The sequence below is a fragment of the Bubalus bubalis genome, chromosome 21 (genome assembly GCF_019923935.1).
Source record: "Bubalus bubalis isolate 160015118507 breed Murrah chromosome 21, NDDB_SH_1, whole genome shotgun sequence".
NCBI classification, from domain to species: domain Eukaryota; kingdom Metazoa; phylum Chordata; class Mammalia; order Artiodactyla; family Bovidae; genus Bubalus; species Bubalus bubalis.
In genome coordinates this window covers 42,707,878-42,768,825 of record NC_059177.1, presented here as the reverse complement: position 1 = coordinate 42,768,825, position 60,948 = coordinate 42,707,878, and the positions used below count along the sequence as shown (strand labels likewise).

Here is a 60,948-nt window from a genome sequence, read left to right as displayed (position 1 = left end):
GCGTGCACGTGCTCAGTTGTATCAGTTCTTTGCAACTCTAGCCGCCGGGCTCCTCTGTCCATGGGATTTTCCAGGTAAGAATACTGGAGTTGCCATTTCCTCCTCCAGATCTTGCCGGCCCAGGGATCGAGCCCTTGTCTCTTGTGTCTCTTGCATTGGCAGGCAGATTCTTTACCACCAGCGTCACAGGCGGTCTGCCATCGAAGAGCGTGTCTCAGACCCAGACCGGGACTTGTGGTCTGGTGGGTGTGAGTGTGGCCTCAGTGCCAACAGGGCTTGCTGCTCTTGGCCCCCCGTTTAGGGCATGGTTTGCCATCTCAGCTACAGCCTCAGGCCTCTCCTTCTCCAGGATCTCTAGGACAGGGTGATGCCTGACCTTGGCCTTCAGGGATGACCTAACTCTAGGGGGGCCCAGCAAGTGGGGTGGTGGGAGCCACGCAGCTCCAACCTGCATCCGGAAGGTACAAGTGCTGGTAGGACCCAGGCGTGCCGACAGAAGCCCAGGAGGCCAGAGGAGAGCTTCTGGACCACACTGACAGCTCGGCAAGGGTCAGCATGGCAGAGGTGGGTGCGGGTGAGGAGAGGGGCTGCACCCTGCACCTGGGAGGAGGCTGGAGGTGTTGCGGCAAAAGAAGTGGGGAGGAGGAAGGGGGTTCTCGCTCTTTCATTCAGCAGACATGTATTGAGCACCCGTTGTGTGCCCTGTGCCCTCAGTGGACAGTACCTATTCTCTGAGCCGTGAGCGGGAGGCCTGGGGCCCAGCTGCCAGAGTGGCACCAGAGAGGCCACCTGCTGGCAGGGAAGGAGGATGGCCGTTTGAGATTCAGCCGTAAACAAGACAGACACAAATCTCTGCCCTCGTGGAGCCAGCATTATCATTGGGAAAGACAGGGGAAGTGAAATACATGGTAGATGGGGATAAGTGGCGAGGAGGGAAAGAAGGGACAGGAAGAGTGTCAGAGATGTTGAGATTCTGAAAGGGTGACCAAGGGGACCCGGTTTAGCAAGAGCATGACAAGACCCGAACACCAGGGAGTGCGCTGTGTGGCTCTGGGAGGGAAGGCCGGTCCTGGCCAGGGAAGAGCAGGTGAAAAGGCAGGGCGTGCGGGGGGGGGGGGGCTGGGGCACCTGGCTGGAGCTGGGTGAGGAAGGGGAGGGCGGTGGGAAGTGGGACAGAGGGGAGAGAGCGAGCAGGACGAACAGGGCCTTCTAGGTCACAGGAAGGACTCGACTGGGAGCCAGATGAGCTGCGCGATCTGCCTTAGATTTTAACAGGATATTTTAGCATTTCAGCTGCTCTGTTACAGGCTGTGGGGGGCGGGGGCCCAAGCAGGGAGAACAGGAGCAGGTGGTGTCCCCCCCACGTGGCGCGTTGCCTGCCACAGAGCAGCCTCTCAACACATACTTAGGATGTGTGAGTCGGTGATGCCCAGACACCTTTTCGCAGACCAGTGCCATGCAGGCTGCCCGGCAGAGGTGCAGAAACAGGTCCCTGGCACTGTCTCTGGGGGTCCTGATCCAGTCGGTTTCTGATGACAGAGGGGAATCTGAGTTTCAGGACAGTCTCCAGGCAACTCTGGGCTGCAGAGCTGGGCTTCTGTTAGGGATGTTTTTCCACAGAATAGAGACTGACCAACAGTAGCTTAAACAAGGGGCATTTATTTGTATTTACAAGAATCCTGGAGGAGGGTGGCTGCCGGCATTGGCTTGGTCACAGGACAGTCAGGCCCCTGTCTCAGAGATTCTCTTGGCCATTTTCTCTTGGTAGCAACATGGCCACTGTGGCTCCAGGCGCCTCAGCCTCGACGAAGCGGGGGAGAAGGGAGGGGCAAGGGCGTGTTACCCACTCTGTCTCTTTTGTCAGAAAAACGAGCTTTCCAGGAGCCCCTGTAGACTTCGTTGTAAATGTCGCCGGCCATACCTGGTCACGTGGTCACCCCAGGCTGCAGCGGAGGCTGCACCAGGGAGACGCTGAGTCTGCAGACCCTGCCATGGGAGATGGCCAGAGAGGAAGAGTGGGGACGGAGCACTGGGCGGGAACAAGGGTGTCTGTCAGGCTCCGGGGTGCCGTGGTACTCGCAGTCTGTTCTGATACTTCCGGGGCTTTGTCTCCGTGCCCTGCTGTCCCCATGGAGCACCTTGGGGCCCACAGTGAACCCCCAAGCATTCCCTTGGGGGCTACTCCACCCTAGAGGCTCAGTCTCGTTCTCCTCACACATCTGAACAACATGGGGCAACTTCTTTGGGGAAGTGGTGGTCTTTACTCAGGGGTTGTGCATTTTTAGCATGACCCTTGCCAGACAGACATGTAAAACAGCATTCCCTCCTTCTCACCAAAATGGTCACATTCAAGAGCCTTTCAGCGCCTCCCTCCCTCCCCACATGTAGCATGTCTACATTCACGCCCCTCAGCTCACACAGGAGAAGGACGATGTCTCTGGTCACCCTCCAGCGACCCAGGTAGGAGTAACACCAGGGCGGTCCCTTCCCTCCCATCTTGGGTCCAGGTACCAGACTTCATCCCAGCGGCAGCTCTGTCCAGCAGTCTTGGTGGGCGGGGGGGGGGGGGGGGGGGGGGGTAAAAGGAAATGCTTTTTCACTAGTGCCCTGTTACCTTGAAACGATGGGTTTACAAAGCCAGAGAAAGAAAGATAGCACTAAGTCGTATCCGACTCTTGCGATCCCATGAACTGTAGCCCACCAGGCTCCTGTGACTATGGGATTCTCCAGGCAAGAACACTGGAGTGGGTTGCCATTTCCTTCTCCAGGGGAGCTTCCAGACCCAGGAATTGAACTCAGGTCTCCCACATTGCAGGCGGATTCTTTACCGACTGAGCTATGGGGCAGGGGTTTTATTCTTCAGGGGAAAAGGAAAAGGCCTGGTGGGTCTCCAGATCTTTAAATATGGGACAGGAGCGAAAATGCAAACATTTGGTCCGTGCTGGGAGGCGAGTTCTCAGAAGGAATGGGTGAGTGAGCCCACGGAGTTGGCCCCGGCAACAGATCGAGTTGGGCGTGGGCCTCAGGCGCACTCAGCGGGGCCAGTGTGTCAGGGTGGGGCTGGGGTCTCAGACTGGTTTCTTATGTTTTCCAAAGCCTGTTGAAAATCATTATATATTTGCTTTTTGTAGGCTTTGGGGAAAGGTTCTTTTAGTTTTGTGATTTTTTGGCTAGAATTGCATCAGTGTGGTGAGAAAGGCAGAGTGGCAGTTACATGCATCTCTGGTCATATAACCAACACCGTTTCCTAGCTAGGGGTGTTCCCCGGCCCGGAGCCGGGGTGGGAGTAAAATAAAGAGTGCCTTGGGGCTGTGGAGGCGGATGGGAATCTCCAGGATGGGGGTCCTGGGAGCTGGGAGGGCTTTTATTCGCCACCCCTGGATGCTCCAGCCTTGCCAGGGATAGTGTGGGCCTCAGCACGGTGGTCCAGGAGCTTGTTAGAAACAAGAGTCTCAGCTCTCACCCCAACCTGTGGGATCAGAAGCCGTCTTCCAGCAAAGGGCCCTGGTAATTCACAGGCACAGTAAAGTTCAAGCAGCACTGTTCTAACTGCCAGAAGCGGAGCGGCTGCAGCCCTGGGCTGCTGTGGTTACAGGGTCTGGACGGGGTAGGGCTGTGGGGGGGCGGAGCGTGGAGGGATTAAAGGTGAAGCGCTGGGGAGAGGCTGGCAGACCATCCGCAGCTGTCTTTGTGCGTCTACCTTGGAGGGCGGCCCTGGGCTGCCCCGCCCTTCCTGAGGACAGACCATTCTCCCCTCAGGCTTTCAGGGTAGGTGCCCCAAGATGCTCTGCTTAGCTGTCCCACACCTGGCTGCAGAGACCACAGTAGGGTAGCTCTCTGAGACCTGGGCTGTCCAGAGAAGCAGGGCCCCATGGGGCCTGGGCAGAATGGACGGCTTGTCCAGCCAGAAGGGCACCTGTCCCTTCTCAGCTCTGCCCGAAGCATCTTGGCAGGGCTCAGCAGCCCCTCAAGGAGGGAGCCTGGGGGAAGTTACCTCAGCAGCGGCTGCTTCTGGGAGCAGGAGCGATGAAGCGCTAGAAGGAAAAGCCTGCATTCAGGATCCCCCATCTTCTGGGGGTCAGGTGGGGGGCAGCCCTCTGGGGCGATGCATTTTTCCAGGAGCAAGCATGAACACCGCAGAGCCGAGTCTGGGGACCAGGGCTGCCAGGTACAGGAGGGCTGGAGGGCATGGTGGGGGCCGGGGCGGGCTGCTGGGGCGCTGGAGCTCCGGAGCCAGCTCTACAGCGCCCTCTCTCCACTGGTCAAAGTGGTGATTCTCCGCAGGTTTTCCCTGACTTTAATGAATTCAGGGGCATGGTCCTCTTCCTTTTCTGGTGGTTTCTCCAGCTGAAGGAGAGAGAAGCAGAGATGTGAGGTGGGTGGGCTAGGGAGATTCCCACTCAAAAGCCACTGGGTTTGGACCCAGGGTCCTCTCTGGGGAAACAACCAGGATCAGTTCTGCCACCAGCTTGGAAGCTGAGGGGACGGAGCACGGGTCTGTTCTCCCCAGGAAGCCTGCTTCAAATTGCAGACCTCAGCAGAGCCCTAGGTTCCTCATTTCTCAAATGGTAACTCCACTGGGCTCACAGGGCAGCTGTGAGAAGATAATCAGAATCAGTGTGCAATAGATTGGGCCGATGAGAAAACCCATTCAAAGAGGGGAAGCCACTGGTTCAAAGTCACATAGTGAAGGGAGTGGCCAAGTGAGGACGCAGGCCGGGGTGGACTCTGGGTCCAGTCCTCGTCTGGCTCCGCCTCCTCGTCGGCTGTGACTGCAGGCCGAGTGCCTCCCTGGGCCAGCGGGTAGTCTTGGAGGAAGCAGGGGCTGGGTCTGGGGGCCCCACCCACCTGGTTCAGCCTCTGCTGCCGTCTCAGCAGCTCCTGCTCAAAGGGGCACTGTAGCCGCTTGGCCTCCAGCTCCTCCTTCTTCTTCTTGATGAGCTGGTTCCGCCGGCGGTGTTCCAGGACACGCTGCAGCTCGGGCTTGCTGTCCACGCCCAGGCCCCTGGGGAGGAGGGGAGGCGTTAGGACACTCCCACCGCCCTGCACCCGGAGCTGCAGCCTGCACTGACGTCAGCCAGTACCTCGTGCAGTCTGGTGGCCCAGGGATGGGAAAGCATTACTGTCCCAGCGTACAGGGAGGGGAGGCCCCTAGACTTGAGACTCCAGTCCACGTCACAGGTGTGAACAGACTGAAGGAGTCTCTACCCCAGCCTGTCTGAGTGCAGAGACCAGGCTGTAGGATATTACTGGTTATTTTCTCAGGGTAAGTTTCTACAATTGCTAGGTCAGGCTCTCTGCAAAGATTTTGGTTACATGTTCTCATCTGCTCCTTAGAAAAGGTTATCCAATTTATAACTTTTGTCAACAGTATTTCAGAGCCTCTATTTCTCCTTACTGTCCAGTCTTTTTTTTTTTTTTTTTTTTTTTTTGTCCAGTCTTCTTGTATTGCAGACTCTGGTAGGCAAGAAGGGTCTGGTAGAGCAGCTTGGAGATGGGTGCCAGCTACTTTCATTTGTTCTGTGAATTAACTACCTATCTTCTGTTCATTTCTTCTTTATGGATTTGTAAGAGATAACGTACATATTTTTGTCATTTATATTGCAAACATTTGCCCTGATTTGTCTTTAGGCTTCTATTTTTTAAACTGTGGTGATTTTAAAAGGGATCTTGACGAAGTACTTCCAATACACAGTCAACCCTCTGTTTCCACAGATAGAATTCGTGGATACCGGGGTTGGGCTTGTGCAATGCCACTTTATACAAGGGCCTTGAGTTTTGGGGTTCTGTTGGGAGGGGGTCCTAACCAGTCCCGGCGGATACAGAGAGACTAGTGTAACCAAGGGGCAGGAGGGACAACATGGATAAAAAATGAGATCTGCTGGATGGTATGTTAGTTGAAAATAGGGACAATCACAGCCGGCGTCAATACCAAAAGCGACCACTAGAGGGAGCTGCGGAGGCTTTGCAACCTGCGTCCTGGTGCTGCTAAGCAGAGACCTTAGGGAGGGAGGGACGCTCAGCCTCCCTCTCCCCTCCCCAGTGCATGCTCAGTTGCCTCAGTCGTGTGTGACTCTTTTTGCAACCCCATGGACTGTAGCCCACCAGGCTTCTCTGTCCGTGGGATTTTTCCAGATAAGAATACTGGAGTGGGTTGCCATTTCTTCCTGCAGAGGATCTTCCTGACCCAGGGATCAAACCTGCGTCTCTTGTGTCTCCTGCATTGGCAGGCAGGTTCTTTACCACTGTGCCAGCTGGGAAGCCTGCCCTTCACCACAGTCCCTCAGTAACCCAGTAGTCCCAGGCCCGACACTTCCAGCCAGCCTTGCCCACTGCATGCTCCTGGCCTGCCTGCTCCACTCGTACCTCCTCTACCACGGTGACACCCAGCATTGGGACCCTTCACAGGCCCACATTCTTCAGACTCTCTGAGCTCCTCCAAGTTCCTCTGCACTCGCACATTCTCATCTATCTGCTGCTCGTGGCCAGTGCCCACCTCCGACCCTGGCTGACTCCCATCCACCCTTCCAGCCCTAGCCTGAGGCATCACTTCGTCCTTGGAGCCCAGGCTGGTGGCTCCTCTGGGGTTGCAGGCCATTCGTGCCTCCCTCAAAGCACCTGTCCCACCATCTGGTCAAACATCTGTCTCCTCTGTGAGGGCAGGAACTGGGTCCCATTCCTCTGTGTACCCCCAGGTCTGGGCACAGTGCATCCACGTAGCAGACGCACGTGGAGGGCAGGCACCCATGGCTGACTAGGTGGGATTACGGGGCTTCTGGACCTCCACGGTGTCTGCTGCTGACCACATGGGGCACCCTCAGACCTGCCCCTTCTCTCACAGCCCCAGGGTGACTACCAGGCCGGCCTTTCACAGTGGGGGGTGGGGGGACTCCTCTCCCACCTCCTGTGGTTCATGAGCAGCTCGCGGTGCATCTCCTGGTGGTTCCGGGAGGCCTTCACGGGGTTCAGCAGCTTCTTGGGCTTGATGAGCTCTGGGTTCCATTCTCTGTGTTCTGGCCGGGCCATCAGGCCTCCGATGTCAGCCCGCTCCCTCTGGATCTCCGAGTACATGGAGGCTGGGGAAACAACACAGCAGGGACGGGGGAGCTGGTCAGATGAGCACACACAGCCTCAGCCATTCTCGCGGCACAGCTGAAGGGCAAGGCTTTTGGTGTTTGATGGATCTTAGCAGCCCTGGGGAAGCTACCTGACTTTCCGAGCCTAGGTTTCCTCATTTGTGAGAATGAAATAGCCTATGCCCAGGGTGTAAGGATTGGGGATCATGGCTGAAAAGTGCTACTGGATCACAAAGTAATGGGTTGACACATGCAAATGTTTTTGACCTTTGAGGAAAAAAAATTGAGTTTCTGTTTCTCAGGGAGCTTGTATCAGAGACAGAAAAGATATATAAAAAGAGCCATCTGTACTTGTTAAAGGTAATTTGGTAAGTGCAGTGATGTAAAGAAAACATCACCTCTTATCTTCCTGGCTGTAGTTTCCTCACAGACGTGTCCAGCTTTTCAGTTTCTCCAGATCAAAGAGAAGGGTGTGAAATCCCAGGACTGCCATGTCTAATTACAAAGGGATGGTTGTCATCTTTTTTTTTTTTGGTTGTCATCTTTAATGCAGATGTCTGCCTTCCTTATGGCCTCAGTTCTACCACAGTAGCTTGAAATGTCAGTGCGTTTGAAATTCGGCAGAAGGGCTCACTTCTCTCCAGGTGGGCTCCATATCCTTGAAATGCCCTCAACTAAGCTACTATGAGGGTGAAGGTAAGAGAGAAGAGTGTGTGGGGGTGTGTGTGCGTGCATGTGTGAGAGAGAGAGACTTAAAATTCCTCTAGAGAGTGACCCAGGCTGGCTATGAGCTGCATACAGTATTTTGAGTGAAACTTTAGGCCCTGGTTCTGACCTCTTCATGGGTCCTGTTTTTCTGAGGCAGAGCCTCTACTACACACTAGGCATGGCAGTGTCTGGCTTGGTAATTGATCATGAAACCTTTGAGGTGGTACAGATGAGGAAACTGAGGCTCAGGGAGGTTGGTCTCGGGGAACCAGTGCCTTAAGGCCTGTGGGCTCCACGTTGGAGCTGAGGGGGTGTGTCTGCACTGCGCACACGAGGCTCTGGTTCCCCTCTTTAAACACCACCAGCCATAGTGGTGTGTATGTGCCTACGCCACTCTCCCAATTCATCCCCCCCAGACATATTTACACTACTGTACTACTGTGTATATAGCACAGGGGGAAAGAGAAGTACAATCTGTTTATAGGAAAAATATCAAATTAACCTTAAGAATGCATTCCAATATACATTAGGTGCAGACATATACTGTTTGATTCTACCTGTGAGATAGCTAGAATAGTCAAATTCATAGAGTCAGAAAGTTCATAGGTTGATTCCAGGGGCTGGGTGGGTGGGGACTGGGGACAGAGTTTCAGATTACAGAGGTGAAAAATTAAGGCGATGGATGATGGTGCCCGTTGCACAACAGTGTGGATGTACTTAGTGCGTCTGAACTGTACAGGTAAGTATGGTTAAAACAGTATGTTTCATATTATGTGACTTTCATGACACCAACGACCATGTTGCCTGTGGACAGGCCTTTACTTCTTCCCTACCTCTGGGAAGAGGATGAATGCCATTCTCTGCATGATGAACAGCAGTTCTCCAAGTAAACTAGACTGGGATGGAGGTCTGTGCAAGAACCTAGAGGTGGGTAACAGGTTCAGGGGGCGGGGTGGAGAAAACAGGAGGAGAGGGTTTGATGGGCTGTGAATTGCAAGGTGATGTGTTAGGGAATGTGGGCATCAAAGCTCTGCAAATGGTAGCGCTCCAGACACATGTTTGGCATGTTACCTACTACGGGGTGCTGTTAGGATGACTAAGTGAGACCCCCTTTGTAAGATGCTGGGAAAAGTGTTATATTTTGGATGTAGAGAGACCGTGTCAGAGCCTAGAGCCATGGTTGCCAATTTTCTTCAATTCCCATTCTCAAAACCATTTCTACAATGAGAATTCTAATTTTCTTGCTTCCTTTTTCATAAGGCTATTGATTTTCAGGTATATCCTTAATTTGGGGGGCCTTTAAAAATGACTGTGGTAGTTAAAAATGGGCACTAGACAGTTGGCTGTATCAACTCCTTCCTCCTCTAAAAAATGTGGGTGGATATTCTCTTTGAGATTACGTTGTCTGGGAGCCAAGGCATTGAGAGTATCTTGACTCAGATTGGAGTTTGGAGAATTTTCCCCATTTCTTCTGCCTTTTCCTGTTATCAAGTCTCACCAATCCTTTACCTGAGTAATTGCCAGCCACTTTCTTTCCTTCCTATGTCTTCAGCACAGGCTGTTATCACACCATGCTTAAAATAAGTGCTTCCACTCCTCAGCTAGTCGTCCTGCTGTTAGTTCCTGTATGCCCCCAGAGCTTTATAATTTTCATCAGTCACACTGTCTTGAAATCAACTAACTATGGCGCCAAACCAATGAGACAGGAGATAAAAACAAATTATATAACTTTGGGAGAGGGCAGAGTTAATAGCTTTGTAAGATGTCATTATTTATACCCAGAATTCCCAAATGAATTAACAGAAAAGCATTTGAAACTAATGAGGAAATTCAATAGTGTGCCCAGATTCAAAGCAAACACATAAAACCAAGAGGTTCCTGCGTAACAGGAACGACCGTTGGGAAAGTACACAATTACTCATTTATCCTACAGTATGTTGGAGTTCCTGTAATTTACCAGGTAGGGTGGTAGCCGCCTCCCCCAGAGCTGAGATTCTGCGAGGGAGGCAAAAATAAACGATTGCACGTGGAGAGGAGCAAACGCAGGGGGCTCACCGGAGGACCTCCTTCAGCCAGGTGCAGCGGGAGGGCCTCTCGGCAGCTGACCTTTAAGAGCTGAGAAGAAAGAGGGAGGCTGGCGGGGCAGAGCAAACAGCCTGTGTGACTCATGTACCTTGAACAAGCTCGGTCTGTTCAGGAAACAAAAAGGCACAGTGTGTCCGAAGTGGCGTGAGGGAATGACGGAGCGGGGCCGTGTTTGGAGTGAGGGTGGACGGGTGGTTTCAAGTGGCTGAAAGATTGGGTTTGATTTTGAGAAGGTCATTCTTGCCGCTGTGTGGGGAGAACCTGTCAGCAGGTTTGGGAAGTCTTTTATATGACTTTGCTTTCTTTTCCTTCCAATGGGCAGCCTCTCTGTCTTTCCCGTTAAATTCCAGAGGGAAAACTTCCGATTGGCCGGGCTGAGGACCTTTCACCCCATAGGTCAGCAGCGAGCCAATGAGTGGGCTGCCCGGGACCAGTCCCCACCCCAGCGCGGCCCACGTAGGATGCGCTTACTCGCGGGTCCTGCGTTCTCAGCTTGAACTGCCAAGTCGTGTCTGACTCTTGGCGACCCCATGGACTGTAGCCTGCCAGGCTCCTCTGTCCATGGGATTCTCCAGACCGGAATACTGGAGGGGTGCCATTCCCAACGCGGGGATAGAACTCAGTCTCTGATCTCTCCTGCACTGGCAGGCAGGTTCTTTAGGGCCACCTCCTGCAAATGATGTAGCCAGCCCTGCACCCCAGGTCCAATCAATGACCATCTCTAGGCTTTTAAAACATAATATCAGTGGTGAGGTGTGGCAGATGATGATTTGCTGAGACCAGGGTGGTGTGGTGATTGAGGCAGGAGTCTGAAGGAGGTTACTGATTCTTCAGCCCAGACCTGCAAGCTGGGAAAACTGCCTCTGCCAGTTAATGTTCTGAATTCCAGTAAACACGTGTGAGATCCGTGGGTGGTGTGTGTGTCTCCCTGTCCCAGGATTTAGAGAGCTGCAGATCATCCATCCTGCCTTTAGTTTAACTAAAAGAGGCCTCAGACAGTGGGGGAAGGAGAGGGAGGGACAAATTTAAAGAATAACACTGGAACATATACATTACCATATGTAAAATAGATAGCCCGTGGGAATCTGCTGTATGACACAGAAGGTAAATCGGGTGCCCTGTGACAACCCAGAGGGGTGGGTGGGAGATTCAAGAGGAGGGGACATATGTATACCGCTGGGTGATTCTTGTTGATGTATGGCAGAAACTACAACATTGTAAAGCAATTATCCTCCAATTACAATTTTTTTTTTTTTTTTTAAAGAGGCCTCCATGTAGAAGAGCCTCACATAAGTGCTGGAATAAAAGAGGCTGCTCAACAAAGCACTGGAGGTAGGCCAGGGAAATCCATCTTTCCTGGGGCAGTTCATTTCCAGGGCTGCTCTGGCCTGGTCTCTCAGGTTGCTGGGGTGTCCTGAGCAGGGAGGTGGCTGTGATGGGGGCAGTAATGTGACATGAGCATAAGGTAATCTCTGAAAAGAGATGAATGCTCTGAGGAGCTAGCGAGCAGCAGAGAGAACCTATTGAGAAAGTTGAGTGGCTAATGCATATCCTTCACTGGGTTGTCAAAGTGAGAGAGAATGATGTTGGAGCCATTAGAACCTGGACTGAACGTTGGCTCAGCCCCTTCCTAACCTTGGGCAAGTGTCTGCAGCAGGAGTCCAAAACTCCAGCCTTTGGCTGAAACCCAACCCCTCCGGAACACAGCCATGCCCACTCATTACTTACGGTGTGCGACTGCTTCCGAGAGAACAGCAGTGCTGAGGAGGCGTGACAGCTGCTGTTGATCAGCACCCTTCTTCATGAGCTTGTTGCAAAATAAAGGAGGTGGTGCTTGGCTTGTAAGTGCCTGGCACTGAGTTGAGGACTCAGTAAGTGCCAGCTGCCGGGGCCTCACTCTGAGTGGGGCCACCTCATTAGTAATCACTATTAAAAGACCCCACTTCTCCAGTTGACAGCATCGACTGACTGACTGACACGACCATGCGTTAAACGGCTAGCGGGAAGCTACTGCATAGCACAGGGAGCTCCGCTCGCTGCTCTGTGATGACCCAGATGGTGCGATGGCGGGGTGGGAGGGAGGCTCACAAGGAAGGCAATGTATGTATACATATGGTGATTCATTGTTGTACAGCAGAAACTAACACAACACTGTAAAGCAATTATACTCCAATTAAAAAAATTACACAGTAATAAAGTATCCCACTTGTCTCCGACTGAGCTTTCGCGGTCTTCTTATAAACTGTACTGGTCATTTCTTTGTGTTAGAATTTTAACAATCCACATACCACAGCCACGAGGGAGAACGGAGTCTTAAGTAGGTGCACATTCTTCCCAGGTGCCATTGATTTCCAGTGAAGTAATGTGTTCACTTGGGCTACTGTTTCTGCACTACTCTGACCATGAAAGGTCAAGACTAGGCAACAGCCCTATTAGGCTAAGATTTCATTATACTGGAAAAATGATTTGACAGTGAAACAAAACAAAAATCAGGGAAAGAGGAGAAAGTGAGTTGCCAGAAACATACTTAAACTATTTGGTAGCATGGCTATATTTTGTTTTCTGTGCTGTAATGAAGTCTCATGAGTAACTGTCAATGTTCCCATGGACCTGATATTAAAAAAACTATTTTGAATCTTGTAAAGCCTTCATATCTATGCTCCAATACAGAGGCAATTACCTTGTCCGGAGTACTGGCTTGTACATTTTAAAGTATTTCCAGACTGAGGGTGAGGTCAGGGGACTGTACTGGTTAAATCAGTTGATATTAACCCTGGCTGTATCATCCGAGGGACTTTAATAAATATCAGTGCCTGAATCCTCCCCCTGGATTCTGATTTAACTGACCTGGGAGGCAGCTAGCAGAGGACCTCAGACACCTAAGAGGACAAGAAAGATCCCCTGATAAGACAGGAGGTCGGAGGAGGCAGAGAAGCAGCAGAAGGTGGGGAGATGGGCTGGGACAGAAGGCCAGCTTGGAGAAGAGCCCAGCAACCAGGCTGTGGCCGTCAGGACAGGGTGAGCGCCACGCAGGTGGTCCCAGTGTGACATGGGTGCCCACGGGGGCTGGGACGTGGAGTTTGAGAGCCGTCCGCCCCCCTGGGGGGCCCGCTCGCCCTGATCCCCTGGGCCCCAGCTCCTTCCTGCCTGGTGGGCTCGTGTGCTCTGGAGCAGAGTCCAGTGGGAGGAACAGCTGCAGGGGGGTACTGGAACCACAGCCGAGCTTCCGGAGCCACCTCTGTTGCTGGTTTCCTAAATTGAGTGCCTGTGAAACACCTCAAGAAATTGTACTCCTGCAGCTGGAACAGGTCTGGCTTTTGTAGCTTCTCTGTGGACACACACACATGGGGGTCGGGCCAGGCCGGAGGCTGCACCGCCTCCCTGGGTCCTGCAGCGGGCCCAGGTGCACAGCCACTGCGGTTCCGGGACGCAACCGCAGTCAGGGGACCTGCTCCGGGGGCCTGGTGCAAAGGACACCTGAGGGTCACCAGGGCTGATTGCTGGCACCTGCACAGTCATGGTGGGGCCAAAAGCAAGACCCCAACTCTGACAGGGCAGTGACAACCAGAGGGCAGGCTCTGGTCACCATCCCACCCCAAAACCCCCTATCAAGGGACAGCGGCACAAGCCTCTGGACCAACCTCCCCCAGCAGGGGATACGCAGCAGAAGCAAGAAGAACCACAGTCCTGCAAAGAGGAAAAATGATAGCAAACCAGTAACTGTAGGAAATGAGATCTGCTTTTGAAATTAAGAGACCAGGAGCTTAAAACAGTCTTGTCTGTGTGTTTGTCTTTGTGTGTATGTGTATGTATAACGTGAGTGTCCCTCAGTCATGTCCAGCTGTTTGCAACTGCAGCCCTCCAGGCTCCTCTGTCCGTGGAATTCTCTAGGCAAGAACAGTGTAGTGGGTTGCCATTCTCTTCTCCAGGGGATATTCCTGACCCAGGGATCGAACCCAGGTCTCTGCATCACAGGTGGATTCTTTACTGTCTGAGCCACCAGGAAAGGTATGGGGGGTGTGTGTATGTGTGTGCGCACGCGCGTGTGCATAGACTGCTTTATCAACAGCTCATGGGAAATGCAAGCAAAAAAAAAAAAAACAATAGGTACACACAGGCAAAAAAACAACCCAAACACAGCACTAAATATGGTCACCAAACCACGAGATGAGAACAATAAAGAGAAGGAAAAAACCTACAAAAACAAACTCAAAACAATTAAGAAAATGGCATTAGGAACATATATATATGTTCAGTGCCTCAACCAAAGACATAGACTGGCTGAATGGATACAAAAACAAGACCTCTACACCTCTACATATGCTATCTGTGAGAGGGGCACATACAGACTGAAAATGAAGGGATGGAAAAAGGGTTTTCATGCAAATGGAAATCAACAGAAAGTTGGAATAGCAGTATTTATATCAGACAAAATAGACTTTAAAATGAAGATTGTTACACAAGTCAAGAAAGAATATGCATAATGATCAGGAGATCAAGAAAAAGATATAACAGTTGAAATATACATAGCTCAGTCAGTAAACAATCTGCCTGCAATGCAGGAGACCCAGGTTCAATTCCTGGGTTGGGAAGATCCCTTGGGGAAGGAAATGGCAACCCACTCCAGTATTCTTGCCTGGAGAATCCCATGGACAGAGGAGCCTGGCAGGCTACAGTCTGTGGGGTCGCAAGAGTCGGATACACTCACTACTAACATAAGAACACCTCAGTATAAAAGGCAAATGCTAACAGCCATAGAAGGGGGAACTGACAGCGACACACCCCACTTACACAAACATCAGACGGACAGAAAGTTAATAAGGACACGCAGGCTTTAAATGACACATTAGATCAGACAGACCTAATTGTTACTGTCCACAAATGACAGTGAAAACATCCAAAACCTGTGGGATGCAGCAAAAGCAGTTCTAAGAAAGACATTAAGAGCAACGCCATCTTACCTCAAGAAAAATCTCAAAAACCTAACTTTACATCCAAAGCAACTAGAGAAAAAACAGTAAAGCAAACCCAGAGTTAGCTGAAGGTACGAAATAAAGATCAGAGCAGAAATAAATGACATAGAGTCAAAGAAAACAATACCAATGATCAGTGAAACTAAAAGCTGGTTCTTTGACAGGAAGTAATAGAAAATATGAACAGACCAGTCGCAAGTACTGAAACTGTGATGAGAAAGCTTCCCACAGACAAAAGTCCAGGACCAGATGGTTTCACAGGAGAAATCTATCGAACATTTAGAGCAGGGGTAACACCTCTCGTTCTCACACTGTTCCAAAAAGCTGCAGAGGGAGGAACACTCCCAAACTCATTCTATGAGTCCACCACCACCACCCTGATACCAAAACCAGACAAAGACGTCACACACAAATTTACAATATCACTGATAAACACGTGTGCAAAAATCCTCAATACTAGCAATCATTTCCAACAACATATTAAAAGTATCATACATCATAGTCAAGTGGGATTTATCCCAGAGGTGCAAGAAGCTTTCAATATGTGCAAGTCAACCAGTGTGATACACTGTATCAGCAAATTGAAGAATAAAGACTATATGATCATCTCATTGTTGTTCAGACATGCTAAGTCATGTCTTGACTCTCTGCAACCTCATGAACTGCAACACGCCAGGCTTCCCTATCCTTCACCATCTCCCAGAGCTTGCTCAAACTTATGTCCAGCGAGTTGGTGATGCCATCCAACCATCTCATCCTCTGTCTTCCCCTTCTCCTCCTGCCTTCAGTCTTTCCCAGCATCAGGGTCTTTTCCAGTGAGTCAGCTCTTAATGTCAGGTGGCCAGAGTATTGGAGCTTCAGCATTAGTCCTGAAGCTCCAGTACTTCAGGACTGATCATCTCATTAGATACAGAAAAAGCTTTTGACAAAATTCAAGAGCCATTTATGATTAAAGACTCTCTAGAAAGTGGCATAGAGAGAGCCTATCTCAACATAATAAAGATCATATATGAAAAACCCACAGCTAACATCATTCTCAAAGGTGAAAAACTGAAAGCATTTCCTCTAAGATGAGGAATAAGACAAGTATGTCCACCATTGTTCAATAAGTCCTAGCCACAGCAATCAGAGAAGAAACAAAAGGAATCCACATTGGAAAAAGAGTAGTAAAACTGTCACTATTTACAGATGACACGATACTATACATAGAAAATCCTAAAGATGCCACCAGAAAAATACTAGACCTAATCAATGGTTTGTACAAAGTCACAGGATACAAAATTAATAAACAAATCTCTTGCATTCCTGTAACTAACAATGAAAGATCAGAAAGAGATATTAAGGAAACAATCCCAGTTTACCACTGTAACAAATAGAATACCTAGGAATAAACCTACCGAAGGAGGCAAAGACCTGCACGCAGATAACTTTGTAAGATACTGATGAAAGAAAGAAATGATGACGCAAACAGATGGGGAGACATGCTGTGTTCTTGGACTGGAAGAGTCAGTATTGCGAAAATGACTATACTACCCAAAGCAGTCTTCAGATTCATTGCAATCTGATCAAATTATCAATGGCATTTTCCACAACACTTAAAAAAAAAAAATTTGTTTGGAAATTCAGAGCACTCAAGCAGCCTAAGCAATCTTGAGAAAGAAAAACAGAACTGGAGGGATCAGGCTTCCTGACTTCAGAGTTTACTGCAAGGCCACAGGAGTCAAGACAGTGCAGTCCTGGCACAAAACACAAATACAGATTGGTGGGGCAGGATGGAACCAGAGATGACCCCAGGGGCCTATGGGCACCTCATACGTGACACAGGAGGCACGGAGTATACGATGGAGAAAAGACAGTCTCTTCATAAGTGCTGCTCTGAAAACTGGGCAGCTCCATGTAAAAGAACGAACTTAGAACCCTCCCTAACACCACTCACAAACTCAAAGAGGATTACAGACCTGAAGGTAAGGCCAGACACTGTAAAACTCTTAAGGGGAAAACACAGGCAGAACACTCAAAGAAACTGCACCAAGATCTTTTTTGACCCCCCTCCTACAGTAATGAAAATAAAAACAACAACAAACAAGTAGGGCATAATTAAGCTTAAAAGCTTTTTGCAGAGCAAAAGAAACCACAAATAAGATGAAAAGACACCCCTCAGAATGGGAGAAAATATTTGCAAACAAAGCAACTGACAAAGGATTAGTCTCTAAAATATACAAACAGCTCACATAGCTCAACATCAGAAAAACAACCCAATCAAAAAATGGGTGGGAGACCTAAATAGACATTCTACAAAGAAGATATTCAGATGGTCAACAAACACATGAAAAGATGCTCAACATCACTAATCATTAGAGAAATGCAGATCAAAGCTACAATGAGGTAGTACCTACACATGTGTCAGAATGGCCATCATTAAAAAATCTACAAACAAACGCTGGATAAGGTGTGGAGAGAACGGAACCCTCTTGCACTGTTGGTGGGAATGTAAAACTGATACGGCCACTATGGAGAGCAGTATAAAGGTTCATTAAAAAAATAAACAGGTTCTTAAAAAAACTATGTTTTTATGAAGGTTCATTAAAAAAAAAAAAAGAACAGAACTACGCCATGACCCAGCAATCCCACTACTGGCCATATAACCAGAGAAAACCATAATTCAAAAAGATACGTGTACTCCAGGGTGCAGTACAGCACTGTTTACCACAGCCAGGACATGGAAACACTCCAAACATCCACTGACAGATGACTGGATAAAGAAGATGTGGTACTGTATACAGTGAAATATTACCCATAAAAAGGAACAAAATTGAGTCATCAGTAGTGATGCAGATGAACCTAGAGTCTGTCATACAGAGTGAAGGAATTCAGAAAGAAAACAGTAGTTATATTAATGCATACATATGGAATCTAGACAGTGGTACTGATGAGCCTACTTGTAGGGCAGGACTAGAGATGCAGACAGAGAGAATGGACTTTCGGACATGGAATGGACTTTCGGACATGGGGAAGGAGAGGGCTGAACGATTGAGAGAGCAGCTTCGACACATACGCCACTATGTATAAAAGAGCAAGTGAAGGGCTGCCATATGGGACAGGGAGCTCAGCTCGGTGTTCCGTGACGACCCCTGGAGGTGGGTGGAGGCTCACGACGGAGGAGATACATGTATACATACAGCTGCTTCACTTTTTGTATTATCTGTTGGGTCTTCGCTGTGGTTCATTGCAGCTTGTGCGCTTCCTTACTCTGTGGCACGTGGGATCCTAGTTTCCTGGCCAGGGCTTGAACCCTTGCGTTTGAAGGCCGATTCTTAACCACTGGACCACCAGGGAAGTCCCTGGTTCACTTTTTTGTACAGCAGAAACTAACACAACATTGTAAAGAACTTACACTCCAGTGCGGGGGGAGATGCGGTACATAAACAACAGAATATCAGTCATCAAAAAGAATGAAGTGGGGTCATTTATAGAGGTTGGTTGGACTTAGAGACTGTCATAGAGTGAAATAAGAAAGAGGAAAAACAAATATTGTCTATAAACGCATATGTATGTGGAATATAGAAAAACGGTATAGACAATCTTATTTGAAAAACAGAAATAGAGACACAGAAGTAGAGAACGAAGAAATGGACACCAAGGAGGGAAGACGGGTGGTGGGATGAACGGGGAGACTGGGTTTGACATCTTTCACTCTTCATACTGTATTTAAAACAGGCAAAGAAGGAGAACCTGCTGTATTGCTCAGGGAACTCAATGTTCTGTTTTGACCTAAAGTGAGAAGGAAATCTAAAAATGAGGGGATATATGAATGCATATAGATGATTCACTTTGCTGGGCAGTGGAAACACAACACTGTATAGCAATTATAATAAAAATAATTAAAAAAAAAAACTGGTTCTTTGAGAAGATGAACAAAATTTATAAATCTTCAGCCAGAATCATCTAGAAACAAAAAGGAGAAGGCTCAAATCAGTAACATTAGAAATGAAAAATGTTACAATGGACTCCACAGAAATAAGAAAAAGATCATAGGAGACCACTACAGGCAAGTGTGTGCCAACAGAATGGAGAACCTGGAAGAAACGGACAACCTCTTGGAAAAGTACAGTCTTCCAGCTGAACCAGAGGAAGTAGACAATACGAACAGACCAGGCACAGGTACCAAAACTGAAACTGATTGAACAGCTCCGAACACACAAAAGTGCAGGGCCAGACGGCGTCACAGGCATTCCGTCAAACATTTAGGGAAGAGTTCATGCCTGTGCTTCTGAAATTCCCCAGAACACTGCAGCGCAACAAACACTCCCAGTCATTCTGTGAGGCCACCATCACCCTGATGTTAATAGCAAAAGCAGACAGAGATATCACAACAAGAGAAAATCACAGGTCAATATCACTGATGAACACAGACACAAAAATCCTCAACAAAATACTAGCAAACCAATTCCACCAATACATTAAAAAGGATCATATAGCACGATCAAGTGGGATTTATCCTAGGATTGCAAGGATTTTTTAATATCCACAAAACAGTCAGGGTGATACATGACAGTAAGAAACTGAAGAATACTTTCGACCAAATTCAACAATCATCTATGATAAAAACTCTCTAGAAAGTGAATATAGAAGGAATCTACTGCAACGTAAATAACACATGAAACAAACCTACTGCTAACATACTCAACAGTGACAAGCTGACAGCGGTTCCTCTAAGGTAAGGAGAGGGACAAGGCTGTCCACTTTTGCCACTTTTACTGAACATGGTTTTGGAAGTTCTAGCCATGGCAATCAGAGAAGAAAAAGAACTAAAAGGAATCCAAATTGGAAAATAAGTATAACTCTCACTGTTTGCAGATGACAGGACACTATAGGGGACCAGAAAACACCAGTGGTCATCAAGGACTGTGGTAAAGTTGCAGGATACAAAATCAATACACAGAAATCCATTGCATCTGTACATTAACAATGAAAGACCAGAAAGAGAAACATTCCCACCCAAAGCAATCTACAGATTGAATGCAATTCCTATTATATTATTAATAGCATTCTTCACAGAACTAGAACAAAAAGTTCTAAAATGTATATCAAAACACAAAATACTCCAAATACCCTAAGAAATCCTGAGAAAGAAAAATGGAGGGGGACATCAGACTCCCTGATCAGACTCGACTACAAGGCTACAATCAGTGTAGTACAGTACTGGTACCAAAACAGATACACATCCACGGAACAGGCTAGAAAGGCCGGAAATAAATCCACACAGATACGGCGAACTAACATGACAGGGGAGGCAAGGATATGCAATGAAATCAAGTCTCTTCATAAATAGTGCTGGAAAAACTGGACAGCTATGTGTAAAAGAATGAAATTAGAACATTCTTTAACACCATAGATAAAAATAAACTCGAAATTGATTTAAAGACCTAAAGGTAAGACAACACGGTGTTTTCTTAGAGGAAAACAGAGGCAGGACGCTGTTTGACGTAAATCACAGCAGTATCTTTTTCGACCCATCTTTAGAGCAATGACAATAAAAACAAATGGGACCTAATTAAACTTAAAACCTTTTGCACAGTAAAGCAAACCGTAAAGAAAAAGACAACCCACAGAATGGGAAAAAATATTTGCAAAGGAACTGAAAAGGAATTGATTTCCAAAATACACAAACAGCGCGTGCAGCTCAATATCAAAAAAGCAAGCAAGCCAATCAAAAAATGGGCAGAAGACCTAAATAGACATTTCTCCAAAGACAGCCAGATGGCTAAGAGGCACATCACTGATTATTAGAGAACTACAAATCAAAACTATAACGAGACACCCACCTCACACTGGTCAGAATGGCCACTATGAAAAGTCGCAAACGATAAATGCTGCAGAGGGTATGGAGAAAAAGGAACCCTCCTACATTGTTGTGGGAATGTAATTTGGTACAGTACCAATTTACAGTATGTACCAATTTACAGAATGTAAACTGGAAAACAGTATGGAAGTTCTGCAAAAAACTGAAAAGTTTTAAAAATGAAAAAGAGCAATCCCACTCCTGGGAAACGGAAGGAAACTGTAATTCAGAAAGATGTATGCACCCAAATGTTCATAGCAGCACTGTTTACAGTAGCCAAGACATGGAAGGGACCTAAATGTCCGTTTAACAGAGGAGTGGATAAAGAAGATGTAGTACGTAAATACAAGGGACTACTACTCAGCCATAAAAATGAAACAATGCCATTTCCAGCAACATGGATCAATCTGGAGATTATCATACTAAGTGAAATCAGTCAGAGAAAGATACCATATGATATTGTTTACATGCAGACTCTTAAAAAAAATGATAGAAATGAACTTTCTTGACAGAAACAGATTCAGGCTTAGAAAACTTATGGTTGCCAGCCGGTAAAGGTGGGGAGTAGGGATAAACTGAAATAAGCATATACACCCTGCTACATTCAAAACAGATAATTAATAAGGACCTAGCGTATAGCACAGTGAACTTTGTTCAATATTCTGTAATAACCTAATTGGGAAAAGAATTTTTAAAAATGCACGTGTGTGTGTGTGTGTATGTGTATAACTAAATCACCTTGTTGCACACCTGAAACTAAATCAAGGTACGTATAGTTCAACATGACATAAAAAGTAAAAAAACGTCCTAAGTGAGTCTAATAGTCAGACAACTTGGTAACACGGAGTTTTAAAAAAGCTGTTTTTGCTTTGGCCTGAGTAATTTCAGCTGACTGGCTGGACTGGCTCTTGGGAGTGGGTCTGATTACAGTCAATGTGCTTGGCAGCTTTGTGACCTTGGATGGGTACTTAACTTCTGGATCCTTCTCCTCTCTACAATCAAGATGCTGTGAAGACTGGACAGGCTGAAGTGGTGGGGGTGGGGCAGAGGCAGCCAACGACAGACTCTCTGCAACTGTAGCCCGCCAGGCTCCTCTGTCCATGGGATTCTCGAGGCAAGAATACTGGAGTGGATTGCCATGCCCTCCTCCAGGGCATCTTCCTGAGCCAGGGATCGAACCCGCGTCGCTCATGTCTCCTGCATGGACAGGCAGGTTCTTTACCACCGCCGCTAAGGGGACCCGTGTTGAACACCTGACATCTGATGAGGGCTCGTTCGCCTGCATCTGGATCTCACAGTCGCCCCCAGGAGGCAGCCAGTGGTACTGTTTTATTATTCCCATTTTCTAAATGTGAAAACTGAATCTCAGAGAGGCCAAGCTACTTGTCCAAACATACACAAAATAAACGGCAAAGTCAGAAGCTTTGGGCCCCAAAGCCAGTGCTCTTTCTACCGCTGCAGTGTCTTCCAGGTGCAAGGCATCGCCTCAGTCAACCAAGCAGCTTTACATCCCTTTCCTCTCCGGACACTCGAGAAACCCCAGTAAAGAGGCAGTGGGAGCCCTTTGATAGTGAGAAACCGGTGCTGCTAACTGGGGAACTCTGCGCTCTCTCATTGGGGATCCCAGGCCGGGCCCTCACTGCTCTGGGCTTAAGCCAGAATCCACCGGCCTGTCTGCCCCGCGCTGGGCTGCCAGGAGAGTCCAGCCGGTGGCCGTGCCTCCCGGGGTTCTGTCCGAGTCTTCACTCCTCCGCTCTCCCTCCCCCTGCCCCTGTTCCTCATTACTGTTCAAGCTGCCGCGTTTATAACAGCCAGTGATCTCGTCGGTTCAGAGTTTCACGGGATGGAGGCGCAGAGGAGAAGGGAAGCTTTGAAAAGAACTACTGACCAAGGAGAAAGAGGACTTCAGTAAAAGTGACGAGCGTGGCCATCACATTTCCGAACTTTCGTACCTCTTTCCTCCCAGTGGGCAGGGTACCCATTTGTATTTCTCTGGCCTGCAGCCACAGCGTGGCATATCTGGGGGCCTCCTCCACACTTCCAGCCCCCCGCCACCCATGCCTGGCAGCCCCCGCCAGAGCGGCTCGATCACAGCCTCCCCCAACCAAACTGACTCAAGACAAACTTCCTCAACATTCTGCTTGCGTCTCCCGTGACCTCCTCGTTTGTGAGATGGTCTGGTGGGTACACAGGGTTTCAAATCAGTTCCACAGCAGAGTCCAGGGCTGGACGTGGAAGGTCCTTAGCGGGGGCGCGGGGTGGGGGGAGTCCTGCGCAGTTGATCAAGGCACAGTGTCGGCCCACCAGTGGCATGATGCCAGCCACCCCACTTGACTAGTACCTCTGGTGGGGGGATCCTGGCAGGACTTACCACCAGTGGAGTGAAGAGCCACTCAGGGTCCAAGCTGGCCAGAGACGCAGGTACGGAGGCTGCCCCACAGCTGGGAAACCGCTGGGTTTAGCAGCAGTTCAGAAAAGTGACGCACCCGACCCCATAGCCCCCCGATTTCTGGCCCAGTACCAGCTTTGCCTCACACTGCAAAGTGCTGAAGCCAAATCCAGGCGGGCAACGCACGGCCGTGCCCTCACCCTGTGCCATGAGCTGCGCTCAGCATCGCGGCCGCACCTCATGAAATCCTTAGGACAGACTGAGGAAGTGGTGCCCTTGAGACCCCTTTGTGCCAGTGAAGACACCGAGGCTGAGGGGTCTTTCCCAGATCACACGGCCAGCAAGTGAAGGCTCCGGAGTCTGAGCTGAGCTGTCTGCCTGGGGCCGTCTGCTGGCCTCTGACCTGTCGGTTTTCGAGAAAACTACAGCTGCTACGAGGTCACACCACGCATGAACTCAGACGCATCTGAGCATTCAGAAGAAAGAGATCAGCCAGAGCGGGGCGTGGGGGAGGCTGCATCCGGGTGCTCCCTGCCCGGCCTCTCCAAGCCCTTTCCCAAACCCAGGTCCCCGGAGGCACCCGAGTCATTTCGCAGAGTGCGGTACCTGGGCTCAAAGAGCTCTGCCGCACTGCCGGCCTCCCTGGCACTGGAAGGCTGCCCTCCTTACCCCGCCACACCCCTTCTTGGCACCGCACCCCAGCTCAGCAGCAGGGGGGACAGAAGAGAGACGGTCTTACTCCTCAGCTGAGCCCGTGTCCTTGGGAAGAGAACTTCTGAGCGCAGCGCTGCTGGTCCTCGCTCCACCAGACTCCCGGGTGAGCCAGGAGGGGCCGCCTCCACAGGGCGGTTCATCAAGCCCTGGGGATGAAGAGAGCCAGCGAGTGGGGCGGCTCTGCGTTCCTGTTTATTCTGGTATCATTAGAAAGGAACTGTTACTATAGTAACGGGTATTACACTTGGTGCTCGGCCACTTCCTCCATGCGGAACACTGTGTCCGAGCCCCACTGCCGGGGAGGCAGGCACAAATAAGTATCGATTTGGTCAGATCGTTGAGGGGCAAGGACATGCCAAGCTTTGTTCTGAGCAGGGTGGCCCGGGCACAGGCATTTCCCTTGTTTCTGATGGGAGGGTCAGCCAGAATGCCTTCTGGTACCTCCCTGACCTGGTGGGGGTTGGGGGGCAGGCTTCCTGCTGCCAAGCGTGACTCCCCAGGGGAAAGCGGCTCTTGGTGCAAAAGGAGGGGAAACTAGGCTGGGTCAGTTCCAGTCCCACTTACAGGCCAGCAACTCCATCCTTGGTGTTTCCTCAGTACCCTGAACCTCAGTGGGGAGCCTCAGGATGGTGCCCAGGGGAGGTGGGTAAGTGGATGCTGACGGGCTCTGGGCCGGACCAGCCCTTGTGTTCATCCCTGCTCAGCCTGGGTGTGAGCCCCTTGGGCAGCCAGTCAGCAACCCCTGAGCCTTGGTTTCTGTGTCAAGTGTGGAAAAAAACAGTGGTTGAGAAGAAACACAGATGAGCTGACACAGGGGAAGCCGGCGGTCAGTGCACGGCAAGGAGGACTTTTCCAGCGGAGAGAGCTGGACTCGGTGTGAATGGCGTGCAGGGCCTGGCGTGCAGCGCCGTGCCTGGTGGGGTCTGTGCTGGGTAGATCTCGTCTCAGGGAGTCAGTGTATGAGTGTGAAAATAAAGAGCATATGTCGATACCGAAGGCCAGTGTGGGTGTTTACAGATAACAGAGGCATTCTCCTCGTTTCACAATCGGCTCACTTGAAATGCAGACGTGTTTTCTAGCCTGTGTTGTCATTCCTTAATCCCCTAGTGAGGAAGCTGACCTCCACTTAAGCTTGGCCCTCTTCCCACCTCTACTTTCTCATGAAGAGTATGGGTGGGCTGGGAAGTGATTAGACCCAGGGCATACATCCAGCATGAATGCCAGCGTTAAAAATGCAATTTTGCTTCAGTAAAATGTTAGCAAACTGAATCCAACAATTCATAAAAGGATCATACACCATGATCAAGTTGGATCCATTCCAGGTTCACAAGGATGGGTCAATATATGCAAATTGGTCAGTGTGGTACCCCGTATCAACAAAGGACAGAAACCATATGATCACTTCAGTAGACGCAGAAAAAGCATTTGATGAAATTCAGCACCCGTTCATGATGAAAATTCTCACCAAAGTGGGTACAGAAGGAACATATCTCAAAGATAAAAGCCATTGGTGACAAACCCAGCATAATACTCAACCGTGAAAAGCTGAAAGCACTCCCACTAAAGTCTGGAACAAGACAAGGATGCCCACTCTCACCACTTCTATTCAGCATGGTATTGGAAGTCCTAGCCATGACAGTCAGGCAAGAAAAAGAAATACAAGGCATCCAGTTCAGAAGGGAAGAGGTAAAATCATCATATACAGGTGACATGACATAGACAGCCCTACAGATTCCACACAAAAGTGTCAGAACTGATCAACTGAACCCATCAAAGTAGCAGGACACAAGGTTGACATACAGAAATGTGTTGGATTTCTTGCCATTTGCAGCAACATGGATGGATTCAGACATTGTAATACTGAGTGAAGTAAATCAGCCAGAGGAGGAGAAATATCGTATGACATCCCTGAGGTGTAGAATCCAAAAAGAAATGATATGAATGAACTTACAGACAGAGACAGACTTTTGGTTGCTGGAGAGAAGGGCAGGGAGGATGGAGGGAAGGGATAGGTAGGGAGTTTGGGTTGGACATGTACACAGAGCTGTGTTTAAATTGGATAACCAACTAGGACCTGCTCAGTGTTATGTGGCTGCCTGGATGGGAGGGGAGTTTGGAGGAGAACCATCCACACAGACAGACTCACACCATCTACAAAGACAGACTCAAAATGGCTTAAAGACTGAAGCACAAAACATGACCCAACATAAAGTACCCAAAAAACTCACAGAAAAGGACATTGGCAAAACGTTCTCTGACATAAATTGCAGCAAGATCTTCTTAGTCTCCCAGTGCTAAATACATAAAAGCAGAACCCAGATGGCGGAAGGCAGGCCGTGGAGCTCACCGATCTCCACAAATATGTCAGAGATGCAAGTGGAGTGACTGGCAGAGAACACCACTGATTGCTGGCCGAAGACCTCCGACCTCCAAAAGGGAAAGAAAACCTTGACCCACACAGAAGGAGCATAAAGAGTGATGTCTTCACAAATAGAACCCTACAAAACAATAAAGAAAGAGTAAACTACTGTTGCAAAAACATGGATGTTGAGTCCTGCCCCAGGCCAAGGTGCGAGTCCCTGTACCAAGACCGCAGAAGTGGAGCCCAGAACCAACGACACCTCCGAAGCTATTTAGGCCCCTTTGTAACCGTTGCCAAAAGCCCCTGATCATCCCTGACAAGCTTCCTGACTTCAAATTGGCAAATATGCCCACTCCAGTAAACACGCTATTAGCCCCCTAGCCAGTCACCTAATACCAGCCTTCCAGCAGGAATTTTCTTTGTCTTGAGCCTATAAACTCACAAAATTGGCTGTTAACTCAGGAGAACCGTCGACTCTCCCTGGCCTGTCAGGAGGCCAGCCCGCTGCACCTGCCATGCCCACATTGTCTCGTCTGCTCTTTGTTCCTAATAAATTCACTCCCCCCTGCAATACTGTGTCTGGAAATTCTTTTCCAGCCTGCGCTCAGATTGCCCCAACAATGGATGCCTCATGGAAAAAAGGATGTTGAGAGTCAGATGCCACAAGAAAATACATACTCCATGATTCTATTTACATACATTTCAACACAGAGAACACGTGGTGATCGCAGTCAGAATAGTGGACACTGGTTGCATAGTGTTAATCTGACAGGTGACTGTGCAGGTGAATTCCATTTTAAAAAATACATCAGGCTGACCATGTAAGATTTGTGCACTTAACTGTAGGGGTGTTACACTTAAGCAAAAATTTTGATATTTTGGTTTTCACTAATATCTAGACAAACTGGAAGTTCTCTTCAGTCAGGAATAACATCCATGATGCAGTGAATTATAAATACACTGTGCCTTTTTATCTGATGAGAATCACATGAGTATTTATGAAAACTCATTTATGTCTAGGACACAAATGATTTCCAACTTCTGTCCTCCATAATTTCCATAGACTAACTTTTGATCATTTTTTAACAAGACACGTGCACTCCAGTGTTTGCTGCAGCACTATTGAAAATACCCACAACGTGGAAGACACCCTAAATGTCCATCGTTAGAGGCTAGCAATGAAAGATCGGAGAGAGAAATTGAGATGATGAGATTGTTTCCCATGGCAACGAAAAGAAAAGAAAGGTCCACTGCCAGAGGAATGGATAAAGATGTGGTACATATATACAAGGGAATATTACTCAGCCATAAAAAATGAAGTAATGCCATTTGCAGCAACATGGACGGACCTAGAGATCGTCACACTGAGTGAAGCGAGTCAGACACAGAAAGGCAATATGACAGCACTTATGTGGGGTGGAACCAAAAAAAACGGGTGCAAACGAACTTACAAAACAGAAGTCAAGTCACAAATGTGCAACACAAATTTAGAGGATGAGGGAGGGATAAATGGACAGATTAGGATGGCACTAGACACACTAGTGTATATAAAACAGACAGCTAGCAAAGCCTACTGTAGAGCACAGGGGACTCCGGTCAGCACTCCGTAATGGCCTAATGGGAAAAGAATCTGGAAAAAAGGTGGCTCTGTGTGTATCTGCAACTGAGTCACTTTACTATACCCCTGAAACTAACACAACATTGTAAATCCACTATACTCCAATAATTAAAAAAAATACTGTGATTTGGAGCAACATGGATCGTCCTAGAGATTATCATACTAACTGAAGTAAGTCAGAGAAAGGCAAATACTAGATTGTATCACTTAAATGTGGAATCTAAAAAATAACACAAATGGACTTACTGACTCCCAGACACAGAAGAAAACTATGGTTACCAAAGGAGGTGGTGGGGAGGGACGAATTCGGAGTACGGGATTAATAGATACACACTATATATAAAATGAATAAACAGTGGGCAAAGTTTCACTATATAATACAGGAACTGTATTCAGCATCTTGTAAAAATACTGGACAACTACCTGCAAAAGAACAGGTTTGTATATGTGTGTATGTACATGCAGTCATGGAGACACGTAAAAACTGAGTCACTGCTGTACACCTGAAACTAACATTTATTAATTGGAATACAGTCGCTTTACAATATTGTGGTAGTTTCTGCTGTACAACAAAGCTAACACAATATTATAAATAAACTCATAAAAAAATGCACTTGGATCCTCTTTGGCCTGTGTTCCTCAGGTAACCAACATTTATTGAGTACCTACTGTGTTCCTGCCATTGCCCAGTGCTGGAGGTACAGTGGAAATGAGACCATATCCTTGTGCTCACGTAACTTGCTTTCAAGGTGGGGTTCAGACCCAAAAATGAGACAAACAAGAACATGTCAAGCTGCGGTGAACTTTCTGATGAATGCAAGCCTGGGCAAGATAGAGGGGAAGGCTCGGGACCTCAGGAAGCGTGGAGAGTGGGGAGGTGACATTTTCGGGAGGCTGGAGTGGTGGGGAGGGGAGCATCCCAAAGTGAGGACAGCTAGTGCAGAGGCCCCAGGGTAGGATGCCAGGAGGCCAATGGGTGGAGGCCGGGCGTGAGTGAGACAGAAGCAAGTGGGGGCAGACAGGCCTGCATGTCCTGGGAGCTTTGGCCAAACCCGCCATTCTGGAGCCACGTCAACTTACAGGGTCCCAAATTTGCCCGTGTTAAACAATTTTCTGGAAACAAGGTGCATTCCTTTTATTTCTTCTTCCTAAATTGTTTCTTAACGTCCTCATGCGTGGCGCCTCTCCCAGCTTCCCATCCTGCTGTGGCTTAGCCTGATGAGATCTGATGCTGGGAGACTATAACCAGGCTCTCGTCCCACCACTCCTCGCTGTCACTGGTCCTCACCACGTGTCCCACTGTGCAGACAACTAGTATTGGGGGCGGCACTTCTCAGGGCCCATGGTGTCTTGTCTGAAGCAATCCCAGTGTCCTCTGACAAGTGAAGAGCAACACGGATGCTGGGGCAGGAGGACCTGCTGAGTGTCTGCTCACCGCCCGGGGCAGAGACACCCCCAGCCCATCTCAGCCCAGAGCAGCCGGCTGCGGCCGTCCGTCCCTACTCTGTGTTCCCTTTATCAGGGGGTTCTGATGGCAGCACCAGAGCAACCGATAGCCAAGGACAGTCGGGCAGGAAACGCCCCCCGGTTGGGTGCCCTTTTCCCCAGGCAGTTGGGACCCACTGTTCTTCTTCCACTAAAGCTCTTCTTTCAGTCCAGCCTGTGTGCAGACCCCTCAGGCTCTCTCACCGACTGTCAGCAGAGGGCAGGGCTTCACCTTATGCTTCTTAGTATCCTGTGCCCGTACCAGCTGCTCAGCCCCTACTGCTGACTTGCAGACACCAGAGATGTGGATATCCCTGAACTTGGGACAGCACCGTCTTGCTGTGTGTGTGTACACACGTGTGAGCATGTAACTGTGTGAAGTCAACAGCCACCATTTCCCAAGCCATACCTCATCAGTAAGAAATTATGCTACGTCTTATAATGAGATGCCATCAATACCATATCTATTGATTAACCTAAAGAAAGATGTCTACTGCGTGTTTGATGAAAAATCAAAGGGCAACATCATACATAGTCTGATTCCTCTATCTTTTTTCCCCTCCAAGATAAAGTTAGTATATACACAGAGAACCAGCCTGCAGGCATATACACTGAACTGTTAAGAGGTCAGTTCTAGACCGACGTATCTCAGATGTCATTACTAGCCTTCACTGGGCATGAGTGTTACAGTCAAACTACTGGGCCAGGTTTCTGGATTTCTGTATTAGAACCTAAGAGGGAGGGGCCTAGGAATGTGGAATTTTAGCAAGTTCCCCCAGGGGTCTGTTTATATTTGCGAGTCTGAGAACCACTATTCTGCAGCATAAAATTACGGGCCTTTCTCTTTTGTCCCAGTATATCTGTAATGTTTATGCCTAAAAAAAAAAAAAAAAAAGCATGTATTGCCTTTGTTATCAGAAAAAAAACAAGATGAAAAATACAGGAAAAGAGCAACCTTTTCCAACCATAGTTAAACTTCACATCTGGTTCAGTCATGTACATTTTACATACTGAAAAATAGAGGCCTTTTGGTCAAATGAGCCTGTTACGAGTGTACTCCAGGCAGTGGCCAGATTCATCCCAAGATGCTGCCTCCTGCCTTGGTCTGTGCGGCTTTCCCATTCTCCCATACAGCAGGACTCCAAAATACAGGGGCCTGAGGACTGGAGTTTTTGCTCAGTCCCATAGAGGACCCGAGGGAGATTCCAGAGGCTGAGCACACCTCTCCCACACTCCCCTTCCTGTCCCTCTGAAATCTATTTTCTTGGGAAATAGATGAGCTAAAAAGAAGGTGGGTAGTGAAGACCTATCTGAGCCACCAGGGAAGCGTGAGGAACAGTCCATGGGGTCACAAAGAGTCGGATACGACTAACACTTTCACTAGTCTAAGGCCAGGAGAGGCAGTCATGAGCGGGAGCTGAGGAATCTTCCCACATCTGGCGTGGGCTGGGGCTGCAGCTTGCACTGCCGCTGCTGCTGCTAAGTCGCTTCAGTCGTGTCCGACTCTGTGACACCCCATAGAGGGCAGCCCACCAGGCTTCCCTGTCCCTGGGATTCTCCAGGCAAGAACACTGGAGTGGGTTGCCATTTCCTTCTCTAGTGCGTGAAAGTGAAGTCGCTAAGTCGTGTCCGACTCTTTGCGACCCCGTGAACTGCAGCCTACCAGGCTCCTCTGTCCATGGGATTTTCCAGGCAAGAGTACTGGAGTGGGTTGCCATTGCTTGCACTAAAAACTACAAAAACCCCTTTTCCTTTGCTTTTTTGACCCCCCACCCACAAGCAGACAGACGCCTGGAACAGCTTATCTGGGCCCACAAACACCAGACAAGAAGTTTCCATGGCAACTGCAAACTTCCTCAGCTCTGTATTCAGTCTAAATCTCCAAGGCGGCCTTTCAAGGCCTCAGTGAGGTGTCTGAGAAGCCACCCACAAAACAGCCTTAGGATCCAACCTCCCCCGCCCCCGCCACCCCCACCACCCTGGCCCCCAACCTGCTCCGCTGAAAGGACATGGCAGGAGAAGCTGTACTGGCAGAAAAACTTGTCATGGGGTCCCTGGAGAGACTATAAAAGGAAGAGAGTCGCCTTTACAACAAATTTGAACGGGGAAGAATTTACCCTGTGGAGGGATTGAAGCATGAAAACAAGAAAGCAGGAGGGAGGGGAAAGAACCAAGGGGCTTGTTTCAGAAAGCTGGCTCTCAACCCAGCCGCAGTTAGGCGTGCTGAATCTGGTCTCTTAGCTGCAGAAGGACCCGGAGGGACCCCGGACCTCCAGCATATTTTAACTCACTTGCAGCCAGACAAAATATGGACTGTAGACTCAGATACCAGAAAGGGGACGTGAGAGTGTGTGTCTGTGTTGAGGGGAACCAGGACAGACCGTGGCTTATCAAGCTAAGCAAACGTCCATGATGCCTGGCAATGGGGCTGCTGCATGTATGATAGCCAACAAAAAGGCAGCATCCCAACATGTGTAAATCAATGAAGTTAGAACGTACCCTCAGACCATGCACAAAAATGAACTCAAAATGGCTTAAAGACTTAAACCTAAGACATGATACCGTAAAACTTTGGAGAGAGCATAGGCAAAAACATTCTCTGACAGAAGTAGTACTAATGCTGTCTTAGGTCAGTTTCCCAAAGTGACAGAAATTAAGAAAAGAAAAAAAAAAAAAGACGGACCTAATTAAAAGCTTTTCGGAAGCAAAGGAAACCAGTTTTTTTTAAAAAGGCAGAAAAAAAAACAACCTACAGAATGGGAGAAAATATTTGCAAATGATGTAACTGACAAGGGCTTAATCTCCCAAATATGCAAACAGCTCATACAACTCAACAACAATAAACAGCCCAACTGAAAACTGGGCAGAAGATCAAAGACAGGGGTCCCCAACCCCCAGGCCTCAGACTGCTACTGGCACCTGTAGGAACCGCGCTGCACGTCAGGAGGTGAGCAGCAGGCTGATCAAGCGAAGCTTCATCTGCGCCCCCTACCGCTCACATTACTGCCTGAACAGTTCCTCCCCTACCCATGGAAAAACTGTCTTCCACAAAACCGGTCCCTCATGCTAAAAAGGTTGGGGACTGATAAGCTAAGACATCTCTCCAAAGAAGACATGGAGATGACCAATAGGCACATGAAAGATGCTCAGCATCACTAATCAATCATTAGAGACACACAAATCAAAACTACCATGAGGTGTCACCTCACACTGATCATAATGGCTGTCATTAAAAAGTCTATAAATAACAAATGCTGGAGAGGATGTCGAGAAAAGAGAATCCTACACCGAGTGGGAATATAAGTTGATGTAGCCACTTTGGAAAACAGTATGGAGATTCCTCAGAAAACTAGAATTACCATGTGATCCAGCAGTCGCATTCCTGGGCATATATCCAGACAAAGCTATAATTCAAAAAGATCCATGCACCCCTGTGTTCATAGCAGCACTATTCACGACAGCCAAGACGTGGAAATGCCCATCAACAGATGCATGGATAAAGGAGATGCGGTACATATACGCAATGGAGTACTACTTGGCCATAAAGAAGAAAGAAAGAATGCCGTTTGCAGCAGCACAGCTGCAACTAGAGATCACCATACTAAGTGAAGTCAGAAGGAGAAAGACCGACACCGCACGGTATCGCTTGTATGTGGAATCTACACTGTGACACAGATGAACCTGTCTATACAACAGACACACTCACCCAGAGATCAGACCTACAGGTGCCAAGGGGGAGGGCTGAGGGTGCGTGATCGGCTGGGAACTGGGGGTCATCAGATGCAAACTGTCACATATGGAATGGATGAACAACGAGGCCCTACTGTATAGCACAGGGAACTGCATCCAATCTCCTGGGATAAACCATAATGGAAAATAATTTTTTTAAAAAGGAATGTATATATGTGTAAAAAAAAAAAAAAAAAACCACACAGCAGGTCCAGTTAAATTTGAATTTCAGATTAGCAAACCCATACAATATTTGGGACATATTCACACTAAAATATTATTCATTGTGTATCTGAGATTCAAATGTAACCATTTTAATTTAACTATTTTATCTGGCAGCCTTGCTTGGCAGGCAGCAGTGAAAACAATGACCATCATCTGGGTGCAGAGAAGCACAGACGCTGACATCCACGGGCATCTGGTAAGGCGTCCCTCCGTCCATGCCGTGGAGACGCTGCCCTGTCTCGCAGGAACCTGGGCTGAGCTCCAGGTGGGAGAAGAGCCTCAGGTGGACCCTTACTCCAGCACTGCCTCGCTTACCAGGCATGGCCAAGCATAAGTTGTTCCCCAGAGGTGACCCTTTCCAGCTCAGTGGTTAAGAACATGGGCTCTGGTGTTGACCCAGATACTAATCCTGGCTCCAGTGTTGGGCAGCTCGGTGACCTTCAACTTCCTGCTTCCCCATCTCTAAACTGGGGCAGACATTCTTTGGGGAATAAGGGGGGCATGGCACAGGAACCACTGCACACGGTGCCTGCCATAGCATCAGGCTTCCAGAGTGGTAGCTGTTACCTCACTAGCCCATTTAGAAACAGGACTATAGAAGATATTTATGCAAGTGAAGAAAGATGGGATTGAAAACTCGAGTCTGTACAAGCTCAGCAACGTGAAGCACACACCCACACACAAATCTCGCACAGCAAAGACCAGGAGACTGCCCCTAGATTACCAGTGGCTGCTTTACGGCTAGTGGGATTGTGGGTGAGCCTTCCCCGTCTTCATTCTTAATTTTCCAGAATATCCGTGATGAGCCTCTATTACTGTAATACTGAGAAATTGTTTTAAAATAATTTGGAATGAGACTTTCTCAATAAGTATTACATTACTTGAGGCTGGTGTAAATGAAAATGGGTTTGATCCTATCATACCGGTCCTCGGGAGGGCTTCTAACAGGAGGGGGCTCTTGCCTCTTTCACTCAATGGCCCAGTTGGCTCCTCACCCCCAACCCTTATGTCTTCCTTGTGGGATACGGCTAGAGCAGTGGCCCCAGAGGCACGTGGCCTTGGGTTTGAATCTCAGCTCCCACCCTTGACTGGCTGTGTGACTCTAGACAAGTCATGTTACCTTCTGAGCCTCAGTTTCCACATGTTTAAAATAGAGCTTAATACCACTTACCTCCCTGAAAGGAGGGACTTCTCTGTATATCAGCACGTGCCTGTGCCTTTCACAGGGCCTAGTGTATAACAGTGGTCCACACACACTAGCTGAATGAATAAACGAAATTGATGATGGCAGATCTACAGCATTTGGCAGAGAGTGGCAATAGCTAGTGACCAGAAATCATTTAGGGCTTCCCAGATGATGCTATTTGGAGAAGGCAATGGCACCCCACTCCAGTACTCTTGCCTGGAAAATCCCATGGATGGAGGAGCCTGGAAGGCTGCAGTCCATGGGGTCGCTGAGGGTCGGACACGACTGAGTGACTTCACTTTCACTTTCATGCATTGGAGAAAAGAAATGGCACCCCACTCCAGTGTTCTTGCCTGAAGAATCTCAGGGATGGGGGAGCCTGGTGGGCTGCCGTCTATGGGGTCGCACAGAGTCGGACACGACTGAAGCGACTTAGCAGCAGTTGATGCTAGTGGTCAACAATCTGACTGCCAGTGTAAGAGACTCAAGAGACGGGGGTTCAGTCCTTTGGGTCAGGAAGATCCCCTGGAAGAGGAAATGGCAACCGACTCCAGGACTCTTGCCTGGGAGGTCCCATGGACAGAGGAGCCTGGCGGGGTACAGTCCACGGGGTTGCTCAGACACGACTGAGCAGACACACACGCAGCAGTCATTCACCATGATGACTGTTCTGAGAAGATGTGCAGACTTGGCATAGATGCACCAGAGTTTGTGTTTTCTACACATTAGTGGGATAGAAAAGTTCCCCTAGCAAGACCATGGGCATGCTGCTTAAGCTCTAGAGCCTCAGGCTCCTCATCTACTAAACGGGGATAACAGCTGTGACTTTGTAGGGCTGTGAAGACAGTCAGTGGCACAGCGCCTAACGGTGCAAGCACACCCTCTGTGAGGCCCGCGAACCAGCCTCTGCTCCCTTCCTGACAGCTGTGAGTTACCGGGCAGTGTGTGGCCCCAGGACGACTCCGGCATGTCTGCCCATGTCTGCCACTGTGGATGTATGGCCAGGAGAAAAATGTTCCTGTTTGAGTGAGGCTCCTAGCTGTGGTTCCAGGTTAGAGAATACAAGATCTTCAGATTAGAGCTACCCTCTCCTCACTTTAGTGAGCAGGCAGGAACTGGATAGAGGCCCCCTTAGGCATAGATGTCTTGTACGGAAATCCCTGGAGCTGAGGTTTGCAATCAGCTTCTTCCAATTTCAGAGATCGCTTTCTGCCTGCTCGGATTCAGCCAGATTTAAGGTACCCACCCCTGCGCCCCCCCACCCCCGCTTCCGGAAGGCGCCTCAGACCTTGGCCAGACCGTGCTTCTGGACTCAGAGAATCGTTGTTTCAAAGTTCCCAAGCAGTAACTCCGCGCTAAATCTCCCCAGGGCGGGGCCCATCTAAGTAGACAACGCTCAGTCCCGGAGCAGACTCCGTGAGGGCAGGGGGCAAGCGCCGCAGCTGCGGACGCGCACCCACCGTCCACCGCGCTGCTGGCCGCGCTTTCAGCTGCAGGGCTGGGCGCCCAGGACTATCCTTGGGCTCCTCGCCCAAGGCAGAGGGTAGCTGCCTCGGGAGCCTAAGTCCCTTCACATTTTCTTCTCGCCTGGCCAGCAGGGAGCCGGCAGGGGGCCGATTTTCACCTCCTCTGAACGCCTGTCTCCAAGCACTAAGTTAGGAATGAAACGCCCTAGACGCTTACTGCGGGAGTTCCTTTTCTTCTTTCCACATCCTTGTATTTTCCAAATTATTTTCACACTGACCCTATATTACATTTGTTTTATTTTCCTAAAGTAAAAAACAAAAAACTATCGTCCTGAGTAGAAAAGCAGTATGTGTTTACTGCAAATGACAAAAAGACAAATAGAAAAAAACACCCACCCAAACTCGAATCCTCAAAAACCACCATCCTGTGTTTCTTTCCAAGTCGTTTTCTCCTTAAATGTGTACATCTAGAAAACTGGTTCCTCGCCTTCCTGGAACTTGTCCTCGCCGTCCCTCCCCCCGCCTCCCGCCCCACGCACACTCTCCCCTCACAGAACCGCGGAAGCCCTTCACTGGCTGGCGTGTGCTCCTTTAGGCCACCAGTCTTACCCATATCCGTTCTCCCGTGGCTACCAATGCCTTCCCGCACTTGTGCGAGTGCAGGAACTTTTGTAGTTATCTAACGGTGAGTGTCTGTGTATATGTGTGTGTGCGCACCACACGATCATATTAAAGGATAAAGCAATATATCTAAGAGTAGATTCCCAAAAGAACGAATGTAGGGAGGAAAGAAGGAATGAAAGAAAAACAAAAGTAATTAAAAGAATGAAAGATGGGAGGCAAGAAGGAAAGCACAGCAGTGAAGGACCACGGCGCCCTGCTGGCCAGAGGCTGAGCGCGGTGCGCCCGCGGTGCCCTCCTCGCGCCCTCCCGGAGGCGGGGGGCCGGGGAGACTTGCCGCCACTTACCGGACCGGAGCAGCACCGCCCGGTAGAGCCCGGTGGCCTCAGTGGGCCCCCGCACCCGCTCTCCCAGCCTCTGCGCCATGCACTCGTGCGCTGGATTGCGGAGCTGGGAGCGCACCGCGGAGCGCAGTCCTCTGTCGGAGCACCTTCACAACCGTGACTTGCCCGAGATCCAAACCCCGCCGCAGATCAGGTTACACGGGGCAGGAACGCCAGGCCCGGAGGCGCCCGCGGGGGAGGGACAGGAGGCCGGGGCCAGGCCGGTATCTCTGCCCAGGCTGGGCACGGGTAAGCCTCTGGCGTGAGGACTCCTGGCTTCACGGTTCCAAGGCCAAGGCAAGAACCCCGTGTCCTGATTTCCAGCCTGGTCTCCTACCTACTCTTCTCCTTCCCTGGCTGCTGGCCTTGCTGAATGCCGCAAGCAGGTGTGGGGTTCTGGAGTGCCATCTCTGGGATCAGGTCCAGGGCCACTAATTCATAGCTGTGTGACCCCACGAATCAGTTATCTAACCTCACAGAGCCTCAGTTTCCTCATCTGTAAAATGGGGATATCCATAGACTTAATCTCTCAGGGTTGTGAGGGTAACCAACACATTTTCACTATCTCTTAGAACAGTGGCCAGCACAGAACAAAGGCAATATATTGCTTTTATTTATTTATTTTTTTTTCAGTGTTCCAAGGCATCCTGGGGTGGGTGACACTGAGAAGCGGGGGCTTCACTGGGGGAAGTAAGTTGTGGTGGGAGGTCCCTGGGATTCCACAAGATTTCCTTCTCTGGCTTCATGGACTCCTGTAACATCCAGAAATGGGAGGACCAGTTCAGTTGAGTCACTCAGTCGTGTCCCACTCTTTGCGACCCCATGGACTGCAGCATGCCAGGCTTCCCTGTCCATCACCAACTCCTGGAGCTTGCTCAAACTCATGTCCATCAAGTCAGTGATGCCATCCAACCATCTCATCCTCTGTCATCCCCTTCTCCTCCTGCCTTCAATCTTTCCCAGCATCAGGGTCTTTTCAAATGAGTCATTCTTCACATCAGGTAGCCAAAGTATTGGAGTTTCAGCTTCAGCATCAATCCTTCCAATGAGTATCCAGGACTGATTTCCTTTAGGTTGGACTGGTTGGATCTCCTTGCTGTCCAAAGGACTCTCAAGAGTCTTCTCCAACACCACAGTTCAAAAACATCAATTCTTTGGCGCTCAGCTTTCTTTATACATGACTACTGGAAAAACCAAAACTTTGACTAGATGGACCTTTGTTGGTAAAGTAATGTCCCTGCTTTTTAATAAGCTGTCTAGGTTGGTCATAACTTTTCTTCCGAGGAGCAAGCGTCTTTTAATTTCATGGCTGCAGTGATTTTGGAGCCCCCTCCTCCAAAATAGTCACTGTTTTCATTGTTTCCCCAAGAGTCTAAAGGTGGATGGGCAAGGTCAACCAGGCAGTTTGGAAGATGTAAGAAAACAACCACTTTGATCACCTACCCTGTGACTGCTGCTGTGCTGTATTTCTTCTAAAACAAAAGCTAATCTTCATGTGCTTTATGTCCTCTTCTGTTTCATCTTCACCATCCTATGAATTAGGGTCTGTTAGCCTTCTTTCCAATTTTACAGATGAGGAAACAGGCTCAGAGGAGTTAAGCAATTTATCTGAGGTCACACAGTGTGGAGCTGGCATACAAACTCAGGGGCCCTGACCTCAGAAATGGGCCACTCTCCTGCATCTTTGTTATTTTATGTGCTCTTCATGCAAACACTGGAAGGTAGGTATGGTAACATGAATGTCGGAGTCCCATTCAAGATACCACCTTAGAGATGATGCAATTGAAACGCAGTAAGGTGAGGTAGCTTGCTCATGCTCAGAGCCAGCTGGAGGAGCCAGCTCCTAATTCAGTTCTCCACCTGCAAAATGAATGCCCCTGAAATCTACAGAATCCCAGCACCCACCCCCAGAGCTGCCCAGGCTCCTGAACAGCCTCTGTTTATGGCTACGTCTGCGGACCCGAGAGTCTTGTGCCGGCCGCTGCGACCATGGCCACACAGTACCATCTACCTCTGCCTCTGTGTCCTCCCCGGCCGTGGTGCCACAGAGGCCAACAGCCAACTTGCCTCTCGCTCTCCCTTGACCACTGCCCAGGCCCAGCTTCTGCTGTGACTCAGAGGTCCCTGTCACCACACAGGATCCCAAGGACCCAAGTACACACTTTGATTTTGGAGACCTAGTCACTGGCCAGACTGGTCATGTTTCTCATCAACAACCAGCCACCATGAAAGCCAGGCATGATGCCAGACACTGGGCATTCAATATCTCGTATCCATTCTTCAGAGGAAACTGTATCTCATGTAACCCACTTTTTGATTAAGTATGGTTATACGCATTTTAGAGATGAGGAAAATAAGGTTCAAGTGACTTACCCAAGATCACTTTTTATCTAATTATACTGTAAAATATGTTGAAATGACACATAAAGGAGTAAAGAATGAAATAAATGTGATTCATGAACTTTCCAGCCAGACGTGATCAGTAGTATTATATTGGTGACGCTCCTTCCAGACTTATAAAAAATGCATATACAAAACTTACCTCTTTCTAATATTTCAAGTAGTGGAGAAGGCATTTGAACCCAGATGGTGCCAAAGCTTTGACTGAAGGAAAACCAAGCCAGGTGTCAAACAAGGTGCGGGTTCAGGAAAATTATGACTAAGGAATGTGCTTTTACAGAGCATTGCAAAGAGATTAACATTAATTGCATCCCCAAGGAATTCTAGGTGAATCTGACTTACCTGAGCCATTTAGTCTCTGCTTCTCATTTTCATTATGAAATATGGCCTGGGGAGAGTATTCCTTCTGTGAACACAGAGAAAGTAAATGGCAGTGAGGACCCTCTGTTCCTTGGCAGGTGGGGGGCAGTGAAGAGATATTGACAGAGTCCCTGAGTCTTTTGACCATAGATGGGACTGGCCAGGATCAAAGTCCTCTGCAGAGAAACAAAGTACTCTAATCCTTGGAGTGTGTGTGTGTGTGGGCATCATTTATGAGACTCACTTCTTTTTTTATAAGACTCACTTAGAAAAAAAAAGTTTTAGAACAGTTTTAGATTGAGATTTAGATTTAGATTGAGAGAAAAATTAACATAGAGATAATTCCTTGTACCCTGCATGCAGATTCTCTATTATTTCTCTTGTTTAACATCCTACATGTATGTAGATATACATTTACATAGCATGGTACATCTGTTCTAATTAACAACCTAATTATTAGACTAATTATTAAGTAATAACATTATTTAAAAAAAAATCTCACCTCTCCCCAATTCAGGATGGAAATCACTTTACTGAGTCTGACTGGGTTGTGAAGATGCATATTCTTATTTTTTTTTTAATTTTATTGGAGTATAGTTGATAGTGTTGTGTTAGTTCCAGGTGTACAGCAAGTGAATCAGCTATATATATATACACACACACATGCATACACACACACTCCTTTTTAGATTCTTTTCCATATAGGCCATTACAGAGTATTGAGGACAGTTCCCTGTGCTATGCAGTAGGTCCTTGTTAGTCATCTACTTTATATAGAGTGGTGTATATATGTCAACCCCAATCTTCCACTTTATCCCTCCCCCTTTACTCCTTGGTAACCGTAAGTTGTCTACATCTGTAACGTTTTTGTAGTAAGTTCATTTGTATCCTTTGTTTTCTAGATTCCATATATAAGTGATATCATATGATATTGCTTGCAGCATTATTATTAACTAAAGTCCAAGAGATAGTGGAGGACAGAGGAGCCTGGCGTACTGCAGTCCTTGGGGTCACAGAGTCGGACACGACTTAGCAACTGAACAGCAACAACAAGACCTTATTCAGAGTTCCTTAGTTTTTACCTAATATTCTTTTTTCTATCTGAGAATCTCATCCAAGATACCATGTTACATTAAGTTGTCTTATCTCCTTAGGCGCCCGTTGGCTGTGATAAGTTTCTCAGACTCTCTTTTGGATGAACTTGACGGTTTTGAAGATTACTGAGAGCTGTGTTCTTTTGTGTGAGGTTTCTTCTACCTGGACTGCCTTCTCCCTGCCTTCCTGGCAAACTCCTTATCCCTCAAGGGCAGTTTCAGAAGGCATCAGGGTTCAGTCCTCAACGCTGGTTCTTAGACATCTTTTTTTCTCCCTCTACTCTGTCATGACTTTAAAAAACTCTAAGTCAGTGATTCCTAAATGTTTATTTCTAGTTCAGACTTTCACCCTGAGCTTACACTCCATCCAGTAGGCTACTTGGCATCTCCACTCGAAAGTCTAAGAGGCCCAACTCACCTCGGCCCACATGGAATTCCTGACCACTCCAGCCCTGAGTCTCTTTCTCCCTGTCACCCCATCTTAATTAACAAGGGCCTCCGTTCCAGCCCTGTGGCTCAGGTGGGAGCTGGAGGCTGCCTTGCCCTGTCTTCCTCCAACCACAAAAGCACGATCAACTCTACCTCCTGCGATCTCCTCAATCCATCCACTTCTTGCCCCCACCACAGCCCAGGCATTCCCACTGCGTGCCTGATGCCTGCGGTAGCCTTCCCTCCTTCAAACCACTCTCCACAGATTCTAGAGCAAGGCTTTAAAACGTGATGCAGGCTCTGACCCTGCCCCTACTTCAAACCCTTTGGCTCTTCCCACTGCACTTGAAACCAAACTCACATGCCTTCCCCTGACCTTCAAGGCCCCTGCAATCTGACCCCCTCCTTGCCAACCTCTCAGACCTCATTTATTTGTTCCTTCCTATGTTCAAGGACTTGGGAATGTGTCTTTGAAAAAAACAGACAGGGGTCCTTGATCTATTGGCCCTGACATTCTATTAATAGCGAGGGAGACAGAAAATAGGCATAATGAATACGTAGACAGTGTTAAAAGGTGATAGGTCGGTGGAGAGAAGGAAGGTCAGAGCTGGGGAGGGGCGGGGAGTGGGGCCACATGTGATGATAAATGTCTGCTGGAGGCGGGGGCGGTGCTCATGGAGAAGCTGAGATGGGAGCCTGGACTTGCAGGAAGCAGAGGAGTTAGCCACATAGGTATCTTAGGGAAGAGGGCTGCAGACAGAAGCAGCAATGAGAGCAAGAGTCCTGAGGCTGGAGTGCGCCAGACATTCAGGGAACAGCAGGGCGGCCTGGGGACCCAGGTGAGGCTTGTGCAGGGACAGTCATGTGAGGGGAGGCCAGGGAGGAACAGGGCCACCTTCCTCCCACCGCACACTCCAGCCACCAGGAGCCACCTGCGCTCCCTGAAAGCCACGCTGTCTTTCACTTTCCCCCTCTATTATAAGCTGCCCCGCTACCCAGGGAGCCACACCTCAACTCTGCCTGACTATTCCTTTTTATAAGTCTTGGCTGAAATGCCACTTCCTCAAGGAGGTCCCACTGATCACATGACCCCACGGCACCCCAAGCTCCCCTGTGTTAATATTCACCACTCATTTATGATCATCTGAACTCTGTCTCATTCACCAGACTGTACTCACCTTGAAGGGGCACTGGGACCTGTTCACGGCTGTCTCCCCAGCTGGGCTTGGACTGGGTGCCCAGTAATGGTTTATTAAAAGAATGAATGTCAGAAACACAAACAATCCAATAAAAAAATGGGTGGAGGACCTAAATAGACTGTTCTCCAAATATTCAGACGGTCAACAAACACATGAAAAGACGCTCATCATCACTAATTGTTAGAGACACGCAAGTCAAAAGTACGCAGTATCACCTCACATCCATCAGAATGTCTGTCATCAAAAAGTCTACAAACAATAAATGCTGGAGAGGATGTGAAGAAAAGCGAACCTTCTTACACTGTTGGTGGGGATGTAAAATGATATAGGCACTATGGAGAACAGGAGGGAAGTTCCTTTAAAAACCTAAAATAGAGAACTATCACATTACCCAGCAATCCCACAACTGGGCATATACCCTGAGAAAACCATAAATCAGAAAGACACATGCACCCCAGGGAGTGTTCACCGCAGCACTATTTACAATGGCCAGGACGTGGGAGCAACCTAGATGTCCATCCACAGAGAATAAAGAAGATGTGCTACATAGATACAATGGAATGCTACTCAGCCATAAAAAGGAACCAAGTTGGGTCAATTGTAGAGAAGTGGATGGACCTACAGTCTGTCATACAGAGTGCAGTAGGTCAGAAGGAGAAAAACAATATTTGTATCAATGCATATATATGGAATCTAGAAAAATGGTACAGATGAACCTATTTTCAGGGCAGAAATGGAGACACAGGCAGTGGACTTGTTGACATAGGGGGGAAGAGACGGATGGGATGAATTGAGAGATGGAGACTGATATATATACACTGCTGCTGCTGCTAAGTCGCTTCAGTCATGTCCGACTCTGTGCGACCCCATATACGGCAGCCCACCAGGCTCCCCCATCCCTGGAATTCTCCAGGCAAGAACACTGGAGTGGGTTGCCATTTCCTTCTCCAATGCATGAAAGTGAAAAGTGAAAGTGAAGTCGCTCAGTCGTGTCTGACTCTTCGCGACCCCATGGACTGCAGCCTACCAGGCTTCTCCATCCATGGGATTTTCCAGGCAAGAGTACTGGAGTGGGGTGCCATTGCTTTCTCCGATATATATACACTACCATGTGTAAAATAGATAGCTAGTGGGAAGCTGCTGTATAGCACAGGGAGCTCAGCTCTGTGGTGACCAAGAGGGAGGGGCTATAGGTACACCTACAGCTGATTCACGTTGTTGTACATCAGAAACTAACACAACATTGTAAAGCAATTACATTCCAGTAAAAAAAAAAATATGAGTGAAGTGAATGAGTGAATGAACGGATGCACCCACACGGTGAGCCCTGGGCTCTATGAGGGAAGCATGTGACTCCACAGTGAGTGAATCAGGGCTGGAATGCGGGATGCCTGCTGCTGCTGGCCCAGAAATTGGAGCGGGGACTGCAGGGCCCACGGTCCTGGCATCTCCCTGGGGCGCTCTGCCATTGTGAGCTCTGTTGCCGAGGAGGGCATAGAGAAGGGAGGCTGTTTGAGGTCTGGCCAAGCCTTTCATGGTTTAAGCAAAGAGAGCAAGAGGCCTGGCAACTTCATCTCTAGAAGAAAGTCCCAGGACAGAAAAATGACCTTCTCCAGAGGCTTGGGAGGGCGATCGGAGCTTCTCCTCACATCTCCCCACGCACACCTGGAGAGGGAGACTGAGTCCCAAGGGTGGTGTGAGCATTACAGAGCCAGGCTTCCCTAAGGAGCAGCTCCCTGGACTTGGAGTTCAAACAAGTGTCCCTTGCATGCCTGCCAACCACCCTTGCACAACAGATTTGTTGGAAATCAGGCCAACTTGTGTCCAGTAAAAGCTCAGTGACCACGAAAGAGTCCTCTCCCTGCAGTCACTGAAGTTTGCTGATGAAGAAAACATTCCACGTGCCCGCAGCCACTTGCCAAGGCAAAGCCGATTTGAAAAGTCGCCTGGACCTTTGCTGACGTATTACAGGTAACTGATAGTCTTTTCCAAGGACTGTACTGATAAATACAGCCAATTCTCATTTGCTCACACCACTGAGGGATTGGAAGATGCTGGCCTAGTTCTAAGGTTAGTGAAAGTTAGCACATACAATTTCCAGAGGAAACACCATTATATATTGTACAATATACCCAACTATGACTGAACGCAACTCAGTGCAAAGACATCTGCGTGTCCCCTGTCCTTCCTGTGGCCACCGCCTGCTTCCTTTCATGTCCTCGACTGCTGAGAACAGTCTCTTGGGCTGGGTCCTTGGGGACCTTGGGCGAGCCTGTCTCCTTTTCTCTGTTTGCTCCAGTGCTTCCCCTGGAGGCTGATGCCTCTATCTGATAAGGATCAGGAAGACCTCAACCCCATCACTCATCCATTCCAGCCTTCCCCACAGGATGACACATGCACCAGGTAACACCTCTGGGGGACTTCCCTGGTGGTCCAGTGGTTAAGAATCCACGTGCCAATGCAGGTGACACAGGTTTGATCCCTGGTCTGAAAGATCCCACAGGACAACTACATCTGTGCCCCTAACTCCTGAGTCCGTGCTCTAAAGCCAGTGCTCGGCAATAAGAGCAGCCATTGCAATAAGAAGCCTGCACACTGCAATCAGAGGGTAGCCCTTTCTAGTCACAACTAGAGAAAGCCTGCACACAGCAACGGAGACCCAGTGCAGCCAAAAACTTAATAAGTAAACACATACAAACACCTCTGGGGCCTTGCTTTGTCTGTCTATAAGCGTTTTAGAAATGGTGCCATGAATGAGCCATGAAGTGCACTCACCTTCAGTAGCCCAGTGAAGGCTTGCATGTGTGTTCACCCTTACAGCCACCTCCACGTTCAAGCTATAGAACATCCTCTGCACCCCGGAGGGCTCCCCGTGCCCTTTCTCAGTCAACGCCCACCCTCTCCCAGAGTAAACCCTATTCTGACCCCTATCACCACAGGCTCGTTTATCTTGTTCTAGAGCTTCGTACAAATGGAATCGTCACAGTCACTGTTTGGGGTCTGGTTTCTGTCACTGGGAAGCCTGCGTGAGCTTCAGCAGGGTTGTCGCCTCTGTCAGCAGATGACTCTTCGCTGCTACGTTCCCTTGCTGCATCCCGGTGTGCAGGCCTGCTATTCTTCAGCTTCCAGGTCAGGGCATGACTAATAAGGCTGCTATGAATACCTTCCTGTTGGCTGTTCGGTAAACACAGTGCTGTTTCTGTTGGGTAAACAGCCAGTGGTGGAAGTGCTGGGTCCTAAGGTAGGTGAATGCTTAGCTACAGTAGATACTGTCTACACTGATTTTATCAGTGTATGTGTTGTGCTTTTGGTATCTTCACAACAGGGTTTTTTGACACGTTGGTGTCCCTTCTTGTGCACCATCCTTTGGGCTGGTGTGGGAGAGGAAGGGAGAACTGGAAAAATGGCATCTTGGATAAATATGGGACTTCCCTGGTAGCTCAGATGGTAAAGAGTCTGCCTGCAATGCAAGAGACCTGGGTTTGATCCCAGGTCAGGAAGATCCCCTGGAGAAGGAAATGGCACCCCACTCCAGTATTCTTTTTCGGGAAATCCCATGGACAGAGGAGCCTGGTAGGCTATAGTCCATAGGGTTGCAGAGAGTCAGACATGACTGAGCAACTTTCACTTTCACTTGGATAAATATACAAGAGTCTGAATTCTGCCCTTAGAAGAGATGCGGGTAGGACCGCAGACTATTAGTCCTTGTAGCCTGTGGTGAATCCAGGGGGAGGGATGTCTCTGTGCATTTTTGTTTCCATGCCCCCTCCCTGCCCCTCCATTAAACTGTAAACACCGTGAGAACAGAGACTGTGACATTCAGGGATGTGTCTTCAAAGTCTAGCACAATGTGAAGCAAGGCAAAGTTAGAAGTGAAAAAGGAGAAGTTACAGCTGATACTGCAGACATACAAAGGATCATAAGAGACTTCTATAAGCAACTATATGCCAATGAAATGGACAACCTGGAAGAAATGGACTAATTCTTAGAAAAGTACAACCTTCCAAAGACTGAACCAGGAAGAAACAGAAAACATGAACAAACCAATCATAAGTCATGAAATGGAAACTATGATGTAAAGACTTCCAACAAACACAAGTTCAGGACCAGACGGCTTCACAGGCGAATGCTAGGAAACATTCAGAGAAGAGCTAACATCTATACTTTTGAAACCGTTCCCAAAAAACTGCAGAGGGAGGAACACTCCTGAACTTATTCTGTGAGGCCACCATCACCGTGATACCAAAACCAGACAAAGACATCACCAAAAACAGGACTTCACTGGTGGTCCAGTGGTTAAGAATTTACGTTCCAACTCATGGGACAGATTTGATCCCTGGTCAGGGAACTAAGATCGAACATGCCACAGGGCAACTAAAGACCGCATGCCCCAACCAGAGAAGCCTGTGTGCCGCAAGCGAACAGTCTGTGCATTCTAGAGCCCGTGTGCAGAACTGCAGAAGCCTGCACACCACAACTGGAGAAGCCCGCATGCTGCCAAGAGCCCAGGAACTGCAACGGACACCCAGCACAGCCAAAAAGAAAAAGAAAATTACAAGGCCATATCACTGATGAACACAGATGCAAAAATCCTCAACAAAATACTAGCAAGCTGAATCCAAAAACACATTAAAAGTGTCATACACCATGATCAAGTGGGATTTATCCCAGACAGACAAGGATTCTTCAACATATGCAAATCAGTCAATGTGATACACCATATTAGCAACTTGAAGAATAAAAACCATAAGATTTTGACCAAATTCAACACCCATTTATGATAAAAACTCTCCACAGAGTGGGTACCAAGGGAGCCTACCTCAACATAATAAAGGCCATATATGACAAATCCATAGCAGACATTATTCTCAGTGTTGAAAAACCTGAAAGTATTTCCTCTAAGATCAGGAATGAGATAAGAGGATCCACTCTTGCCACTATTATTCAGCATAGTTTTGAAAGTCCTAGTAGCCACAGCAATCCGAGAAGACAAATAAAAGGAATCCAACTTGGAAAAGAAGTAAAACAGCCACTGTTTGCAGATAACAGGATACTATACATAGAAAACCCTAATGATGCCACCAGAAAAATCATTAGTGCCAATCAATGAATTTTGTAAAGTTGCAGGATAGAAAATTAACACACAAAAATCTCTTGCATCCTTTACCCTAACAATGGAATATCAGAAAGAGAAATTAAGGAAACAATCCCATTGATCACTGCAACAAAAAGAATAAAATACGTAGGAATAAACCTACCTAAGGAGGCAAAAATCTGTATGCCAAAAACTATAAAATACTGAAGAAAGAAATCAAAGATAACACACAGATGGAGAGATACATATGTTCTTAGATTGGAAGAATTAGTATTGTGAAAATGGCTATAGTATCCAAAGCAATCTACAGATTGAGTGCAATTCCTATCAAATTACCAATGGCATTTTTCAAAGAACTAGAACAGAAATTTTTACAAATTGTATGTAAACTCAAAACACCCTGAATAGCCAAAGCCATCTTGAGAAAGCAAAATGAAGCTGGAGGAATCAGACTACCTGACTTCAGATTATGTTACAAAGCTACCATCATCAAGATGGTATGGTACTGGCACAGAAATATAGACCAGTGAACAGGATAGGAAGCCCAGAGATAAACCCATGTACATATGGTCACCTAGTCTATGACAATCTGCCTGCAGTGCAGGAGACTCAGTTTCAATCCTTGGGTCAAGAAGATCCCCTGGAGAAAGGAATGGCTACCCACTCCACTATTCTTGCCTGGAGAATTCCATGGACAGAGGAGCCTGGCAGGCTACAGTCCATGGGGTCACAAAGAGTCAGACAGGACTGAGCGACTTTCACTAATCCATGACAAAGGAGGCAAGATTACATAATGGAGAAAAACAGCCTCTTTAATAAGGGAAGACTAGACAGCTACATGTAAAAGAATGAAATTATAACACTCCTTAATATCATACACAAAAATAAACTCAAAATGGATTAAAGTCCTGAATGTAAGGCCAGATACCATAAAACCCCTAGAGGAAAACATAGGCAGAACAGTCTTTGACATAAATCACACCAGGATCTTTTGTGACCCATCTCTTACAGTAATGAAAATAAAAACAAAAATAGACAAATGGGACGTAATTAAACTTAAAAGCTTTTGCACAGCAAAGCAAACCATACAAGACAAAAAGACAACCCTCAGAATGGGAGAAAATATTTTCAAAGAATTGATCTCCAAAATATACAAATAGCTCATGCAGCTCAATGTCAAAACACCAAACAATCCAATCAAAAAATGGATACAAGACCTAAATAGACATTTATGCAAAGAAGATGTAAAAATGGCCAACAAACAAATGAAAAACTGCCCAACATCACTAATCATTCAGTTCAGTTCAGTTGCTCAGTCGTGTCCGACTCTTTGCCACCCCATGAATTGCAGCACGCCAGGCCTCCCTGTCCATCACCAACTCCCAGAGTTCACCCAGACTCACGTCCATCGAGTCAGTGATGCCATCCAGCCATCTCATCCTTTCATCGTCCCCTTCTCCTCCTGCCCCCAATCCCTCCCAGCATCAAAGTCTTTAGAGAAATATAAATCAGAACGACCATGAAGTATCACCTTACACTGGTTAAAATAGTCATCATCAAAAAATCCAGACACAATAAATACTGGAGAGGGTGTGGAGAAAAGAGAAGCCTCCAGCATCCTCAGAAAACTGAAAACAGAACTACCATATGAGTCAGCAATCCCACTAATGGGAATACACCTAGAGAAAACCATAATTTGAAAAGACACATATATCCCAATGTTTACTGCAGCACTGTTTACATTAGCCAGAATATGGAAGCAACATAAATGTTCATCAAAAGAGGAATGGATAAAGAAGATGTGGAACATATATACAATGGACTATTACTCAGCCATGAAAAGGAATGAAATTGGGTCATTTGTAGTGATGTGGACGGACCTAGAGTTTGTCATACACAGTAAAGTAGATCAGGAGGGGAAAAACAAATGTTGTATATTAAAACATCCACATGGAATCTAGAAAAATGGTAGAGACAAAGCTGTTTGCTGGGCAGGAATAGACACACCTGTAGAGAATGGACACAGTGAGGGAGAGGGAGAGTGGGACAAGTTGGGAAGTAGCGTTCACATACGTGCACTGCTGCTGCTGCTGCTGCTGCTGCTAAGTCACTTCAGTCGTGTCCGACTCTGTGTGACCCCATAGACGGCAGCCCACCAGGCTCCCCCGTCCCTAGGATTCTCCAGGCAAGAACACTGGAGTGGGTTGCCATTTCCTTCTCCAATGCATGAAAATGAAAAGTGAAAGTGAAGTCGCTCAGTCGTGTCCGACTCTAGTGACCCCATGGACTGCAGCCCACCAGGCTCCTCCGTCCATGGGATTTTCCAGGCAAGAGTACTGGAGTGGGATGCCATTGCCTTCTGCCATACATGCACTTCCATGTGTAAAACAGACAGCTCGAGGGAAGCTGCTGGATAGCACAGGGAGCTCAGTTCAGTGCTTAGGTGATGACCGAGAAGGGTGGGGTGCGAGGTGGGAGGGAGGCTCTAAGGGAGGACATACAGGCACAGAGATAGTTACTTTGTTACATAGCAGAGACTAATGCAACATTGTAAAGCAATTATACTTCAATTAAAAAAAATAGGACCTAATTAAACTTTTAAGCTTCTGCACAGCAAAGGAAATCATAAATAAGACAAAAAGACAACCCTCAGAATGGGAGAAAATATTTGCAAACAAAGCAGCAAAGGATTACTTTCCAAAATATATAAGCAGCTCATGCAACTCAATATCAAAAAAACATACAGCCTGATCAACAAATGCACGGGAGAGACAGCTATTTCTCCAAAGACAGCATGTAGATGGCCAACAAACACATGCAAAGATGCTCAACATCACTAATCATTAGAGAAATGCAGATCGAAGCTACAATGAGATGCTACCTCACACTGGTCAGAATGGCCATTATCAAAAAATCTAGACACAACAAATGCTGGAGAGGGTGTGGAGAAAAGGGAACCCTCTTGCGCTGTTGGCGGGAATGTAAATTGATGCAGCCACTATGGAGAACAACATGGAGGGTCCTTAAAAAACTAAAAATAAGACTACCACATGGCCCAGCAATCCCACTCCAAGGCACAGAGAAAACCTAGAGAAAACCGTAACTCCAAAAGACGCATGCACCCTGGCGTTCACTCCAGCGCTAGTCACAATAGCCAAGACACGGAGGCAACTTAAACGGCCAGCAACAGTGGACTGGGACAGACCTGGGTCATCTGTGGAGAGGCTGATGGACATAGAGGCCGTCATACCGAGTAAAGTAAGTCCAAAAGAGAAAAACAAATATCATGCATTGATGCATATGTGTGGAATCCAGAAAAACAGTATAGATGATCTTATTTGCAAACCAGAAATAGAGACACACTTAGAGAGCAAATGTATGAGTTGTGATGGGGAGGGATGAACTGGGAGATTGGGATTGACATATATACACTATTGATATTATATATAAAATAGGTAATGAATGAGAAATTACTATATAGCTCAGAGAACTCTACTCAATGCTCTGTGGTGACTTAAATGAGAAAGATATTAAAAAACAAAAACCAAAAAGTCCAGCACAGTTGCTGGTACATAGGTGTTTAGTAAAGAAAACTACCTTAATATGGTAGCAAATGTTTACTGAGCACATCTCAGAGCTGAGTGCCGAGTTAAGAATGTACCTGTATGAAAGTCAAAGTGAAGTCGCTCAGTTGTGTCCGACTCTTTGTGACCCCATGGACTGTAGCCCACCAGGTTCCTCTGTCCATGGGATCTTCCAGGCAAGAATACAGGAGTGGGTGGCCATTTCCTTCTCCAGGGGGTCTTTCCGACCCAGGGATCGAACCTGGGTCTCCGGCATCGCAGGCAGACGCTTTACCATCTGAACCACCAGGGAAGCCTGTACGGTCTCACTTAAATTTCATAGTGCATAGTTTGTTTGTTTGTTTTTTAAATCATATAGTGAATATTTACAAAGTAAAGTATGTACAGTGGCATCAAGCCAACGCAGTAAGCACCAAATGTTGATATGATACAGACATTTTCGATCACTGTACAATTAATTAAAAACCTAAGATAAATAACTTAAAAGCCTCAGATTTTGAGATTAGGGAACAGCTGGGTTCCTGTTTTGCGGATAAGGAAGGAAGCTGAGGCCTTGGACAGGTTAGGACACTCAGCTGGCAGTGGCAGCCACGCAGTTAGACTGGAGGCAGTCTGACTCTGGAGCCCGGGGCCCTAGTCACATTCACAAATCAGGTGTGAGTAAGTGTGTGTGCGGTGGAAAAGAAACTGTACCCCATTTTACTGAAAAGGAGACTGAGGCTCAGACAGATTAAGGAACACTTTTCTGTGAATTCAGTTGGACCAGCGTCCCTCTCAAGCTACATTTTTTTTTTTTTTTTTAAATTTTTTGACTTCCCTAAGTGGCTTGCGAGATCTTAGCTCTCCAACCAGGGACTGAACCAACTCCCTCGGCCATGAGCGTGCGGAATCCTACCCACTGAACCACCAGGGAATTCCCGCAAGCTAATTTTTAAAGATGGAGTACTTCTAACATGATCCTTGGCTCCTACCCATCCTCTCCCGTTCCCCATTCCTGAGCTCATGAGCACAGGGCTCGCAGGGCCCTCCTTGAGCCTCTGCCTCACTGTCACAGAGCCACTGTGCTGTGTGAGGCGATACCTGCCGCTTCTCGCTTCCTTCCCCAGGGACAGGGAGAATCACAGCCAGCCACCCTTTACTTACAGTGCTGGGCACTGCTTGGAGAAGTGCCAGACCCTGGGACCTGTTCCTTTCCAGGGGTCCATTTACATTGTACCAGTGTTGGATCCTCAAGGGCACCACCTGTCATCAAAGAGAGCCCCCAGGGTCCCCGTCTCCAGGGTCTGCTCACTGTCCATTCATTCCAGCCCCTAGGGCTTCAGAGGCCCAGAGCGCTGCCCTCCTGGAACCAGGCTGAGGCCCTGGACAAGGAGCTGCCCCCACCCAGGAGGCAGAGGGACAGCCTGCTGCTCCTCGCCTGCAGTTGGCAGGGGGGCTATCTAGTTCACCTTAAAACCCTGTAAAATAATTCCCACAAGAATATATAGATCCACTGCTGCTTTAAACATTTGGAACAACCCAACTGCATTTAAAACATTTCCCCTTTCTAGCCCCTCTCAACCTCAACATCACCCCTTACCCAGAGTTACCACTATTTTTGATGACGTCTGTATGTTTTGGTCATTTTTTGTAGCTTGTTTAAGCTCTATGATGTGTCTTGTAGATAGTTCTATGTTAACATATATAGATCCGCTTTTCTCTTTTGATCTACTGAGTTTGTAATACAGCGTGATGCCATAGTTCGTTCGTTTTTAAACAACCCCCCTTTAGTTCAACATTTAGGATGTCTCCAGTTGGTCTCGATTACAATTAAATCGGTTCCGAACACCCTTGAGCTTGCCTCTCTGTGCAGGGATGTGTTTTCCTTAGGTAGACTATATGAGGTAGAAAGTGCTGGGCTAAAAGGTACGTATGTTTTAAGTTTCAGCAGATGCCACCAAATTACGTCTGTAACCAAGCAGGACCCTGTGGGGCCTTCCCGGGACAGACCCCTCCCCCACCGCCTCTGCTGCAGCTCCTCCCTGAAGTACAGAGATAACAGTATCTGGTGCGCGCTTCCTGAGTTGTTTCACAGATGCCAAAACCCCCACCAAAGGGAAGAAACCAAGTACCTGAGGACCATGAGCACGTAGCCCCCAGGCCTACGCAGCCTAAGGGCTGATGACGTTGACTCCTGTGATGCCTCCTGTTGCCTCACCAGCAGCCAGAGGACCGTGCACAAGCGGGTCACATCCCCCGGAACTCCTCCTCTTCACTCTGCCTTTAAACCTCCTTTGGTGAAGCTATCGGAGAGTTGGGGCTTACACCCTACAATAAACACTGCACGTCCCTTCACCCCAGCCTGATATCCTTAGATTGGCTTTACTGTGAGCTGGCAAGCAGACCAAGCTTTCGTTCAGTAACAGTTTTGGTGCCCAGCGTGGGGCCGTAGTCCTGAGTGGACGTCTCACCCGTGGCACATGGGCTCTTGACCAGTGGCAGCTCCCAGGTCCCGTCTAGCACCTGCCTGAGCACCTGCGGCTCAGGGACAGCCCCGAGCACTCGCGGCCAACTGGCGTCCTTGGCCTGTGGCGCTTCTGATTTTTGTGGAGAAGGAAGCAAGGCGCTCACATTGGCGGGTTGAGACATCTCCGGTAAGTGATGGGAGGCTCCCATGTGACACCGCCAGGGGTGTTCTTCCCTGTTGCGCTGGTTTTGCCTATGGCAGAGGGTTAGGAGAAACACACTGAAACTGCCCACCCTGGCCAAGCACCAGAGGAACATGTGCATGAGTTATTGTATAACAGGAGGTCCTGGTAAGGAACACAGAACTAACAAGCCACCCCCATCTGGAAGAATTTGGAAAAGGTCAAAGGGAGACACCACATGTCCCACCAACCTCCCAGAATCCTCCTCACTGGAATCCATCCTGGCTGAGCAATGCGTGCACCACTAGGAAAGACTTTGAGTCAGAATGATCGGCCAGAGACAACCAGGAAACTACCTGGAAACTAATCCCATCACCATAAAACCCAAGACTGTGAGCCACGAGGCAGAGCAGTCCTCCTGGGGTCCCTCACCTGCTGCTCTCTGACCGGGCCTCCCCACCCAGTAAAGTCTCTCGCTTTGTCAGCACATGCATCTCCTTGGATAATTCACTTCCAAGCGTGAGACAAGAACCCCTTTTGGGCCCTGGAAGGCGTCCCCCTTCCTGGAACAAATGGCGACCGTGAGCACTGGTTGTGATTTTCCCTTTTGGACCCAGGCTTGGTCCCGCTGGCTTCATCTCTGAGGGACACTGGTTGGGGTACTCCCCTTTGGCCTCGAGCATAGCTTTTGGCTTTGTTTCTGAGTCTCTGGGCACGGGCTGGGAATTTCCCTTTCTGGAATTAAAGAATTGTGACCCTCAGAGACCATTTTGCATTGGTCTGGCCTGCGTGCCTGCTGTCTGATATACCTGCCACGAATAATTAAGTACGGATAATCAGAGCTCTCTTCTACCTTGTGTGCTGCTAGGGTATATTTTGCAGAACGGGGAGACCTTCAGCTATGCTCCTAGAAATGAAATAAAATGATTTTTTTTTTTACAACTGTAACACTGTTTGGCTTCAGCACATTCAGAAATCTAGAGAACAATGGTCCCGATGGCTCTGAGGTAGGAGATGGCTCCAAGTTAGACATTTACAGCCAGCCTCCTGTCTGCATTTCTTGAGACAAGAGATGGGTGGGTTCCAGTTGAGGCATTTACAGTCAGCCTCCTATTTGCCCTCCGAAATGGAAACAGGGTAAATAGCCAGTGTTTGTCTCTTGTACACACCTTAAAGTAACAGTCATGTAAGGACAAAGAAGGGCAAACTCCTGTTTGAGTAAAGGATTAAGAGACCTCCACTTCCCTGTCTTTTGGGACAAGGGAGACACTACACACTACATGTGCAGAAGGGCTCCTTGTAGGTCAAAGGTCAGGGGATAATGCCAGGCCATAATGAGTCTTGCTCCTGCCAGAAGCCTTCTTGCTCCTTCAAGATCCATCTTGGCTGAGGGGTTTGTGCACACCCCAGGGGAGGGTCCCAGGGCAGGTCAGGTGTAGAAAAAGAAACCAGAAAATTGGCCTGAAGGAAGACAAAGTCCTGAAGAGCTGCCTAATATAAATGACCTAACGGCCTGTTTCCCGCACTCCTCCTCACTAGGGGGGTTGCCCACACCCTTTCTCTCTGCGTGCGCATCTCTGCCTTGCTTCTACCTCAACTCAACAGTTTCTCTATGTGGTCTCCCAGCTGCTGTTGTGTTGTGTCTCTAATAGTAAACTTTGTACCTGTATTTACAGTTTCTGCCTCTATGATAAATGAAGTTTTCACTGGGGGCAAAGATCCAGGGGAAAAACAGCTTCTGGCCTCTAGCCCCGGGCTGGTTTGGTGGCTAGGATTCCTGGTTTTCATCCAGGCCACCCAGGTTCAGTTCCTGGGCAGGGAATTGAGATTGGGATGTATGCCACTGCTCGCTGCTGCCTGGCCAAGACCTGCTCTGCTATTATATCAAAGTGAGCCTTTTGGAACTGGTTTGGATTTAACTTTGGGTGTGTGTATGCATGAGTGTCTTGGTACCTGAGTCCAAGTCCTGTTCTCTCTTCCTGGTTTTGACCTTCATTAAAGGTCCTAATAACTTGAATGTGGATTCATATTCCTCTGAAAGTGAAGCATGTGAATGTGACTGAATAATATGTATTATTGTCTATTACTGTCCTTTGCTTGGGCTTCCCTGGTAGCTCAGCTGGTAAAGAGTCCACCTGCAATGCAAGAGACCTGGTTTGATTCCTGGAGAAGGGATAGGCTACCCACTCTAGTATTCTCGGGCTTCCCTGGTGGCTCAGATGGTAAAGAATTTGTCTGCAATGTGGGAGACCTGGGTTCGATCCCTGGGTTGGGAAGATCTCCTGGAGGAGGGCATGGCAACCCACTCCAGTATTATGGCCTGGAAAATCCCATGGACAGAGGAGCCTGTTTCCAAGGAGGAACTTGCATTTCTCTCTCTGTGCTTTTAAAATGCAAATGTTCTGCCTGGACTCTGAGGAACTTATTGATCTTCTGTAGTCTCTGAGACTGAGGGGGAAAACAGAGAGATCTTTATAATCTGTAGCTGAAAACCTGTAAGATCTCTGGTTCTGTCTTTATGTAAAAATAAACTTGTAAATGAACTCTATTTAATTGACTCAAAAGCAAGCTCTTACTAATTAAATACTTGTAAGTATAATAGAAACTGGCCAGAAAAAGTTTCAGGTTCACATGATCTAGGAAATAGTCAATATGAAATTAACATCTGATATTAAAGCTAGCTTAAACTCACTTGTTTAATCAATACAGACATGTTTTACTTTTACTCTGCTGAGGTTTATTACTGGCCAATAAGTTCATGTTATTTCTGTTACAGAGTTTGTCAGGAAAAAAATGAACTTCGTATGAATTTAATGATTTATAAAATTCATTACTGAATTCAAAGTTCAGATAACTTTGGGATGTTACATCTAAGTCATCTCAGAAAGAAATATGTAACTAGGATTCTGTGGTATGTTAAATTACACAGGAAGCATTGTTGAGTGAGTGATAAGCCTTATCAGATTATACTTTATAGGTAAGTGCTATCAATATTTGGCAACTACACATCGGCATTTGCTATGGGCACTTGCCATCTCCCTCTGCAAGGACTGGATCATGCGCTGCTGCAGCTGCTGACCCTCAGCACGCCCTGAAAGGAGTTCAGGGTGGAAAGCAGAAAGGAGGCTCTCTGTGCTCAGGGAAAAACTGGCAAGAAAAACAGGTCTTCAGAGAGTTAGATATTCTTAGGAATTGATTTTATGAGCTCAATTCTTATGTCTCCTCTTATCTAGAAAACCACTAAAATGCTTCACGGTGATTACTATTTCTGGTGACTAGCAGAAGCTTCATGAGACTAGCAGAAACTTTTTGGAAAAACATGTGCTTGGCTACATGAACTCCCCCTTCACCAAAATTACACACATACTGACCTGCCCCCTGCCTCTTTGGAGCAGTTTCTCAGAGCTATCTAAGGGGCTGTCTCCCGGGCTGCAGTCCTTACACTGTCCCAAATAAAGCTTGACTCACAGCTCTCAGGTGGTACATTTTTTTTAGTCGACACATTCTAGAAACTACAGGATGTTTATGAAATGTGGATATGTCCGGAATATAATGTTACCAGTCATAATCCTAGTTATCTTCAAATGCTGTGTGTCAGCAACTTGTTTAAGCTTCTTTTCTCAATAGCACTGAAATCATATCTTTAACCTTGCTTTTTTAAAAGTATTTTGTAATTCATAGCTAGTTACACTGATGCTTTGCAAACATGTTTCATCTTCAAGAGTCACAGAAAGGACTTTTTGATGAGTATGGATTTCTGGTAACTTTCAGATCATGCTGCTGAACTTGGATAAGAAATTTTAAACATGTAATGGAGACTGATTTCATAAAGCTTATCAAAAAGGATTAGTTACTTGGGATTGGTGGAACTAATGAAAAGTCTGTCCTTAAGTCGTGTCCAACTCTTTGCGACCCCATGGACGGTAGCCTGCCAGGCTCCTCATCCATGGGATTTTCCAGGCAACAATACTGAAGTGAGTAGCCATTCCCTTCTCCAGGGGATCTTCCTGACCCATGGATCATTGAACCTGGGTATCCTGCATTGCCGGCAGATTCTTTACCATCTGAGCCACCAGGGAAGCCCAAACTAAAGAAACGTGGTTGCAATTTTTTAGTTTTATCTGAAATATTACTGGCTTTTAATCTGTGTTTTCCAAATGTAGGAAACCTTTTTTTGCCTAAGCTAATTATGCTTTGTAGGAACTTGGTCAATTATACCTTTGTAAGTAGAACTGAAACATTGATCTTTTTTCTCTACCTGAATCCTACAGAAACTGGAAAACTCTTTAGGTTCCCAGCAGCTTTATCAGGTAAACAAAGAAGGCCACTTCCTAACAGATGCAAGAATCGTAAGATATTTTGGGGAACTTGGGAAGGGAGGAATTCACCCAAAGCTATAAGATGCAATCTTTGACAAGCCCTTGGTGTGGCATTCCTGGCCTTGAAAGGCCTTTTGAAAGTTTAATCTGAAATTCCTTATGAAAAGTTCCAACATAGTCAATTTAAAAGAGCCCATGTGATCTCTTAGATCACTAGACCATTTAGGTATGACCTAAATCAAATGCCCTACGATTACGCAGTGGAAGTGACAGATTGAAGGGATTAGATCTGATAGACAGACTGCCTGAACAACTATGGACAGAAGTTCATGACACTGTACAGAAGGCAGGGATCAAAACCATCCCCAAGAAGAAGAAATGCAAAAAGGCAAAATGGTTGTCTGAGGAGGCCTTACAAAGAGCTGAGGAAATAAGAGACGCTAAAGGCAAAGGAGAAAAGGAAAGATAAATCCATCTGAATGCAGAGTTCAAAAGAACAGGAAAGAGATAAGAAAGCCTTCCTCAGTGATCAGTGCAAAGAAATAGAAAAAACAATAGAATGGGAAAGACTAGAGATCTCTTCAAGAAAATTAGAGATACCAAGGGAACATTTCATGCAAAGATGGGCACAATTAAGCACAGAAACGACATGGACCTAGCAGAGCAGAAGATATTAAGAAGAGGTGTCAAGAATACACAGAAGAACTATACAAAAAAGATCTTCATGACCCAGATAATCATGATGGTGTGATCACTCACCTAGAGCCAGACATCCTGGAGTCCAAAGTCAAGTGGGCCTTAGGAAGCATCACTACGAACAAAGCTAGTGGAAGTGATGGAATTCCAGGTGAGCTACTTAAAATTCCTAAAAGATGATGCTGTGAAAGTGCTGCACTCAATATGCCAGCAAATTTGGAAAACTTAGCAATGGCCAAAAGACTGAAAAAGTCAGTTCTCATTCGAATCCCAAAGAAAGGCAATGCCAAAGAATGTTCAAACTACTGCACAATTGCACTCATCTCACATGCTAGCAAAGTAATGCTCAAAGTTCTCCAAAGTAGGCTTCAAAAGTACATGAACCAAGAACTTTCAGATGTTCAATCTGGATTTAGAAAAGGCAGAGGAACCAGAGATCAAATTGCCAACATCTGATAGATCAGAGAAAAAGCAAGAGAATTCTAGAAAAACATCTGCTTCATTGACTACGCCAAAGCCTTTGACTGTGTGGATCACAACAACTGTGGAAAATTCTTCAAGAGATGGGAATACCAGACCACCTGACCTGTCTCTTGAGAAATTTGTATGCAGGTCAAGAAGCAACAGTTAGAATTGGACATGGAACAACAGATTGGTTCCAAGTAGGAAAAGGAGTACGTCAAGGCTGCATATTGTCACCCTGCTTATTTAACTTATATGCAGAGTACATCATGAGAAATGCTGGGCTGGATGAAGCACAAGCTGGAATCAAGACTGCTGGGAGAAATACCAATAACCTCAGATATGCAGATGACACCACCTTTATGGCAGAAAGTGAAGAGGAACTGAAGAGCCTCTTGATAAAGGTGAGAGAGGAGAGTGAAAAGCTGGCTTAAAACTCAATATTCAGAAAACTAAGATCATGGCATCCGGTGCCATCGGTTCAGTTGCTCAGTCATGTCCAACTCTCTTTGACCCCATGGACTGCAGCACACCAGGCTTCCCTGTCCATCACCAACTCCTGAAGTTTACTCAAAGTCATGTCCATTGAGTTGGTGATGCCATCCAACCATCCCATCCTCTATTGTCCCCTTCTCCTCCTGCCTTCAATCTTTCCCAGCATCAGGGTCTTTTCAAATTAGTCAGTTATTCACATCAGGTGACCAAAGTATTGGAGTTTCAGCTTCAGCATCAGTCCTTCCAAAGAAATCCCAGGGCTGATCTCCTTCAGAATGGACTGGTCGGATCTCCTTGCAGTCCAAGGGACTCTCAAGAGTCTTCTCCAACACCACAGTTCAAAAGCATCAATTCTTCGATGCTCAGCTTTCTTTATAGAAAGTGGTCCCATCACTTAATGGCAAATATATGGGGAAATAATGGAAACAGTGGCAGACTTTATTTTCTTGGGCTCCAAAATCACTGCAGATGGTGACTGCAGCAATGAAATTAAAAGATGCTTGCTCCTTGAAAGAAAAGCTATGACCAACCTAGACAGCATATTAAAAAGCAGAGACATTACTTTGCCAACAAAGGTCAGTACAGGGAAAGCTATGGCTTTTCCAGTAGAGTGGTCATGTATGGATGTGAGCTGGACCATAAAGAAAGCTGAGCACCAAAGAATTGATACTTTTGAACTGTGGTGTTGGAGAAGATTCTTGATAGTCCCCTGGACTGCAAGGAGATCAGACCAGTCAATCCTAAAGGAGATCAGTCCTGAATCTTCACTGGAAGGACTGATGCTGAAACTGAAGCTCCAATACTTTGGCCACCTGATGCGAAGAACTGAGTCATGGGAAAAGACCCTGATGCTGGAAAAGATTGAGAGCAGGAGGAGAAGGGGACAGCAGAGGATGAGATGGCTGGATGGCATCACCCACTCGATGGACATGGGTTTGAGCAAGCTCTGGGAGTTGGTGATGGACAGGGAAGCCCGGCGTGCTCTAGTCAATGTCACGAAGAATCGCACATGACTGAGTGACTGAACTGAACTGATGTGATCTATTAACCAGAGTTATTATGCAATCAACACCCTTAACTTGGGCATATTGGTAAAAATCAGGGTAATTTTATAAAAAGATTATGTTTCAGTGGACCTTAAATTCTAGTGTTGTTAACTGAGGTCAGTATTTAAGACAGGTCAGTGCCTAAGACTCACTTCCCAGATGGCTCTTTGTTGCTTTATTATTGTCAAGTTTGGCTGAGTTACTAAGAGGATATTCCAAGTTTGTTTCTGAAACTTATCACAAGTTTCTCTTTGGATGAGGATGGATGCCCCATGGCTTG

The 60,948-nt window shown here is 47.5% G+C and overlaps 1 protein-coding gene across 8 annotated transcripts; it reads right to left on the bottom strand.

Moving 5' to 3' along the window:
• Positions 1-1,639: 1,639 nt before the first annotated feature.
• FAM107A (family with sequence similarity 107 member A) lies at positions 1,640-39,668 on the bottom strand. 8 transcript variants are annotated; one of them, XM_025272721.3, is made up of 4 exons: positions 39,605-39,668; positions 6,902-7,076; positions 4,849-5,005; positions 1,640-4,347 (listed from the first exon to the last, which is right to left on the bottom strand). In XM_025272721.3, the coding sequence occupies exons 2-4, from the start codon at positions 7,069-7,071 to the stop codon at positions 4,240-4,242; spliced, it is 435 nt and encodes a 144-aa protein (XP_025128506.1). In that variant the 5' UTR covers positions 7,072-7,076; positions 39,605-39,668; the 3' UTR covers positions 1,640-4,239. The 8 variants fall into 8 exon arrangements, with proteins under 8 accessions (XP_025128506.1, XP_025128503.1, XP_006041433.1 ...); XM_025272718.3 differs by lacking the exon at positions 39,605-39,668 and adding an exon at positions 36,827-37,067; XM_006041371.4 differs by lacking the exon at positions 39,605-39,668 and adding an exon at positions 23,771-23,976.
• Between the last annotated feature and the right edge of the window lie 21,280 nt (positions 39,669-60,948).

Coding starts and splice junctions, on each gene's coding strand:
- FAM107A (XM_006041371.4), bottom strand. CDS start 23,927: ATGAACCGCCCTGTGGAGGCGGCCCCTCCTGGCTCACCCGGGAGTCTG. Junction 7,077..23,770: donor CCCCCTGCTGCTGAGCTGGG/GTGCGGTGCCAA, acceptor TTGTTTCCCCAG/CCTCCATGTACTCGGAGATC. Junction 4,348..4,848: donor GGCAGCAGAGGCTGAACCAG/GTGGGTGGGGCC, acceptor TCTCTCCTTCAG/CTGGAGAAACCACCAGAAAA.